Source organism: Vipera berus (genome assembly GCF_964194415.1).
Source record: "Vipera berus genome assembly, chromosome: 3".
Taxonomy (NCBI): Eukaryota; Metazoa; Chordata; class Lepidosauria; order Squamata; family Viperidae; genus Vipera; species Vipera berus.
In genome coordinates, this window is record NC_138204.1 from 24,579,303 (window position 1) to 24,640,250 (window position 60,948).

Genomic DNA, 60,948 nt, shown 5'->3' on the forward strand with positions numbered 1-60,948 from the left:
CATCAAGAGCACAACTGGAAACCATGAGGAACCATGGCCCGTGATTGGCAGGTTGCTTCCCTCAACTGGATGCCCGTAGCCTGGGCTTGGCCTAAAACTGATATGCCTGCTTAAGAAGCGCGAGAGCCGCCAATTGTCCTTTGGGATCAGAGATACTATGGAAGGAAAATCCTCCATGCAAGCCCGTCATCTTTCATCTTCTCCAGGAGCTCTCTGGCCCGGAAGGCAAACCTCGCCAAAGAGACCTCCCCATTTTATGAAGCCATAAGCGGAAGAGTACATAGATGCATTTGAGAGAGGAAAACAGTTTTGGAGGTTTACGCATCCAAGCCCGCTGCGGGGAGGAATAAAAACGGGAAAGAATAGGTTCCACCTATAAGGTCCCACTTCAACTAACCATCCAAGAAAGCAGAGCTCTTGAAACAGGCATTGTCTCAAAAGGATACTTTTATTAGGGGTCAATGACAGTAGGGACGTCAAAGCAAGATCTGGGGAAAAGCCCGTCGAAACAGTATAGTTATGGAAGCAATATTCCTCTTCCCACCAAAGTCATAATGTTCGTTTGAAATCCAGCCAATCCACAGCTGGACAGAAGAACAGTTAGCTGGCACAGTTGGGGTGCATCTCAAGGTCTTCTCCAGTTTCGTTTCCCTGTAATCATCTCCCTGATAAGGAAGACACATTCCTTTCTCATAGGGATGAAGGCAAGAGGAGAGAGCAGAAAGTATATATATATATACACATGCAAGGTAAAGAATGAGGGTTTGGGGACCTGACAGCATCAGTACTAGAGCCACAAAATCTGGTGTGCAAAATCCAGATGGACGCAAGAGGTTGGCTACAGCCCCTTTCTCTGGATGCGTTTGCTGCCCTCTAGTGGTCGCTCTGGAGGTCTCCTTCTCTCACTCCCCGAATCACCGCAAACCCCGCCTTTCAATTCCGTTTGGAATCGACTGCAAGGTGCAGCTGCAAATCCGTGCTGCAAGAGAAGCTACCATCGGGGAAAAGCGAAGAGGGGAGCGCACATCTCTCTCCCCCCCCCCCTCCTTTGGTTCCCCTTTAGTATCTTTCAGAAAATCCTATACCTGGTCGATCTGACCCAGGCAAGGAGGGGGCTGGGCTGAAGCAAAGTAAGGGCGGTGCCAAACGAACGAGAGTCCTGCGGCGGTCAAGGCCTGTCCTGTCCGGCGGGAGGAGGGACTTCGTTGGAAAAGCCCGTCTCTTCTGCTTCCCCCGCGCCCACCCCGGCGCAGACCTGCAAACGCACATGCCCGTTGCCCTAACTACGGAGCAACCTCGCCTCGCTTGCCGCCGGCCCACTCCTTTCCGCGGTCCGGTTCGCCCAATGGGCTGAGCGGAAAAGAAAAGAGGGCGGGGAGGAAGGAGAGGAGTGTCCGTGCCGGAAAAGGCGTGACCCTGGCGGCGGAAGTAGCCGCGGGAGCCGCAGGGTGTGTAAGTGTAGTGAGAGGGAAGCGGCTGGCTGCGCGCCGACACGCTCGCTTCGCCCGCTGCCCGAGGCCCGAACGTTCCTCTCGTTTCGCCACGGTCGCACCCAGTCAGGTGAGCGCTGTCCCGCCAAAACTCTCCCTCCCCTCCTCCGAACGTCCCCCGCCCTCACCGCTGAGCGGCTGCGGCGGCTGCTCTCTGCCCTTCCTCCGTATAACCCAGGGGTCGGCAACCTCGGCTCTTTTATGACTCGTGGACTTCAACTCCCAGAATTCCTGAGCCAGCTATGCTGGCTCAGGAATTCTGGGAGTTGAAGTCCACGAGTCATAAAAGAGCCGAGGTTGCCGACCCCTGGTATAACCGAAGGGAGCGGAGGGGGGGGGGAAGGTGAGCGGAGCCGAGGCCTGCTCGGTTCCGGCCACTTGAGCCTGCCGGAGGGTTCTGGGGTGCGCTGTTCCCGAAACGCCGAAACGACGGGCCCACTGAGGTCCGCGGGGGTCTTCCGCCACGCTTCCCCTGAAACTGCCCGGCTCCCGCCACGGGAGTGCCGCCTGCGGAGCGGAGGGGAGGAGGGAATCATCGCCTGCTCTTGGCGCGCTGCTTTTTGGTCCGTTCCGCCGCTGGAGCCAGGCGAGGGGTCACCTAAGCTTGGCAGCGCCACGCCCTGCCTGAGTCACCTGCTGCCGCCGCCTCTGCTGCTCGGCCATGGGCGTGCTCACCTGTGCGTAACCAACCGGAGACGGGGCTCTTCGTTCTTGGCGGCGCTTCTGGGGGAGGCCCCGCTGCGGTCGCAGAGCGAGTGGAGGGCGGGCTTCTTTTTCAACGCGACCTTTATGACTGCCCAATCCGCCTTGTTTCTCTCTTCCCCCGCCCCCGCCCCGGAGCGATAGGATCCCGGTTCCTTAAACGCGGTGGCTTAAATTAGGCTCCGAAGTAGACCCGGAGCAGAATTCTTCGTATCACGCATATATTCTATTTCAAATTCAGTGATCTTGAGGTTGCATCTTACCTATCACCGCAGAAGAGGTTATTGTTGCATGCGTTGTACATTCGGGAATTCCCATTAGGAAAAAAAGGAACGGAGTGCGGATCTGTGGTGAGAGCAGATGGGTAGGCCTTTCCCCAACTAGGTTGGAATGATAAAGCAATTGGATCTGTGAGGATGAGAGATCCTAGTGAGGAGATCTGAGGAGCCGTTTTTTTTTAAAAAAAAAAAGATTGCACTTGCTCCAGAATTTTGTTGTTCTTTTGCAAATCATCACAATTGAGCTTTCCCCGTGGGAAGCCTCCACCTTAGTCTCTGTAATCTGAAATGAAAGCCCATATCATCTTGAGTGCCTTGGGAACTGCTAGCATTTAGCTGGCCTTCTCTATGTTCAGAAACCCAGCAGGGTTGGTTCTGGTTAGTACTGGATGGAAGACTACCAAAGAATTCTAGAGCTGTAGGCTACACTTAAAGATCAGAAAGGATCCTGCAAGAAGACATTGCCAAAGTGCTACCATACTGTTGCCAAGAGAAATTAATAAATTGTTCATGTGGTTATCAATTAGCATAATATATTATATGTAGAAAGACGCTTGTTTTGATGCTGGCACAATAAGTATCTAAGACTATTTTATAAGGTGAGTTATCAACTGTAGCTAATTATTCACTTGCTTATGGCCATTAAAAGTAAAACAACATGTGAAAACTTGCTCTTCCATAAAGAGCAAGTGATATATTGCCACACTATTGGAATAGGCCCGAAGGATATACTACTGTTGCATTCCCTGAAAAGTCACCACCAGCTGATACAGCCTGTTGGGAGAGCATGTCATAATCTGCAGTATCTGTCAATGCCTCTGTTGGTCTTGCATCAGCATGTCTGTGTGCCTGAATTATAAAGGGAATTATATTTGTCATTTGTTTTTAAAGCTTTTCTTCCCCCCTTTTTGCTTTCTTCTTGTTTCTGTTGTTAACAAATTTCCTAAAATTCATGATTGATTGTGTGATTTCCAGCGCCTGTGATCTAATAGTAATATCTGACAGTTGGAGATACTTGTCTTGCTATTTAATTTGGGTTGAATTTGCTTCTTAAGAGAACTAGGGTTGTTTCTTTAATATCTAAAAAATAAACAAGGATCTAACTACCCATAATCAAAAACAATTTGTAAACTCCCACCCCTGCATTTTACTATATTGTATTCTATTTGATTGTAATTTGCCATAAATCCAAAAGGTTTGGCAACGTAAAATTTTAAAAGAATTGTGGAACCATTTAGGCAGATAGGTAGTGGGATCCATTAGATGTTTTCAATACAGTTTAGAGAGCATTGTTTGGAATGCTTAATTTGGATGTTTGTATTGACCTGGTTGTTGGATATAATGACCTTAATGCCCCTTCCAATTTAGTTTCTAATATAATTTGTTTCATATATAATGCAGTAGTATAATAATCCAAAATCAAGCAGATTATATAATGGCTTAGTAAATTGTGTGAACCCAGCCAATAAAATACCATGAATGATATTTTTACAGTTGAAACTGTAACTTATCTTCAAAAACTCCTATAATCAGTTGCAATACCAAAGTTTTGAATCATTATTCAGTTCTTTCCAAACACTCCCATTTTTCAGACTCTTCCTTTACCCATTTAGCCCCATGTAGATTCTTAATAAAAAAACAAACACCTCTTTTGAAGGAATGTATTGTATTGTCTCCAGAGTCTTATAACAAATTTATAACAAATTATGTTATAAATATGTTGGGCACAGGCCTATTATCACAATAAAATATAAAATTTAATAAGTGTTAGAAGTCCTGTAAGACATGAAATTAATCATTTTTTTACAAATCTCAACCAAGTTCATTCCTTTTGATCAAACAACACTGTGCCTAGTCATTCATATCCTTTTGTTAGGGACTATAGGTTCAACCTAATCATACTTTTTGACAGGGGAAAAATCCTACATTATATAAATCAGAAGCAAAGTAATTATCCCAGAATAAGAAAATGTAAACAGCCATGTCGCAAATGTGCTTCCTCAGTTCTGTTCAGTTTCTTGGATGAGAAGCGAAAAGTCCAGTTGTCTTTTGAAAAAGCACCTTTGGAACAACCATGTCATGAATGACTGAGAATGTCCATAGACATAAAGAGCCATGCTTCTGAACAATCAATTCATTTTTGTTTTCCTTAATGTAATGGAGATGATAAGCCTTAATTACCTTAATTATTTCTGGTGGCTAGCAAGCTTTATCCTTCATAATTCCTATTTTCAGAAAGAAGTATTTTAGTTTTGTACTCCTGGGTGAGCAGAAAGGACAGTTGGGATATCTATTAGCAATTTTTTACTCTAAAATTGATAGCAAATACATTGCATTCTGAGATATCTCCAAATTTTGAAGATTTGTTGTATCTGTGACTGGCTGTTACAGTATTTCCTGTTTGGCTTCTCTAATTAAATTTCTGAGTGCCACGTTATTTATCAGCTGCATATATAAATGCAGGTGAAGTTGATGTTAAGATGTTCTGTCAATTGGCCTAGTTTGTGAGGCCTAGTTTCTTCCATTCCAAGTTATATGACAAATTGAGGAACAGAAAGTTGAATTAGAAGTTATATGCATTTATGGATTATTTCAAAGGAAGTTTGTTCAAGTGAGCAATATTTAATCATGAAAGACTACATGCATTATTTAGCAGAGTAGATTTGCTATATGTAGTCTAAGTCTGCTCTAGAGAACCCTCTTAACTGCAGAGTAATTTCAGGATGCTGAAAAGGGACAATGAATTATTCTGCTGGTACAATTTGGGCAACAGAATGAGACAATTCAATATCTGGGGTTAATAGAGTTTAAAATATTGTGATTGATTTGAAGCTAATATTGTCCATGATTCAGATCATGGCTTAGCTTAGTGTCAAAGATTGCTGAGCTCTTTCTACTTGTCAAAACAAAATTTTGGAAGTTATTTTCCTGCTGCTAAAAAATATTGTATTAAGAACAATATCCATCTTTGTGTCTCTTGTGATTATAAGAGATTCATAGAAATGGTTTTTGAATATTGCAGGGATTTAGGAAATGGTTAAGAATGACTTACAAGTTGGAGGTTTGTTTATTCTTTTATTTATCTTGTTTGTATAGTAACAGCTAGTGACTCCCATAGTGTTGCACTGATTGTAGAACAGAAAAACAGAATCTCATCTTCAAACTTAGAATTCAATACTTTGAGAGTTTGTGCACATACATATACTTTTTAGTAAGGAATTCCACTTTCTGTTCCTATAGAATCTAATATGAAATTGGAACAAAGAAAAATAGGTCTCAGTGCATAAAAATAATATAAGGGTGTTTGCATTTCAGTCTGGTTCTGATTTTCTTTAACACTTTGGACACAAATCCAGGTAGCTCTTCTGCCTGTTCTGTATTTCCATCGCTTGCGTATAAAGTTGAGTCCCTAGGCTTACTGGGTTGCAGAAAGAAGGCATGTCACTCTATCATTGTAGGTAGGGTATCTGCTATTAATTAGGTCTGTTTTTCAGTTATCTTGTGCTCTGTTTTTTTAAAGCTGGTTAGATTCCAATTCACAGCAAGCTGGCACTAATCCCTTTCAAGTATAGTGCTGGATCTGATGATTCTAGCAAATAACGAAGTGGTGAAACCAAATTCTTGGAAATGTAGTTATGATAAAACATGTATGGGGTATAAAAATAAGGATTAGAGAAATTGATGGTCTACTACACAAAATATTTTTTTTAAAAAATCCTTATTTGTCTGGTCCCCTTTTGTCTATAGATTTTTATTGCACACTAGGCTTTATTTATTTTATTTTATTTATTTATTTATTTTATTTTATTTTATTTATTTTATTGCACACTGAGCTTGTCGATCAGAAGGTCGGCAGTTTGGTGGATCAAATCCCGAGTGCCGCGTAGCAGAGTGAGCGCCTGTTACTCGTCCCAGCTTCTGCCCACCTAGCAGTTCGAAAGCACGTAAAAATTCAAGTAGAAAAATAGGGACCACTATGGTGGGAAGGTAACAGCGTTCCGTGCGCCTTTGGCATCTAGTCATGCCGGCCACATGACCACGGAGATGACCTCGGACAAGCGCTGGCTCTTCGGCTTTGAAACGGAGATGAGCACCGGCCCCTAGAGTCGGAAACGACTAGCACGCATGTGCGGGGGAACCTTTACCTTTACCTTTTTTTTAGGCTTAAACTATTTTAAGCAGTTGACTGTTGTCTTGTCAATATGAGGCAACAGTTTCAAATCTAGTCCTATTTTATCCTTTTCCCTTTTCATTTCCCATGATTTAATGGACACTTTTATTATCATTTTTCAGGCTTGGTGATAGGTGTCTGTGGTAATTTTATTTCTTGTCTGGGAAACTCCCCTCAGTCTAATTTTCACACTATTGAAGAGCAAACTGTTCTCATTTTTTTTAGCTCAGACATAAAAATATATTGCTTTTACTATTAAAGTATTTTTCTCTAGATTTGAGGGACATGAATATGAAATGCACATTATGTACTACTTAGATTTTTCTTATTCTTTAGGGATAACGATGGATAAAAGTGAGCTTGTACAGAAGGCCAAATTGGCTGAGCAGGCCGAACGCTATGATGATATGGCTGCTGCTATGAAGGCCGTCACTGAGCAGGGTCATGAGCTATCCAATGAAGAAAGGAATCTACTATCTGTTGCCTACAAAAATGTGGTTGGTGCTCGTCGTTCTTCTTGGCGTGTCATTTCCAGCATTGAACAGAAGACAGAACGGAATGAGAAAAAACAGCAGATGGGAAGAGAATATCGTGAGAAGATTGAGGCTGAGTTGCAAGACATATGCAATGATGTTCTGGTGAGAGTCCAGTAGCAATCTGTATTCCAGCACTTCTTAAAGTATATTATTTCTAAAAATACTTGTTGTGTTGCATCAACAGTATAAGTTTTATTGCTTGTTCAATCTAATACAGTTCAACAGAAAGAAACGTTTGTAATTAGTTCACTGAAAGAAATCTTTTAAGGCTTGCTGTAATATGTAACTTATGCACTTATATAAATTAAAAACACATCATTATATACAGTTAATAAATTCTTTGGAGATTTCCACTTGATATCAGGCAGATAACTATTCAGAATGGCTTTAAATCGCCCTTTTTTCCCCTCAGGTAATTTTGTTTGTTTCATCCACTTAATCGCTGCAAGTATATTATAAGCCAGGCATGTCAAACTGCTGGCCCATGGGCCGGATGCATCACGACGAAACTGCGCCCACCCCATTGACGTCGTGAGTTTGACATGCCTGTTATAAGCTGTTTCATCCTGTAGTGGGTTATTCCTTTTATTTTGCTACATAGATTCACACTTTCAGGTTTTCCTGAAGAAAGAAGTGGTCATTTTAATTCCTTTCAATAGTCTGCAATCTTATAACTTTTATTATGCTTTTCTTTTTTCAGTTTTGTCTTTTCGTTAACCTCTTAGCATGATCAGAGCATGCACAGACAGCCTAATGCTGTCCCCATTGGAAAGAATTTTGATAATATCTCAGAAATCAGTGGCAGTTATGGTAGTAAAGATAACTTGCAATGAGCTTCCTGACTTCTGGAACTGAGAGTGGGTTCCTCGCATGCTCCATCGCTGGAGGCTTTCAAGAAAAGATCAAACATTTGTCCAGAAATAAAGATTCCCGTCTTGGGCAGGGGATTGAACTAGAAGACCTCTAAGTTCCCTTCCTATGATTGTTCTTCCCAGCACACCAACACCTGCCAATTCGATATCATAATATGGGAACTGCTTTTTTTTTTTTTTTGCTAAGCATGGCTACCAAATGACTCTGCTTATAATGGGGAAATGCATATGTGAGGAGAATACAATCACCCTTTCTCTTCTTCCCTCTCAGACGCCCTCATCGTGGTCAGTTGCCCACTCAACTACTTGCAAGTGGAGAAAAAGCAAATTACTGGAGAAAAGAGGAAAAACTAGGTTATTACTTTCTGTCCCTGTATGAGGATTTTGTGGGCTCTGTATCCTCTCTTTTATTAGTTAGGAGGAAAGACAATGGCAAACGAGTATCCTATTTTAGATACAACTAGAAAATTGACTTTACCAAGAAAGAAATTTCATAAGAGTCTAGGGATCAAGAGAAAAAAGCTGAGCGTTCTCGCAGACCTCTTACTTGATCAGGCTACTGATGTTTTTCTGACGCATCCATCCCATTAGAAGTCTCCCTTTCTCTGGACTTTTCAACTTGGTTGTCTGTTTGTGGACAGCCAGTTTTCGAATTCCTCAAATGCCTCTAATTCAGGTCATAAAATATTTTTCATGAAAAAAACTTATTTTAATGCTGACATGTCAAACACAAAGCCTGGGGCCGGATCTGGCCCGCAAAGTGGTTTCATGTGGCCCGCGAACCCATCCTAGAAACAGTGAGGGAACGGCCCTCGCTGCCTTGGCCCTGGCCAGCTGGGAGCCAATGTACAATTTCATGGTGGCCCTCTATGCTGAAACACATTCAGTCTTAGCTCCACCAGGCCGTCTGGAAACAGCGAGGGACCAGCCTCTGCCGCATTGGCCCTGCCCACTGGGCGCGCGCTGGGGAGGTATTATCCTTTGTGAGGAATGAAGAAATGCACCATCACCTGGAAGTGGCCAGCACATGGCCCTGCCTACACGCTAAGGGCTGGGCAGCATTGCACTTCACTTCAGATTCATGCCACCCGACTCAGCTCTTGGCACTGTGAGGAGAGCGCCCTGCTGCCTGCCAAAACCGGGCAGGCTGGGGGCTGGGCAGCACTGTGCAGGTAACATCGACTCTCATGCTGCTCATGGCATCCCCTCCCCCAGAGCCCACCAAGCTGGATATGTGAAGTAGGCGAGGGCTGTGTGCTGGCCACTTCCAGGCGATGGTGCATTTCTTTATTCCTCAGGAAGGATGACACTTCCCTAGCTGCGTTTCCTGCCTGTTTTTCTCCCTCCTTCATCTCAAATATTTTCCCACCACTCTTAGGAAGGAAGGAGAGGGAAGGTCTGAGGGAAGTCCTGCCTTAGTCCTGTCCTAATGCCCTTTCACCATCCCCTTGCCCCTTCCCCCTGGCCTATCCTGGGGGGGGTCTCCCATCCTATTGCTAAGGAAGCTTTGGATACAAAGCTTGACTTTGCCCTCGTACCCATCATGAGCAACCTGGCTAAGGAGAGCAAATACAGCAGCAGGCTTGAGGAGGTAAGTACAGCTGGGCGCCCCCTTGGGGAAGTGGGGCTGGGCTTAGTGCCGCGGGTGCTTGAGGGCTGGGCTGGGCATTTGGCCTCCATGCCACCGTCCAGCCTCCCACCCCCCCGCATGGCCTGAGAGGAACAGTGAGGCTCCTCCAGTGGACCATGCCTTGGCACCGTCCCTGGTCCCATCTCCTTCTGCCAGAGACGCTCAGATCTGTCCCACTCCTTCCCAGGCCCCCATAGGTACCCTTGACATGAATGATGTAGAGCTGGCCATGCCCACCCAGTAGGCCACACGCATTCCAGCCATGCCCCCCAATAGGCTGCACCCACCCGGCCCCCTGAGGGCAACCGCAGTGCTGATGCGGCCCTCAATGAAATTGAGTTTGACTCACCTGTTTTAATGGGGAAAAAAATACTGGTATTTCAATTCCCCTCCCAAACATAACAATAATAGAGTTGGGGACCTTGGAGGTCTTCTAGTCCAACCCCCTGCTCAAGCAGGAGACCCTATACTAGTGATGGCAAACCTTTTAGAGACTGAGTGCCCAAACTTCAACCCCAAACCCACTTATTTATCGCAAAGTGCCAGAGCCGCACCAGCATTATGGTGCCCTCGGGAGGGGGCAGGAGGCATGGCCCACTGGTGGGCATAATTGCAGGGATCACGACAGACTGGGTGGGCATGGCCACCTCGATGTTGCTCATGGGGAGGATGCCTGTGGGGGCAGGGTTGGGGGAGAGGGCAGTGGGCAGGAGGTTCATCCTGCGGGGTGATGCGAGCCGAGGCAAGGGGCAGGGCACGGGTGCCATTGCCATGGGGGAAGGAAAGGAAAGGCAGGTGCCAGGACGGCTGCTGCCTGACACCATCTGCCCCCGCACACAGGCCAGCGAGCACATGGGGGGCGACGGTGTCTGTCAGCAGCCACAGCTAGGATTGCATGCCTCCCCCCAATCTCTGCTGGGCCTGGGCAACCTTGACGCTGATGGGGATCTGGCTTTCCCTGCTCGTGGTGGCCTTTTCCCTGCTGGCCCTGGGCATGCTCTACCACCTGTACGCGGGGTTACCTAGTCGACCACTTCGCCTCCTTCGTGCTGGGCAGGCCTGCAGCTCTGGGCAGTGTCCTGATGGACCTGCGCGATTGGCTCTAGGCCACGGTAGGTACTCTCTTCTTAAAAACTTCCAGTTTATGGAGGCAAATTGTTCCACTGATTAATTGTTCTAACTGTCAGGAAATTTCTTCTTAGTTCTAGGTTCCTTCTCTCCTTGATTAGTCTTGTTCTGTCTTCATGTGCTTTGAATAATAGATTGACTGTCCTCTTCTTTGCGTCATTCCCTTAGATATTGGAACACCATCACTCCCTAGTCCTTCTTTTCATTAAACCAGACATACCTTCAACGTTTGACAAATTTTGAATTTGTGGACCTCTGAGAAGGCCTTGGGAGACTTGGGGCTCCTCATATCACACTTTAAGAAATACTGCTCTAGTCCATTCTCTCATATCTAAGCCATATTAGCTAAAATGAATATTAGTTAAGATATTAATGGACTCGCCTTGTAAAAATTCTGAAAGGGTTATGGCCCCAAAAGGATGCTCTAGCTCAGCGGCTCCCAACCTTTTCTATACCCTGCACCCCTAGAGCGCTTCTGATCTTGCACCCCCTTGCAAAATTTTGAAATAATGAATTATGCACGTACACTATAATTTTGAAACTTCTAAACCCAAGTTTTCACACCCCTTGGAATATCATCTTGCACCCTTGGTGGGGAAACCCCTGTTCTAGCTTAAAAGGGGGGCAATGTGTATTCCAATTTTAAAGTTTCAGAGCCATTTCTTGTTGAAGAACCTTACTGATAGCCATTACTTTCACATGCTGATTTTCAAAACTCAAGATCGTGTCTTCAGGAGTGTCCCTCAGCTTTATTGCTGGATTACAGCATAGTGTCAAAGGTTATTTCTTGTTTTCATTGAAATTAGCTCCCATCATTTGCTGTAGATTGAGTCACTGTTAGAAAAAGCATGATCCAAAGTGGATGTTCTGTAGCTGTAAGAGGCTACCAGACCAGAACCTTTGAATACAGACTCATTGACCACCTCTATATGCCCTTAAACAGCCCTTGGTTACAGAGTTTCCATGCCATTAAGCCTGCTGTGTTATGCTATTTACTGTCTCTCGAGTTCAGTCATGTTCCAGAGAGGGTCATGTTCAATTCTAGATGAAGTGCTGTCACCTTTATTACTTTCAATATTCCTCTAGGACACAAGTGTCAAACCCACGACGTCACATGATGTGTCTTGACATATTGTGACTTTTTCCCCATTGCTGGCAATGGGGTGGGTGCGGTTCTGGTGTGATGCATCCAGCCTGTGGGCCGGCAGTTTCATACTCCTGCTCTAGGAGGAGTGGCTATGTGGTATTGTACATTGTTTGTCAAACTATTTTTAAAGCACCGATGTGCTTCTTTTACTTGGACCTTATGAAGCTGTTAAAATAAAAACGTTGAATATGCACATTTTGATTTTATTGTATATCATAGGCTTTTATCCTAGAAACTTCTTTCCTTATATTGTGATTTTATATTTTTGTAGTACATTACTACTTGTTGATCTTTGGTCTGTGTACTGCACCACATGTATAGCTCAATGAGAGATAATTTGCAACTGCAACTACTAGAAGTTATTCTTCTTTTGAAGACTCCTTTGGCTAAACAGTCCTGCAAAGAATAGTTCCTCCCACTACTGTATTTCCCCGAAAATAAGACCCGACTGGAAAATAAGCCCTAGCATGATTTTTCAGGATGCATGAAATATAAGCCCCACCCCCAAAATAAGCCCCAGTTAAGATTGTTAATCAGACAGATGCATTTAGTGCATATTTTCCCCAAAATAAAACCTATCCGAAAAATAAGCCCTAATGCATCCTTTAGAGCAAAAATTAATATAATACCTGGTCTTATTTTTGGGCAAACATGGTAGCTAGACCTTAAGATTCTTCTACTATTTAGGATTACTTTTGTATGCTCCACTATTGGATACCTTCTTCCATTGTAGGTATATAGAACAATAGATTCACTGTAAATGTCCTTTTTCCCAAAGGAAAAATTGCCAGCAGTCTAATCTGCAGCTTTGCCCTTGTTTATGTTTTATTTTCCTTCTAAAGAGTGAACTTTTATGAACCTTAGCTAATGAAAGTAGGCTGGGCTGATTAGCAAAATGAGTGGGGAAAAATAACTTGATGTGAGATAACTTATTATCACATGTACATGAATGTCATTTTACTTATATTCCATTTCTGATAAGTCAGTAAAAACTGCTAGTTGGGCTTGTTACGATAGGTTACTCTAAATGTTACTACCAGATAGATGAAACTATTGATATGGCTCTTTATTTTCTTATTAACTTTGAATTTGAACCATTAGTTAAAGTTGCTTTGATTTTCCTGCATATTAATTATGCTCACTAATTATTTACCTTTGTTAGATGTGTTTGCTCATTATTTTCTGGATAGAGAGGTTTTATCTCTGTGTGTCTATTCATTAATAAGCAGGACATATTTTTTATGTGATGAATATGGCCACCTGTTTACTTTGTAAAGCTCTAGCTTGTGTTGAGGACATCATTAGTCATCCTTCATACTGAACAAATAAAACGTCTGAAATTTATTTGCTAAAATTCATCTCAATAAATAATGATAAATTGAATTGAATAGAATTTTTAATTGTATGGCTAATTTGTTTTTCAGGAACTCTTAGATAAGTACCTTATTGTTAATGCCACACAACCAGAAAGTAAAGTCTTCTATTTGAAAATGAAAGGCGATTACTACAGATACCTTTCAGAGGTGGCATCTGGTGACAACAAGCAAAGTAAGTGACGTATCTTATATGGTAGGGTATCTTTTATGATGTCCTACAGGCACTATAGATAGCATCTTAAAGGTTTGTTCCAACATTTCTAATTACAAATTGACTCAGGATTGTCAAAATATAGGGAAGAAGTGAGTTTCATTGCATTTATGCCTTCCAAGTTAACCAGTGCTCCCAGTGCAAGGAGACTTGAGATCTGATCACAAGAGAAAATGTGAATGTTCTACTCCGTTCTACTTCAGAATGCGTGGGAAGCAGAAAGCATGAGTCACTTGTTGTTCTTGTTCTCCACATCTTAACCCTGTAAAGGCACAGATGTATGGAATGAAATGTGTTTGCTGTATATATTTATAGAAATCTAATTTTTCATGTACCTTAAAATCTTGGGATGAAGTGGGCTGTGCATATGTTAGTTTAACTTGTGGGGGTGTTCTTTTTGCTAAGTTATTGATATTTTATTGTGTAATCTTTTCAGGCTGGGACTGGAACTAGATTCCGGTAATGCTGTTCCAGATATCCCAGCTAAAGATAGGCAGAAACTTAGGTTAATTCCCCATGCTTCATCTTCCTCCACCCACTTTTTACATACATTGTGGAAGGATCTGTTAGGCCACTATAACTGGTCCTTGACGATTCAGCTACTGTTTGAAGTTACGACAGCATTGAATGAACGGTGGTTATGACTGGTTCTTGGAGCTTCAGATCACAGTCTGGATACTTGACAAACTGTTTGCCTTTACAATCAGTTGCCAAACACCCCACGATCACATGATCACCATTTGCAACCTTCCCTGCCAGCTTGCCCAGAAAAGTCGAAGAAGCCAGCAGGGAAGATTGCAAGTCTCCCTCTCCCATGTACCTTCCCCACAGCTTCTCTGCACTTGACCCACTTGGCACCTTGCTCATCTTCCCTGATGCACACAGTGCCTCCTGCACATCCTTGACCCACCCCCCTATATCTCCATCCCCTTGGTCCTTCCCCTACCTGGCAGCAGCCACCTACCTGCTTGTGGGCCTGGGGCTTGTGACTTCTTTTTTTTATTGAAAAGTTTTACAATACATTTTTTTAAAAGACAAAACCCCTCCCAACCCCCTCCCCTCTCCCCAACCCTCCCCAACACCTCCCTCCCTTCCCCCTCCCCCCTCCCCGACTTCCCAGAGCTCAATACAGGGTATAAAAATACAAGCAATCATAGTCTACCTTATGCAAACAACAATAAAATATTAAATCTATCGCACTTTAACTCTTATAAAATAACTACAAGCAATATAAATATCACATCAGTACTTATTCAAATGCTAGATGAAACTTTTTAGTCCCATATTTATTCTGGATATAATCAATCCATCTTCTCCACTCCACAATATATCTCTGTTGCGATTGATCTTTCAAGTACGCTGAAATCTTTGCCATTTCCGCCAGATTGGAGCCTTTTAAAGTCCATTCTTCTATAGTCGGCAGTTCTTCCTTCTTCCAATATTGCGCTACTAAAAGTCTCGCTGCCGTAATTAAGTTCAACATCAGCTTAGTGTCCACAACAGTAGTATCAGTAATAATGCCCAGTAAAAACAGTTGCGGACAAAACTTTATCCTTTTCTTAAATATCTTTTGCATGTTCCACCAAATTTTAATCCAAAAAGCTTTAACCTTTTTACAGGTCCACCATATATGAAAATACGTTGCATCTTCACCGCCACACCTCCAACATTTGGGCTGGCAGTTTGGATACATACTTGCTAATTTTTTAGGATCTAAGTGCCACCTATACAACATTTTATAAAAGTTCTCTCTTAAATTTTGAGCCTGCGTAAACTTTACATTTCTCACCCAAATCTTTTCCCAAGTATCCATTGTAATGACTTCTTGAAAATTCTGAGCCCACTTTATCATACAGTCTTTAACAAGTTCTGTCTCTGAATCAATTTCTATCAATGCAAGATATATCCTTTTAATATTTGCTTGACCTTGATCTCTAATTTGCTTTACCAAATTTTCATCAATCGTTGAAAGGGGCTTGTGACTTCTTGATGGCTTCCCCATTGACTTTGATTATGGGAAGGCAGCAGGAAGTTGCCTTGCCTCCCCTAATAACTTGAGATTCAGTTAATGACAGCAAATGGTACTGCAGTGATTTCTGTCACTAAGCAAATGAGTCACATTTTATGAACACATTGCTTAGTGACAGAAATTCTGGTCCCTGTTGCCATTGTAAGTTTAGGACTGCCTGCATACAAAGAGTATACAGTCTGTAAATGTTTTTATATTTTCCCATTTTAAAAATCCTTTGCAATTCTGCATGTGTAAAATCAAATATAAACTTTAGGTATTCTCATATTGATTGACACTTTTATCTTACTACAGTATTTTTAAAAATAGATTTTAAGCTTGTGATGACAAAATTAGGAGTTTTTAAATTCCCAGATCATTCTTTAGAAATTTCTTGATTGATTTGTTTAGGTCATGTGAATTCAGTCTTCAAATCCTCAGATTTTAAAATTGAAGCAAACTTTTTAGTTGCTCGTCACAAATTATGCTTTACTTGCTCTCTCCAAACCAAAATCTTCCTTATCTCTTCTTCCTCAACACACTTAATGTGTGTTGGAATTTAACAGGTGTCCTAAGCTAGTTTCTAATCTCCACAGTACTACCCCTTTGCTGCCTACTAGAACAATTTTGCCATAAAACAGAAACTGCTGCAAGATTTTATTTGATGAAGGCTACAGCCCTGTGATGTGCTTTGTAATTGATACAAGCCCTTTTAATGCCATTTGAAGAATAACAGTTTTTTGAAGCAGAGTTCCCCAACCTTTCAGGCTTTGCTGACTGGGTGGGGGTTGGGGGGAGGGGATGGTTACACATGAGTGGCGGGCAAGCATGCTCTCATATATATATATTGCCACAATTGTTAAGCAAATCACTGCGGTTGCTAAGCAAATCTAGCTTCCATCATTGATTTTGCTTTGTTGGAGGCTGTCTGGGAAGGTTGCAAATGGTGATCTCATCACCCTGGAATGCTGCAACCTTTATAAATACCTGAATTTTGATTACTTGAATGTAGGTTGCTGTAACAGCCATATGTGCAAGGACTAGTCGTAAGTTTCTTTTTTCAGTGCCACTGTAATTTTGAATGGTTGCTAAACAAATGGTTATATAAGTCGCCTGTAGTGGTGAAATGAGAAGAAAGGAGCAGAGCATTTCCTGTCAGCAGCAACTCACCGAGATAATTCCAGCTGAGAGACAGGGCATGCCTGCAGTCCCAAGGAAATCCTTACCATCCTTCTGTGCTGGTGGTCTCCAATTTCAATCTGCCTCCCAGTACCTGTGGAGATTGTAATTAAATGTAGCCCTACTGTTGTCTTTAATTTGCGGCCTAATTTTATAATAAAATCTCACCTTGGCTGTGTGTTTTACATTGTTATCTGAGCAGGTGACAACACCTAGCTGAACTTACCTAAGCTTAGCAGTTAAGCAAGTTGGGCCTGGCTAATACTTGGATGGGAATCTTAAGTACTCTTTCCCAGGAATATTTATTTTTGGATGTTCTAAAAATATAACAAACAAATTTGTTTTCTGTACTAAAATAATTGTGAAAGAACATACAGTTTAATTGTTCAAGATTTTCATTATTTCTTTCTTACTTGATTTGCTAATATGAGGAGGAATTAAAAATACTTATCTTTCTTCATAGCAACAGTAGCAAATTCTCAACAGGCATATCAAGAAGCATTTGAAATCAGCAAGAAGGAGATGCAGCCAACACATCCTATTCGACTTGGTCTGGCACTTAATTTCTCTGTGTTCTACTATGAAATATTAAACTCACCTGAGAAAGCCTGTAGTCTGGCAAAGACAGTAAGGACCTGATTTTATTGAAAACTAGTGAATGATGAAGAATAGGAAGTATACATTAAGGCAGACATGTCAAACTTGCGATGTCACATGACGTCACGAGACGTATCGGGACTCTTTTGCCATTGCTGGCAATGGGGTGGGTGCGGCTTCCAGATGACGCGTCCGGCCTGCGGGCCAGCAGTTTGACACCCCTGCATTAAAGGGAATGGGAACATAAGTTGTTGGTTTAGGTTACATTAATATTTGAGAATTATTATCCTCTAATATATGTAATGAAATGTTATAAAGCTAAAATAGCTAGCTGGATACTGGAAATAGCCTCTAGACAACAATAACTTAAAATGTCCATACTTTTAAATTCTATAGCATTCCAGTGTTAGTGGGGAAAAGCAAGGTATGACTTTGATTTAGATCCAGTTACACAATCTACAATTTAGATTTATACTCAACACTAATTCTCAACATATGGATTCTCAACATATGGATTGAAAACAGATACCTTTACTTTTCATTTCATTTTTAGCTATTGTAATAGACAAACAGGCATACTTAACCAAAACAGGCAGTGCATGCCAGAAGGGCATGCCCTGACCTATTCCAGAGCTTGAGGGAAAAAGAGTTTTCTGATTGTTTAAACTTCCAAAGTTGAGGCTGTCTGAACTGGGAATGGGTGGTTCTGTTTCAGAGAGAGAGTGTTTTTTAGGTCCCAGGGACGCACAATGTGCCTCTTGTGTCAGATCTTATAGAAAGGCAGAAATGAGAAAGAAGTGCTCCTTCTGATAGCCAAGCCCATTGCTATAAAGGGCTTTACAGTTAGGGGGGAAAATTATTTGATCCCCTGCTGATTTTTGTACATTTGCCCACTGACAAAGAAATGATCAGTCTATAATTGTAATGGTAGGTTTATTTTAACAATGAGAGAGAGAATAACAACAACAAAAATCCAGAAAAACTCATTTCAATAAAGTTATAAATTGATTTGCATTTCAGTGAGTGAAATAAGTATTTAACCCCTTCGCAAAACATGACTTAGTACTTGGTGGCAAAACCCTTGTTGGCAATCACAGAGGTCAGACATTTTTTGTGGTTGGCCACCAGGTTTGCACACATCTCAGGAGGGATTTTGTCCCACTCCTCTTTGCAGAGTAGGGTTTCGAGGGTGACATTTGGCAGCTTGAACCTTCAGCTCACTCCACAGGTTTTCTATGGGATTAAGGTCTGGAGACTGGCTATGCCCCTCCAGGACCTTAATGTGCTTCTTCTTGAGCCACTTCTTTGTTGCCTTGGCCATGTGTTTTGGGTCATTGTCATGCTGGAATACCCATCCATGACCCATTTTCATTGCCCTGGCTGAGAGAAGGAGGTTCTCACCCAAGATTTGATGGTACATGGCCCTGTCCATCGTCCCTTTGATGTGATGAAGTTGTCCTGTCCCCTTAGCAGAAAAATATCCCCAAAGCATAATGTTTCCATCTCCATGCTTGACAGTGGGGATGGTGTTCTTGGGTTCATAGGCAGCATTCCTCCTCCAAACACGGCGAGTTGAGTTGATGCCAAAGAGCTCGATTTTGGTCTTAGCTGACCACAACACTTTCACTCAGTTCTGCTCTGAATCATTCAGATGTTCATCAGATGGGCCTATACATGTGCTTTTTTTTTGGTTCTCAAGTTTTATTACAGTAGTTTAAAAAGGGGGCTCACGGCGTAGTGTGTTACCAATTGTTTTCTTGGTGACTATGGTCCCAGGTGCCTTGAGATCATTGACAAGATCCTCCCTGTAGTTCTGGGCTGATTCCTCACTGTTCTCATGATTGTTGAAACTCCATGAGATGAGATCTTGCACGGAGCCCTAGACTGAGGGAGATTGACAGTTATTTTGTGTTTCTTCCATTTGTGAATAATTGCACCATCTGTTGTCACCTTCTCACCAAGCTGCTTGGTGACAGTCTTGTGGCCTATTCTAGCCTTATGTAGGTCTACATTCTTGTCCCTGACATCCTTGGACAGCTCTTTGGTCTTGGCCATAGTGGAGAATTTGGAATCTTGATTGATTGATTGATTCTGTGGACAGGTGTCTTTTATACAGGTAACAAGCTGAGATTAGGAGCACTCCCTTTAAGAGAATGCTCCTAATCTCAGCTCGTTACCTGTATAAAGGACACCTGGGAGCCAGAAATCTTGCTGATTGATAGGGGATCAAATACTTATTTCACTCATTAAAATGCAAATCAAATTATAACTTTTTTGAAATGCATTTTTGTAGATTTTTTTGTTGTTATTCTGTGTCTCACTGTTAAAATAAACCTACCATTAAAATTATAGACTGATCATTTCTTTGTCAGCAGGCAAACGTACAAAATCAGCAGGGGATCAAATATTTTTCCCCTCACTGTATTACACATATTAAAGTATGTCCATAACAGTTTGCACCACTTTTTTCATGGACTAGCTGAATCTTCCAAGTGGTTTTTTTAGGGCAGCCCCAAGTAGCATGCATTGAAATTCATACACAAAGTGACCCATACATGCATGACTATAAGGGGGAGATTCCTCCAAGAAAGGGTACATTTGGTATACCAGATTAATCTGTGAAGGCCTTCCTCACCACAGCTACCACCTACTCTTCAAGTAGGAGCTGGGAGTCCAGAAGGGACTTAAAAATGACAAACTGGTTCTTTTGGGGAAGTGCTATCCTAATCAGAACAAACAATGCAGAATTCATATACCCATAGCCATTCAGCTTGTCAGGGCTGAGTTTAAACCTATCCCTCTTCATCCATACCCATACAGCCTCCAGCTGCTAGGATAAGATCTAGGCAGCATCACTGATCAATCCTGGGTCAAGCTATGGATGACCTCACCCAGCAGTTTCATGTAGATCACGGGTGTCAAACTCGATTGCGTCATGTGATGTATCACAATGTTTCTTGCCTTTGCGGAGCTGGGGGGGCGTGGCCTGCATCTGGCCCACAGGCCGCCAGTTTGAAACCCCTGATGTAGATATTAAACAGGATAGGTAAGAGTGTTCAGCTCTGAAGCATGCTGAAATCAAGGTGTTTCAGCTGGCTCTCTCTTCATCTGTCAATATTGACTGGAACTGGCCATGGAGAAAGGAGAACCATCTCAATGCTGGCCTTGAACTAACTCTTAAGCTGCACCTAACTCTGTCACGCCAAAGCAACATCTTAGGTCCACCATTACCAACTCCACAATGGAGTTCAACAGCTTAGGCAGGGCAGTGGAGCAGAAAAGCCTTGTAGCAACAATAAACCCAGCTGCTCTCCAGAGCCCAATTCCAACCTTGTAAGCACCATTTCCCATTTAGCTAACTCTAATTAGACTTTAGGGACGCGGTGGCTCAGTGGGTTAGGACGCTGAGCTTGTCGATCAGAAGGTTGGCAGTATGGCGGGTCGAATCCCGAGTGGCGCGTAACAGAGTGAGCACATGTTACTTGTCCCAGCTTCTGCCAACGTAGCAGTTCGAAAGCACGTAAAAATGCAAGTAGAAAAATAGGGACCACTACAGTGGGAAGGTAACAGCGTTCCATGCGCCTTTGGCGTCTAGTCATGCCGGCCACATGACCACAGAGACGTCCTCGGACAAGCGCTGGCTCTTCGGCTTTGAAACAGAGATGAGCACCGGCCCCTAGAGTTGGAAACGACTAGCATGTGCAGGGGAACCTTTACCTTTTACCTTTACCTTTAATTAGACTTTAAATTGTGTTTCTTAGTTGGAAATGGCAGAAAAAACAAGTCAAATAATACTTGAATTTATTTTAGGCATTTGATGAAGCAATAGCTGAGCTAGACACACTGAATGAAGAATCTTACAAAGATAGCACCCTGATTATGCAGCTACTTAGAGATAATCTTACTGTAAGTATCTTTGGAAAAAGTGGCTATATGGGTTAATTCCTGTGGAACTTCATATTTTTAACACTATTTCTAAAAATGCAGTTACTTTTTATTTATGGGCAATTGGAGTCCTGTGGAAAATGTTATCTTTGGAAATATTATAAGGCAGCAGGCCCCAACCTTTTTTTCTCTGCGGACTGCCAGTGACTGCAGGGAGAGAGAAGGGATAGTTTTATGCATGCCACTTGCGCAAATGTGGCTTCACACACTTACCCACCCCTTGCGCGGACTGGGGGTTGGGGACCCCTGCTGTAAGGGATAACATAAAGCTTTATACAGCAAACATATCTATGTTAGAAAACTTAATAAATGCTTTTTCCAATCTGCTAATATATCTTTGTTTTCTGTTGATATACTTTATATACTCATTTCTTTACCTGCATATATTCTCTAGTCTGTGTTTGTTAACTGTTTCTCTTCAGTGCTATGCTGAAGCCCAGTCAGTATAAAATAGACTGCCCAGTAATCAACTTTCTAGACCAGTGAAATTAATTGCATGCTTTTAACATAAACATTCTCATATATTCTTGCAGCTATGGACATCGGAAAACCAGGGAGATGAAGGGGAAGCTGGAGAAGGCGAAAACTAAGTCTGTCGTGCTTCACTATGTGTTCAATGTCACTGTATCCTACACATTATATTCCTTTGTGCGGCAAGCAAAAAGAATAGTACATCGACTTCACAACCTCAACGTAGCAAACTGTCTGTGGGGTAAAAAAAAATTGGTTGGTGTTCTGTGTATGTCAAATGGAAATCAGCTGAACAATGGCATTCTGAACCTTTCCTATTATGAACACTTGCAGTTATGATTACCGTGTTTATATTTTTTTAACTGAACACTGTGATTATGGGTTTTGCGATTAGAGTTGACTTTACAAAACTCAGATGATGAAAGAATAGATACAAATCATGTGATTCCTTGGAAGGATAATAATCTGGTATCAAAGTTGCTGAAGTACAATTCTGCTGTAAAGTTGTATAGAAAATTATAGAGATTATATTGTGATACTGCAACATGGAAGGGGAACAATCTACTGTGTGGTATTCCAGTTCAGAAGCTCACTTCTGTGAATTGAATAGGCATGTTCATCCTGATATTTCTTTTTTAAAATATGATGATGATGATGATGATGATGGACCCACTGCTTTTTAGCCAAATGCTCATATAATTTTAATTTTTTTTCTTAAATTTCATTTAAAGCCAAGGGGAAATGAAAATCTAACTTAGCAAATAATGGTGGCAGAAAAATGTGGCCTTGCCTCTGGGCAGATAGTCCACTGCTCTTGCCACTGGCAACATCATTTTAGTCAGTAATACGTTATACATTTGCCTTATAGACTAGTGGATTAACATGAAATTTGGATTCTACTTTTATGAGTTTATTAGCTGTAGAATAATTGCATGAAATAATCTTTTTTTCAGTTTAAAAAAGTTAAACATTAATTCCTTCCAGGACAAAAACCTGTATCTTTAAATACCTTGAGTTCTTGGTACAAGTTGTGCCTCTCCTGATGTAATTTAAATTAGAAACTCATTGTAATTGGGTTTAATTTCTGGTAATGGTAAAAAGTGAAATATGCTGGAGGACAGGTCTCGCTTAGATGCAGATGGCCTATTGCTGCTATAGTTTTTGCCACTCCTGGTCCAAAGCAAATAACAGGCTCGTATATAACCTTTTCCTTAACTTTCTTAGAAATATAGATCATAATGTTTAATTATATAAATTTGTCCAGGAAAAGATTGGAATTCAGTAGTAGTTGCATGAATAATGCAGTGAAAGATTAGACTATTTTTCTTACTAGTCTTTTCAGTATCGTTTCTCTGCTTGTGACATTCCACTTGGCTTATAGAGTCCATCTGTCTGTTCAACTGTTTGCTGAAAAGAAAATTCATGCACTGACTTCAAAATTCCCCTCTACTAGCTGAACAAATTGTGCAGTTTTTCTTGGCGCTTGATAAATGCAGTAGTGAATGTGGAACCGAGCCTGTCTGTATATCTGGTAGCTCTTTTTGCATTGTTTCTACTGACCAGTATTTTGCCTAAAGTTTGCTTCTGTGATGGTTGTATTAACTAGCACACATGTGGTTGTGAGAATAGTATAGCAAAAAGAAATACCTGGTTATCGATGTACTAGATTTGTGTATGTCTTTCAAACAGTTCTAGTTTCACCCTACACAATCAGGAAAGTGTAAAACGATTTAAAAATAAAAAAATTTATCAGTTTGTAGTTTCTCTTTTTTTATGTTATCACAATCATTTGATAAAATTATGACTACATTCAATATGATGGAATGGCTGTTATTTTGGGACCCTAACAATATGATTGTATTAGATTATGCAATTGATGTAATTAATTGTATCGGTGATGTCTATGAACTGATTTTTCTATTGGTCTAAAATGATTTAAACTTATTACTATTTCTTTGTGAGCAAAATACTGAAATTTGGTTTTCTACATGGAATAAAATTGTACTTTATAACTTGATAGCTTATACTATACTGTCCAATTTTCCTGGAAACATCACCAGTACTTCATAAGGGGTATAAAAATAAGGTACATTATAGTCTACATTTTTTTAAAAGGAGTTAAAAAGCAAACTGCATCATAATCAGAAAAGTTAATCTTGTAAAACTTCATTTCAGAACAAATTGCCCTTTGGTATAAATATTGGATCTAATAAAATAGAAAATTTACTTTGAGTACTTGTTTTAATCTGGACACTAGAAATATTTCTCAAGCTCTTGCAATAAAGTATCTTAAAGCCAGTCTTCACATTTTGTAGAATCTAGGTGGCAACAGCCTGAAGACACAGATTGTTGTGTGGCCATAAGGAAAAAATGTGTTTCTTGGAGTTACATCTGTTCTGACAATTCCTGACACCAAAGTGGTTACTTTAGTTTCCAGCACAGATTTATTTTTGTTTTGTTTTTTACAAATAATGGGTAACATTATGAACTGAATTGACATTCACAAATAGAAGAATGGACTATGGTACACTAATTTGGGTGGGTAGGTCTGAAGTGACCTCATATACTGCAGCAATCCACATGAGAGAATAATTCTCTTTACAGGAATTAGCTCAACGTTTCTATACACACATACGTTCTGTGGCACTTTCATTTAGAAATCTACTTCACATAGATTTTCCATCTAGTTTTGCATTTCCTGTAAATGCAAAAAGAAATCTTTTGGAATGTTTTTAGATTCTTTTCATACTTCAAAGTAGATTGGTCCCCAGATTCTTTAGGAAATTTAAGTATGAACTCATTTGCTCAAAAGCTACATTTTTTTAATAAAAGACAAGGTTTTATATTTTATAGTGGACTCAGAAGTACAGAGATTCTCGAATGGATTTTCAGACTGGTCTAAGACTCGCAAAAGCAATTTCAAAGTGGCCCTTGGTGGCATGTTCCTTTTGGTTTAAGTTGTTGAGGCAAAGCAGAAGCAAATTTTGATAGCTCTTCCAGACTGTCTGCAATACTAATATTTTTGAAAACTTCAGTAAAAACTCGCCCAGTGTGAATCCCAGTGAAATTATTTTTATTCATAGGGGATATTCTTGTGATGTAGTATGTAGTGGTACATACTATTGCATAGTTTCTGGCCTATATAGTGATTGTCTTTAGATAAGTCCCTAAGATGAGCGTTAGCAATGAATGAACTATGCTACTATTACATTTCATTCAGATTCATCAGTGATCACATTTTGGAAGATATGCCACACATCCCAAGCATTGGTCTCCTAGCATCACTGATCACATTTTGGGAGATATGTCACTCATCCCAAGCATTGGTCTCCTAGCAAGCCACAATACGGTCATAATGGCATATCTGTGTAATGATATCCAATACAAGTATCAAAATCACTTCATTTATGTCACGATGTTTGTGTCATCCCACCCCATTTTCCACACCTTAGTGCTTGCAAGATTTTCTTTGTGAATTTCTTTAGCAAGAGTGGGGTTCTATTCTAGGATGTTGGCGTTTTACATTTTAGAAGCGTAAGTTGGGAAAAAAATGGCTTGATCTTCCTATAACAAATAATCTGCATATCATATATACAGTATATGAAGAATGATTTATTTTTGCTGAAAACACTATAGTATGTTGAAGATGCTACATCTATCGTAATATCAACTAGAGAGGCAAGAAATATATAGGTACTCCTTTAGCAACCACAGCTCGGACCTGCAGTTCTGTGTTAAGTTGCCAAATGGAAATCACATGACTCTGACTGCTTTCCTTTTCCCCACTCCCCACCCTTTGCTACCATGCTTGTAGCTGCCAATCCCAACTCATTGCTTTGTAATGACTTACAAAGCCCTACATGGCATGGGTCCGGATTACCTACGGCAACACCTGCGGCCGGCGTCAACCTCCCTCTGTCCAGTGCGCTCCCACAGAGAGGGCCTCCTCAGGGTGCCTCCGATCAAAGAATGTTGATTGGTGGCCCCCAGGGGGAGAGCGTTCTCTGTGGGCGCGCCAGACCTATGGAACCGCTTGCCGGTTGAGCTCCGGATGGCCCCCGACCTTCGCTCCTTCCGGCGCGATCTAAAAACGTACCTATTTGAGCAATCTGACCTGGTCTGATGGGTTAGGGTTGGGGTTTTAATACGTCTTAATTATTGTTTTAACCTTGGGCATTTATTTAATCGCTTTTAACTTTTGTATCTTGTTTTTGTATTTATTGCCCTGTACACCGCCCTGAGTCCTTCGGGAGAAGGGCGGTATAAAAATATAATAAATAAATAAATAAATAAATGTGTATTCCGCATGGTCTGAACAGGGCAATTGGTTGGCAAGATTACCTATAATGCATACACAATGGAATGCAGCTGTAGTATATTGTTGGCACTTCCATAGAGAGACTATTCAAAAAAAATTGTAAACTTTAGGTATACAGTATATGGGTGTAAGTAGTTTTCAAAAAAGTTCCAAAATACTTCTTACATTTTATGGGAAATTAGGTTCAAAAATGAATTGCCTTTGATCTAGAATATTTCCTCACATGAACTGCTTACAACAAGGATCTGGTATTTTTCTGTCCTCTCTTATTCCTAAAACATAGGAATACCAGAATTTTAAAAATTTCAGTGTTATCATAAACAACATTGGCTATAGTCAAAACAATATGCTTGAGAACAGTTTTCATGATAGACTGAACTATAAGCTAATCAAAAGGATGGAATTTAACGTATCAGAGAAAAATATGGCTTGTTTAGGCATATACCCTGCCTTTCCTCTTGGGTTCAAGATAGCAAAGAGCATTTCCTCCTCTTAACAAAGCCCCACTCTGGGATAAAGTCTCAGTGAGAACAAGTACCTCAAATCACCCAATGAGTTTCTGTGGTTGAAAAGGAACTTGATTTGTGTTGTCTGATGTAGCACCTTCGTTCTGGGGAAACGTTATATTGTTGAAATGACATTAAAGTCTACTACTACTACTACTACTACTACTACTACTACTACTACTACTACTAATCTTGAATTTCTGAGCTCCTGCTACAATTCCTTAACCCCAAGGCCAAGAACATCCTTGGTGGAGTATCAAGAAACTCCAGATCAAGAAATTCTAGAAACTCTGCCACCAAACCCTTGCTTTTTTTATGTGCACAGTACATGCATACACATAAAGCATGGCTTTACATGCTCAGTCACAGGAGCTGTTGTGACATTTTGTGACAATCCCCATTCTTGAACACCTTTCTTAGAACATTGTATGATCTCAAGCAGTGTACTGATAGTCCTCAACTTACAACAGTTCGTTTAGTGACCTTTCAAAGTTACAACAGGACTGAACTTATGACCGGTTTTTCACACTTATGACTGTTGCAGCATGCCCATTGTCACGTGATCAAAACTGAGATGCTTGGCAACTGACTCACATTTATGACTTTTGCAGTATCCAGGGGGCGGCCCTGTGAACTGCCTTTTGGGGCCTTCTGACAAGCAAAATCAATGGGAAAGCTAGATTCATTTAAACAACTGCATTACTAATTTAACACCTGCAGTGATCCCCTTGACAACAGTGGCAAGAAAAGTCATAAAGTGGGGCAAAATTCACTTAACAAATATCTCACTTAGCGACAAAAATTTCCGGCTCAGTTGTGGCCGTAAGATGAGGACTACCCGTGCTCAGACGTTCATAGCTCATTACTTAAGCCATTGACTTAAACCACAGGTAAAAATGTGAGTGTTGAAGCTTCTTGTAAGAAGACATTAAGCTAGAGCAGGGGTAGGCAACCTCGGCTCTTTTATGACTCATGGACTCCAACTCCCAGAATTCCTGAGGCAGCTATGCTGCCTCAGGAATTCTAGGAGTTGAAGTCCATGAGTCATAAAAGAGCCGAGGTTGCCTACCCCTGAGCTAGAGTCTTGCCATAAGGCTCTTCCCCCCCCCCCATCTCTCTGCTGCTGAGAAGAACAGGCTTTTGGTCTGCTCCCTTGGAGAGAAGTAGCAGCTTGGTCAGAATGTTGGAACAGGAACTGTCTGGTGGTCACACCTGCTGCTCTGGGAGTGGAAGGGGTGGGGCTATGGGTTTCTGAATACCTTATCCACATTAGACAGCACCTGTGCCAGAGGAGAACTTTTTGCTGGTGGTTTTCTATAGCTGTAAGTGAGTGCTTGATGGAGAGGGGGGTAGATTCAGGAATTTGAGCCCCAGCACACCCACTCAAACATCAGTCCATGTTGTTAGAAGGGGAAACTAATTTTCAGGGGTAAATTGGACAGAGGTACTATAGGTAAGTGAACAGTGGTATTTTTTAACTCAAAGGTGTATTGTACTGAATAGACCAAATGCACTGGAGCCCTTCTGTCCTGCAATGGACTGGTTTCTTATGACTGCCCTGCAGCCAGTAGTTGAGCTTGTATAAAATGCTTATATGTAATTAAGTTAACCATGGTTTATTCAGCTAAGCTACTTTTTGGCTACACATAATCTAAGAACCATATGCTCTAACTGCATAGGTTGGGTTTAAGCAACAAGCTGTTCTAAAATGTGATAGGCTGATATGTAGTCCAGTGTGTTGTGCCTACACAGGTGCTTAATGTCTCCCCTCAGCTGCACAAGCCAGCTGTGTGATTTTGGCTCAATCATCTTATTCAGGCTAAGGGAGGTGTTTGAAGTTATGTTTTAGGGGCAGGGAGGACATAGAACTTGATTAGAAGAATAAGGTAAGGAGTAAACACTGATCCTAGGGCACACATTTGCTTTCTTTTATTTATGTTCATTGTTGAAAAACGGTTGTGGCTTCATCTACTGAAACATGTATTTGCCAGCAGCAAAGTACCTGACCTCTGTGTCTTTGAAATTGAAATAATTCTAAATGCAGAAATAATTAAAAGGGCTATGCCACCTCCCTTCCCAGTCTTTCTGAGCCATAATGGGAATGGGAAGAATGTGATTGGGGGAGGCTTTTTTCAAACTTATTCCTTCCAACTATGCTGAAGTTACAATTCCCAAATTGTCTGTTACAGTATCTCTTTTGGTTATATTGGACTGAGATTTGTGGGATTTGAGAATATCACATTGAGAAAGACTAATATATTAATATAACTGGTATAATTGTATAGGGCATAAACTGAAACAAACAACTCTTCATTTTTAAAAAAAAAGTTTGTTAACTTCCTTCTGAATTAATTACCCAGAAATAGTGACCATTAAAAAAAAGTTTTACATCAAATGAAAACATTTTTGCAACTTTCCACAACCTGGCTTCCTCCAGATATTTTGTTACCAGTTTCAACCTAACCTGACCATCTGAAGATTATTAATGGAAATTATAAAGGAGAGATGATTAAGAATTATTGGCAATGTAAACATTAGTTTATCTGTTGATACATTCGAGAGGTTTTTTTTTAAAACCTAAAATCATTTTTACAGAGGCCAGAATCAGGGTGCTCTTATAAGTTTCCTAGGAAAACTAAATATTTTGTAGCTCTCTTTTGATGTGGTTTTGAACAATTAGGGAAATAACTGGTATAGCATTGAATCCTCTAAGTAAAGAAGCTTGGCATTAGTACTTTGGCTAATGTTTCCCTTAAAAACTCTTCACCACTTGTACTATATAAAACCACAGAAAAAAGTCATCAGTGAGAATTAAGCAATATGAGTTTGTAGTTTCTTATCTTCCTTCTTCAGAAGAACAAGGGAAGATACATAAGAGTAGGTTTTATCTACATAATGATTTTTTTGCAAATGAACAATCAGTAGAATAATTGTTTGTATTAAGTAGAGTAAGCTAAAATGGATCTTACAGAGAAGAAAATATAAGAAAGAAGTTAAACCTCCTCTTTCAGAACATTAAACTTGAGATTAGGAGTGAATATCCTATAGAGAAAGTGAAATTTCATCAGAGTCCTAGTCTTATGACTCTGTGTACTGTCTAAAAGTTTAAATAAGATGCTTCATATGTTATTTCTCCCATATATGCACATGCAGAAGTGTGGGGAGCAATTGTTAAGACACAAAAGTGTTTAGAACTCAGTTTGAAAAAGACTGGCTTTCTTCTTCCTCTGTAAAATCATTTTACCAATGACCTCTTCTAAGAATAGTGTTGGATTTTGAATAACATTATCTGGCTTTGAAAATTGCTTGGCCATAAAAATTAGCAACCTTAGGTTTAGCAATCTTGGGATGATAGCTTATCATGAAATATAATGAGCTTAGTATAACCTCAGCCCATTATACTTCACTAAGAAGATAAAAAGATAAAATAGTTTCCAAAGAAGTACCAAGCAGGTTTACTGCAATATTTCTCAACCTCAGCAATGTTACGATGTGTGGACTTCAGTTCCCAGAATTCTCCATTTAGCATTTCTTGTTTTCTGCATATAGGGAATTCCATTACCCCCCCCCCCCCCCTAGTCTTATGGCAATATAATGGGAATTATGGAAAAGTGATTGGATTCTAGTTTAGGTAGACTTGAGGGTGGAGAACTTATACATACTTTGTTTCCAATTATATGTTGGAATGTAGTTCAGTGTTAATATTTTTTTCCCCTGACACCATGCAAATTTTTTCACTGCACTGCTGTGGAATGGAGAAGTTACGTGGAGTGCTATCATAGCTATTCTAACACCCTGTTGTTTTTGTCTCTCAAAAGTCTACATTATGCAACTTAATAGTAACTAGGTTCTGCTTCACTTCCAAAGTGAAACTAAATGATTGGCCATGAATGCTAGTGGCCCAGGATATCCTCTAGCCTCTCTCTATGTGGGTGACCTGCATCCAGATGTGACTGAAGCCATGTTGTTTGAGAAGTTCTCACCTGCTGGGCCCATCATGTCCATCAGAGTTTGTCGAGATGTTGCCACACGACGATCTCTAGGTTATGCTTACATAAATTATCAACAACCTGCTGATGGTAAGAATTTTCTTCGCTTGGTTTAATATTGATATTGTACAAAAATGCAATACATACTAAAATGCACTTTATTTTACTATTTTCCCCCAAATGGTTTTTCTTTAGACTTTCGGAGAGGATATAGTTTCCTCTTTAGTCTTATTTTCCTTTTTCAGATGGAGGAGGCATGTAATATCATTTTTAGGGATAATAACTTGAACTAATGTTTCATGTATGCATTATATAAATATTTCTTATTTCTCATAATTGTAATAGATAGATAGATAGATAGATAGATAGATAGATAGATAGATAGATAGATAGATAGATAGATAGATAGATAGATAGATAGATAGATAGATAACCTTTATTGTCCTTTTTTAATGTGGGCACAATGGCACACATTAAAAATGAAATTTAGTTGCTTGCTCTCAAAGTGTATGCATACATAACACACATTTAAACATACTATATACAACATATGTATAGACCTACACCCTTACATATAAGTAACATATAAATATTAATCACTGTCCATCTTGAATACATACAAGGAGGAAGCTTTAGAGTTCATAAGGTTAATACTGTATGGAACAAAGCTGTGACTGAATCTGGATGTTCTGCTCCAGATACCACGGAGCCCCCTTCCAGAAGGTAACAAGGAAAACAGGTTGTGAAGAGGATGGGTAGTGTCCCAGACAATCTTGCGGACCCTGCTCAAGCAACCCTTCTGTGCTATGTCCTGGATGAGAGGGAGGGAGGGAACTGCCAATGATCTTTTCAGCCACCCTCACTTCTCTCTGCACCGCCCTCCTGTCTGAAGCAGTGATGCTTCTAAACCAGACTGTGATGCTGTGTGACAGGATGCTATCAATTGCCCCTCTGTAGAAAGTGTAAGGATAGGGAAAGGAAGATGAGCTTTTCTCATGTGACACAGAAAATGTTACTCAGTTGTATACTACAGTTTTAATTTTGATCATTTTAAATTTAGGATTTCACAGGCAAACAACTCCATGAAAACCAGTGATTTCTTAAACCCATATCCCGTCTCTTGTTTTCAAGACTTGGAGATAATCTATGTGGGTAATTTCAAACTATTTGAAAAGTTAGATGTTAGGTGCATTGCAATTTGTATTTCTCAAGTTTGTGTTTGATTTGTTGGTAAATGAATGGGCTTTTATTTTTCCTTGTTCAAGCTGAACGGGCCTTGGACACCATGAATTTTGAAGTAATAAAAGGTCGGCCCATTCGTATCATGTGGTCCCAGCGAGATCCTGGACTCAGGAAATCAGGTGTTGGGAATATTTTCATCAAGAATCTGGATGATTCCATTGATAACAAAGCCTTATATGATACATTCTCAGCTTTTGGAAATATTCTTTCTTGCAAAGTAGGTGCAATCTTTTCAGAAATCATGAAATATAGTTTATTTTTTTGTATGATAAATGTTGCATTTTCTTCTGAAGTCTGAAATATATTCATGTGTCACTTTTTCTTATCAATGTTCAGGCTGTTATTGTTTAATGGCTTTCAATTTAATGAATTTTTCAATTATTTTGCCCTTGGGCAAAGCATCTAGATCAGACATGTCAAACACAAGGCCCGGGGGCCGGATCCGGCCCACAAAGTGGTTTCATGTGGCCCGCAAAGCCATCCTGGAAACAGTGAGGGAACGGCCCCCACTGCCTTGGCCCTGGCCCAGAGACCCTCCTTCTGCCAGAGACCCTCAGATCTGTCCCACTCCTGCCCAGGCCCCCATAAGCACCCTTGATGCGTAGGCCATACGCACTCTAGCCACGCCCACCCAGTAGGCCACGCCCACCCTGGCCATACCCACCCAGCCCCTTGAGGGCAACCAAAATGCTGATGCGGCCCTCAATGAAATTGAGTTTGACACCCCTGATCTAGATCATCTCCCCACTTTCTCCCAGCATCTTTTCAGGATGGTACAAGAGATGATGTTTCTCAGATGTCAAAATTACTAGAATGGCTCCAGAAGAGCAGCTGATTCTGAGGAACAGAATTAGATTAGATTCAACATATTGTTTCCTCTTCTCCCTGGAATTGGGAACTCTACAACTGTATAAACTGATACCTCTTCAAATATGCTTCCATTCAGTAGCCATGTAATCTCCATCCAGCATCAACAGTACAGATTGGTTGGAGATTATGGGACCTAACCCCAACATTCTTAGATGGCTTCAGGTTAAGTATGTGATAGCTATTATTCTTAGGTTTTGTAACAGAGGACTGGGAAGATAAAAGGCAAGCAATGGGTTGGTTATCAGTTCCAAGTTTTGATTTGCCTCATTTCCTTTCTGTCCTTTCTCTTAAATTTCTTAACAGGTTGTTTGTGATGAGAATGGATCTAGGGGCTACGGCTTCGTCCATTTTGAGACTCACGAGGCAGCAAACAGAGCAATTGATACAATGAATGGAATGCTGCTAAATGATAGCAAAGTGTAAGTTGAAGCCTGAGCCGATAAGGTGCAATGAATTCTTTTCAGTGTATCCTTTACCATGAGAATAACCTGCAATTCCAGTATAGTTTAAAGAAACAGTCATGTGTTGGTGGTAAATGTAATAAGATCCAGGTTCAGGTCTAGGATCTCCTGTCTGAATCTTTGAAACTTAGTAGATCTATTATTAGTCGGACTCAGGGTCAACAGAGTGAAATCAGTTAGGTTTACCAGGCCAAATACATCAATTGTATCGAGTTGTGATGGGGGTCTCCTGATACTCCCATGTAACTCCTCTTCTCCGCAAGCTGCATTGGCTTCCAGTTGCCCTCCGGGTGAGATTCAAGGTGCTGGTGATTACCTATAAAGCCCTAAATGGCATGGGTCTGGATTACTTACGGGAGCACCTGCTGCCGGCATCATCTTCCCTTTGTCCTGTGCGCTCCCACAGAGAGGGCCTCCTCAGGGTGCCGTCGGTCAGAGAGTGTCTGCTGGCGGCCCCCAGGGAGAGAGCATTCTCTGTGGGCACGTCAGCCCTTTGGAATCAATTACCGGTTGAGCTCCAGATGGCTCCCGACCTTCGCTCTTTCCACCGTGATCTGAAAACCTACTTATTTGAACAGGCTGGCCTGGTCTAAGGGTTTGGGGTATTTTTAACTATTTATTGTTAGGGCTAATTGCCCTGTACACCGCCCCGAGTCCCTTTGGAGAGGGGCGGTATATAAATCCAAATAAATAAATAAATTGGCATGAGGTGTTTTCTATATTCTGGGGTGGCTGCTGTAGTATTTTACCTGGGAGCTTACTTTCAGGTCTGACCTTTTAGATCAGAAATAGCCCAAGGCGATAGGTAGTCCCATCTGGATGTGGCCCCCAGATTCTCTGAACAAGTTGCCCTCAGATTTCAATTCAAAGTGTATTAAAACAGGGGTCTGCAACCTTGACAACTTTAAGACTTGTGGACTTCAGCTCCCAGAATTCCTCAACCACCATAAGGATTCTGCCCTTGCAATACCCTTTTAGGAGATGGTTTCATATCTCCTATCTTGACCCTGCAGATTTGTTGGCCACTTTAAGTCCCGCCGAGAGCGTGAAGCAGAACATGGAGCCAAAGCAATGGAATTTACTAATGTCTACATCAAAAACTTTGGAGAAGACATGACTGATGAGAGGCTGCAAGAAATATTCTCAAAATTTGGTAAGGGTGGCACTTAAAAGTGCTGCTTATAAAATAAGGGTTGTGAGCATAAGTTTAACAGCTTAGCAAAATAGCTATAGCACTTAGACTTATATATTGCTTCACAGTGCTTTTCAGCACTCTTTGAGCACTTTACTGTGTCAGCATATTCCCCTCCTCCAACAACTTGCCCCCTTATTTTACCGACCTTGGAAGGATGGAAGGCTGAGTCAACCTTGAGCTGGTCAGGATCAAACTGCTGGCAGTTGGCAGAGTTAGCTTGTAATACTGCACTCTAACCACTGTGCCACTATGACTTAGATGCTGCTACAGATTTTTTTTGTGCAAAAGATACAGCCAGTAATGTGATCTAACTTACTTCCAAATAGGTAAAAATATTCCATTGTGAAATAAGAATTTGAAATCATAATGTAAGTCAGTTGCATCATGTGGAGGCCACACCCATCCCAGCTCTGGCAATGCAAAAACAGTTGCGATACGTTGCAACACGTCATGTGACGTGGCGAGATTGACACCCATGATCTAAGCCATAAGGGTACAACAATTTTGCATCTGTTTTAAGGATATATTTTGGAAAGCTTTCCCCATCTGTTGCTGTTCAGATGCAATGCTCATCACCTCCCCTAATCCTTTTGAATTTGTCTATTATCCCTAGGGAATGAAAAGTGATTATATCTGGAGGGTACAGAATTATGGCTAGCTATATTTGTATATGTAAGCTAGTTTAAAAATGGTTTCTCTTTTTAATATCAGAGTTAGAAATTCCTTCTCTGTAATTATATGCAGAACACCTGACCTGTTTGTCTTAAGCTATCTACCAAGTGGATGCACTTGGTAACAGGAAGACTTCATTGTAAGATATATAAAATGAAAAGGATGCCTAATATTTAGAGAATAATAACTTGATTTGTATGGATAACCATCTGATTTAAGCAACTCTGGGTCACTCAAACTGCCATGAAACAAATTTGAATTTCCTAATGCAGAATTTAAAGACATGAAAAATACCTCCCTGGAGTAAAATTCCTCTGTGAGCCATAGGTTTAAATGTAATATGGTACTTATAGAATGTAATACTTATTGGCATGTATCCATCACAATCCATGAGTGCAGCTGAGCATCCTGTGGCTCAGCACTCAATGAAAACCTCCTTTCTTGTAGTATTAGCCTAAAGGTTTTTGTTCTACTTCCAGGAAACACCTTGAGTGTCAAGGTCATGGTAGATAATTCAGGCCGCTCAAAAGGATTTGGTTTTGTCAATTTTGAGAAGCATCAAGATGCTCGGAAGGCAAGTTGATCTTCATTCTCAGTCTTCCTTTCTCTGTTAAAGAGTAATGGTGGGAAGAAAGATTTGAGGAATATAATAACAGTTTAAGAGGTTTTTTTGAAGCTAATATCTCATCATAGGTTGAACTAGTTATCCAATTATTTCCTCTGGCTGTGGCAGGATAGCATTTCCTCCTTTGGCTAGTTCAAAGCAGGACTTAATTAAAATAATAATTCCAATTAATACGTGACTTACAGCATTTCATTTAGTGACTGTTTGAAGTTGCAACAGCACTGAAAAAAGTAACTTACAACTGGTCCTCACACTTATGACTGTTGCGGCATCTCCGTGGTGACATGATCAAAATTTGGGCGCTTGGCAACCGGCAAGCTTTAGGACAGTTGCAGTGTCCGAGGATCATAGGACTGTCATTTGAGATCTTCTCAAGGGCTTCTGACAAATAAGATCAATGGGAGAAGCAAGATTCACTCAACATGATTCATTTAACAGCTGCAGTGATTTGCTTAACAACCATGCCAAAAGTTGTAAAATGATGCACAACTCACTTAACAAGCTGCCTTGATTATTAATGGAAATTCTGATACCAGTTGTGGCTATAGGTCAAGGACCAGGGCTTTTTTTCTCATAGAACGCTCAGAACAGAGTTCTGGCACCTTTTTTGTATGGAACCTTGTAGGGTAGGCAAGGCCGGTTGTATGACGTGTGAGTTCCGGCACCTTTTTCTTTTACAAAAAAAGCACTGTCAAGGACTATCTATAATGAAATGATAAAGTAGGAGGTGATTTCCTGTGAAATAAATTTACAGCTTTGCCTGTCACCTCTTCTCACCGCAGGCTGTTGAGCACATGGATGGAAGCGAGATCAATGGCCGAACAATATTTGTTGGCAGAGCCCAAAAGAGGATTGAGCGACAAAATGAACTGAAGCGTAAATTTGAGCAACTCAAGCAGGAAAGAATGAGCCGATATCAGGTAATATCAGCTGAAGGCAATGTGTGGCTGGGAAGGGTGGAGTCTTTTCAAGTCCTTTCTCTTAATGCCATCTTTAGGGACCTTAAGATTGAGTCTTCTCAATCCTTGGGAACAGCATTCTTCTCAAGATTAGGTTTGGTCCCATCTCATTGTTTTTTCAGAAACTGTTAACATTTTCCTGAAAGGTTGGTGATAAATTGATTATTAAAGGGATCATCCTGCCATGAATTGGTTATTATAACTGATCCTCAAGGTGCTGTTATTCTGTTTTGTTGCATATCATCATTGCTATATTAATGTTGCATCGTTCCTTCTGGCTGCAAGTAGCTTTGACCCTAGAAAACAAATTCAATAAAAATAAGGTAATCTAGATTTAAGTGCTGGGTAAATGGCGAATAGCAGAAGTTAACATAGGTCAATGTTAAGTTCACTTGCATTAATTTGAAAGATAATGTATAGAGGACAAACACACAGGCCCGGATGTCTTCTAGTTATTTTCAACCATAACTGTTTTTATTTTTTGATAAAGCATGACCAGTTGTCAGGTAAAGCTAATCCTACACCCTAGATACTTCTCTTGATGGCACATAAGATTCTTTCAGCCTTATGATGCTGGATGATGTAATTTATATGTATGTATTCATTACAAAAGTTGTGTCTAAATATCATTTATGGTGAATGCAAAAAGTGGCTGTGCTTGTTTGCTTTCAGGGAGTAAACTTGTATGTAAAGAACTTGGATGATGGGATTGGTGATGAGCAGTTAAGAAAAGAATTCTCACCCTATGGAACCATCACAAGTGCCAAGGTCAGATTCTGAAATAAACTAATTTAATACATTGATTACTATGTGTTAAAAGCTATGTAACAGGTTGGGCACAGTATAATATGAAGCTTGTAATAAGGACCAGGGAAGGACATTTAGAATTGAATCAGTTAGCATCATTTCCCTGGTATATACTGTTCCACCAGCAAGGCAAGATTCTAAAGCTGATGCATCTTCAAATCTCTTCCACAGTTTTGGAAAAAATCTGGGACTTCTGCTTGAAGAAAAGTGAAAAGAAATCTGTTCATATTGTTGGATGTAACTATTAGCTTTCAACTGAAAACAAGAATTTAATTTAGAATTTTAATATTTCCAAACTTTCTTAATTGCAACTGTTAATATAACAAAAGAATTTAATTTTTGACAGTAAAGATGCAATATCCAGTTCAGTTACCATGTGTTTAGACTTTTAGCTACTCTGTTAGGATAGGACCTTGTCTAAGGTATACCATCGTGGAAGTAGTCTACACTTCATACATCTGGGATGATGTCATTACAGTCATACCAGAAGCAGTTAGATGGTTAGCTTCCTTAGATATTGAATTGGAAAATCTATCCTTTTGTGACTCTGTGGTGCCACACTAAGGAGATTTTTATCATGGTTTTACCTTAAATTTAATATTTTATCTCATGTATTGTACACATACACAAACATGCTGATGCTTTATGTAAATGCATATTTGTGTATTAGTGTTGTATAGCAGTGATTGCATGACCTCTGTAGATGCCATGTGCTAAATAAAACAAAATTTAATTGCCCTATTTGTAAGCACCATCTTGTCTAGTTTGACCATACTGACCAGGGTGGACATCCCTGTCTGTGCTGAGAGTCATGGGCTCAATGGACTTTGTTTTAATTTTCCATTCAGGTAATGACAGATGGCGGACACAGCAAAGGTTTTGGGTTTGTATGTTTTTCTTCTCCAGAAGAAGCGACAAAGGCTGTGACTGAAATGAATGGACGCATCGTCAGCACTAAGCCTTTGTATGTTGCCCTTGCCCAACGGAAAGAGGAGCGAAAAGCCATTCTCACCAACCAATACATGCAGAGACTGGCCACCATGAGGGCCTTTCCTGGTCCCTTCCTATATTCTTTCCCACCATCTGCAGGCTACTTCCTGCCCCCAATTCCACAGGTAAGACCAATACGAATACCACTTCCATTAAAGATACATAAGTAAAGCTGACAGCATTTGACAGCATAGAACTCAGGGCATAGGAAAAAATCTCCCTTGAGATGCATATGTTAAAATGTGCCATCAGGCATCAGAATCAAATTTATATGCCTGGGGCATGTGAGTGATTAGGATGGATTACTTTTTTTTCCAACCTGGGGACTATTTTGTCTTTGTGCCTGCCTGTGGGTGCAATAGTGTGCCAATGATATCATGGCGTCACCAGGGAACTTCTTTTTGTTTGGGGGCCAGAGATGGGGGTGAAATGCATTCTCCTTAATTTTCACAGAGAGATAAAGGATTTAACTGAAGCTTAAAATATTACAACAAAAAATGGGGAAAAATTAGATTTTTGGTACCATGTAACACTAAGTTAGAATTTTGTTAGTGCCTAATATTATTCTTATGGGCATTATTTCCACAAGGTAATTATGCACTCTGTGAAGAAGTACTATTCTGGCTCTTCGAAATCTAATCAGCTTTATTTGAATGCCCTCAAATTTTAATGTTGTAAGAGAAGTCTGGAAAACAAGCTATGAATTGTTTCAAATAAGAAACAAAGTGAATTGTTGCATGTGAAGAGAGGCTTCATCATTGTTCATTCACCAAGCTTTAATTGAAATCTGTAGTCCAATACATTTGAAATTCACTAGGTTGACAACAGCTTTATATAGTCATCTCCAGCCAGGAACATTATTCAGTTATGCATATAACTGAAGCCTAGACCAGAAAATAAAAAAGACAATAGCAAAACATTTTCCTATTGTTGCCATGAAACCTGCATGGATACGTTAATGAATTCATCAATCATTGGGTTAGATCTGAAATTCCCAATCTGGAGGCACCAGATTGGGAAAAAGTGCTTAGATTTATAATCCTATTGCAGGATAGCAACAATCTATAATAATACTGGAACTGCAAAAATAAAAACATCACAGAACTTATAAAATCCCCATTTTGGTTCCTTCATATGCTCAAAATGTTAATGATGTAAAAATAAATATATTGTTTGTTTATATACATTGTCATGCCACCTTCTCTTCCTTCTTCTCAGCCACAAACTAGAGCTACTTTCTACAGTCCTAGCCCAGTTGCCCCGGTCCGCCCAGCCCCTCGCTGGAACACTCAGTCTTCTAGGCCTCCTTGTGAGTTGAAATCTTATTAAGCAGAAAATATGTGTGAGAATGTAAGGAAATGAGGTTGCCCATGTGTGAAGTTCTTCCTTTAATGCCATGGTGTAGGACTAAGAAATGTTCTTAAAATAGCAACTAAACTATAATTCAAATATTATGGGGTAGTGTCCATGGCTTGGACTGTAAGTTCAGTAATGAGAATGAACCAGAATTCTGGTATTAACTCCTGCTATGATCTCATCCATAAATAAGGTTTCTGACTGAAGCTATTTAATTGTTGTTAGCATCCTACCATGCAGCTACGCCAATGGTAAGAACTAATGGACCACCTCGCCGCCTCATCTCCAACATCAGCACTATGAGACAAGCCTCCACTCAAGTTCCCAGAGTACCATCCACTGGCCAGAGAGTGGGTAGGTTTGGGGCTTCTGTTAGCTCATCGTCCAGATGAACACAACTTATATCTCTCAAGGGAATGGGTTTGTTTTGTTTTTTGAATCACTGACCAGAAACAGGGAGGAAAATGATCCTTAAAGTTTGCACAATAAATTCTACAATGTGCTATTTATTTCTTAATATAAAACCTAAATATAAAACCTTCCTATATTCTAAGTTTTGGAAGTCTGTTGCTCTGTAGCATGATTGGAAAATATAGTTTGAGAATATAGTACCATGTAATGTAAATCTGGATTTTGTTTGGCTCACTGAGCAAGCCCATGGCAGTTGGCCAAAAGGAATCAGTTTACACAAAGCTAAAACAAATAAGACATATTATGGCTTAATATTAAGTGTAACCCAAGAAATGAAATATATGGCTTAATTGGGCTAAATGTGTTGACAGCAGACAGATGAAAATGTAACTTTTTGGGTGCCTGCTTTGGACAAAATGATCACCAAGAGTCTTATGTCCGATGTAATCTTTCTTCCTGGAGTGTCATTGGGTGTATCTTTCCATTTTTGTACCATGTATCATGCATGTGAGATCTGGCAAAGATATTACAGATCTGTACCTTCCCAGGTTTGGGTGCAATGCAGAACTGTGCTATTTTAAAAGTTTTTTTTAAAATAAACATGTAATGTTGTGGAACAATTAAAGCCTTTCTTCAAAATATTTTTGGTTTTATTCCAGTCAACATTGGAACCCAGACCATTAGTGCAAGAGCATCCTCTTCTCCAACTTTCTCACATGGTATTTCGCAGTACAAGTATTCTTCAGCTGTGAGGAATGTCCATCCTTTGGGTGCAGTAACATCTCTGCCAATGCAACAGGTCTCTACTCTTCCATTCTGCAGTGAAAATACACACTTAGATGCAGAACCTAACTCCTCTTAGATGGGTTATTTTTGAGATACTGAATTTGGCAAATTGTAGCAGAGACATGTAGAGCTGGGATTCTAATTTGGGAATGGTCTTAAGTTCGATATCAGGGAGAACTCACTGAGAAACCAGTGAACCAGATCGTTAGCCAGTTCATGTTTGCTCACTTGGTTGGTCAGGTAAAGTGACCAGTGACCAGATTACCAACAACATTCCTTTCCCATGTTTCCCTCTAGATCAGGGGTGTCAAACTGCCAGCCCACGGGCAGGAGCGTCACGGAGAAACCGCGCCCATCCCATTTTCGGCAATGGGAAAAAGTTCCGATATGTCGCGCGACGTCATGTGACGTCGCAAGTTTGACATGCCTGCTCTAGATGGAAAGGAAGAGCACTGCACTCCTGGAATTCCTAGTGCTATTTTTATACTTAAAATACAAGGTTGTTCTCTTCTGCATTTTATTACACAAAAACATATCTTGATTAAAAAATATATAGGATTGAGAGTACACTTCAAAGTACTTTCAGTATTTGTCCAGGGGTCAGAACATAGCAGAGATCTTGGTGCTACAATGATTGACAGCAGCTTTCCATCCTTTAAGACAACTCTACTTTCAAAAATTAAGGATTAGGTTTATGGCTTTCTGTATGAAAAGGAGCTATTATACTACAACCTTCCATCTTTTAATTTAACTTAAGCTATAGAATGATTATTGCATAGTGTATAGAAATCAAAAGGTATTGTATTGTTTCTTCAATATGGCCAGCAAGGAAAATTCTTTCACTGGATAAGATTTGAGTTGGACAGATACTTATATTAAATCTGCTATAGAGAAGAAGAAAAACTCTAACAAATGCATTCTTCACAGAGTGTCATCAGTTGTTATTAGTTGTTCAGTAGGAATGGAAGGGCTCTTCTCAGTGTATTTTGTTTCTTGGGCTTTAGGCTGTAGAACCAATCATTCATATCCACGGACAGGAGCCCTTGACCACATCCATGTTGGCTGCAGCCCCTCCTCAAGAACAGAAACAAATACTTGGTGAGTGGTGTGTATCTTCTTCTAATAGGCAGCACTGTGAACCTACCCCCTCAGCCAGAACGTTCTCAGAGAAAAAGTTATAATCAAATATTTTATGCTTTTGAGTTACCACAGTTTAGCTTAGAAAACAATGTTCCCTAAAAAAGATGTACATCAATCAACCAATCAGTTTTCTAGTCCAACCCCAAGCAGCTCTCTAGTCTCGTCTTAAAAACCCGCCAGTGATGAAGCATCCAAAACTTCTGAAGGCAAGCTGTTCCACTGGTTAATTGTTCTCACTGTTAGGCAGTTTCTCCTTAATTCCAGGTTACTTCTCTCTCTGATTAGTTTCCATCCATTGTTTCTTGTCAATGGATTTATATCTACTGCTTAACAACAGTACAGTTATTGGGACTGAAAACTATTGCTAAGCAATGTGGTGGTAAAATGTGATGTCATGTGACTGCAGTTCTGGCAATTCTGGTTGCTGTCAGTGACAAAATCCTTCCTGGTTGTTAAGTGCAATGTCACGTGATCACCATTTGTGACTTCCTGCTGTCTTCCCCATTGACTAACCTTGTCAGAAGCCAGTTGTGAAGATTGCAAATTGAGACATGTGACTATGTAACACTGCAACCATTGTAATTACAATCCAGTTGCAAGTGCTTGAATTGCAGTTGACTGAAGAGATGCTGCAATGGATGCAACTATGAGGACCAGTCAGAAAACTCATTCAGTGCCATCATGGTCACTGAATGAATGATTGTTAAGCAAAGACTCCCTGTATTATGCTAGTTCTAAAGTCTGTCTATCATAATGTTTTCTACAAATTATCTAAAGCTTTTATTTATTTATTTAGAAATTCACATGGCCACCTATCTGATACAAAATAATCCTAGGCAACTCACAACAACATTAAATAAAATCAGAATAAATGAAACATTTAAGCTCATATATTCCAAACATAGTATATATATATATTCCACACACACACACACACACACCCCACACACGCACACATATACTTACGAATGGCATATACCATATTTTAGAAGGTTAGTTTCTTAGATGAATACTTTTCAACTCTGTATGTAGGACATGTATAGGAATAAACCAGAATAAATCAAATTGTACTAAACAGATTGGGAGAGATTCATCTTTTAGCTGATAAGATGCTACTTCTTTTCTATTGCAAGAGATGAGAATTATTACCCAGTTATCTTCACACTTAGCTTTTTATTAGTTGCACCCTGAATTATATGCTTCTCGCCACCACAGAGAGTCCTGGAGTCAGCCTTTGTTGCTTTTTCCTCTTCTGCCTCAGTGCTTCTGGACAATATAGAAGCAGGAAATATGCTAAGGGAAAAATCTTGCTTCAGGAGTTAGTTCAGTGTAGCCCATGTGCACTTCATAGCATTTAGAATAAAGCAAGCAAAAGGGATGAAATTGTTACAGTGAGTACTGGAGAGAAAAGAGGGAGAGGTATTGCCTTGGTAAATCCTAAACCTTGAGTTTTCCAGTTTCAATCACTTGATAAACAAATGATAAAGCTTACTTCAATCAACTTCAATTTGTAATGCCTTTATAGGCACATTGTGTAGAGGTTTTGGGGTATCAGTGCAGAAGTTGTCTCCTGGGATGTTTTTGTCAACTTCCCAATGTAGCCTATATCTTCTTAGAGCCTTCCTACTTGACTTTAATCAAGATAAAGTCTACTTAGTTTTTTAAAATCAGCCTAAGTAATCTAGTGGTTCCTACATAGGAGAGTTCTTCATGATACATGATTTTATCTTTTTTTTGTTGCTATGCATAGGTGAACGTCTCTATCCTCTAATTCATGCAAGGCACCCCACCCTGGCTGGGAAGATTACAGGCATGCTGTTGGAAATAGATAATTCTGATCTGCTTCTTATGCTGGAGTCACCAGAATCCCTTCAGTCTAAGGTACTGGGATTCCATGCTTAAAAATGCCCTAATTCTGCAATTCCAAATTTTTCAGGTGAAATGAACTGCCCTGCTTTGTGTTAGGTTGGTCTGCATGGTTAATTTGTCTCAGTAGCATGTCTGTGGGCTGTTTTTCAATTCAGTTTTTACCAAGCAGACTGATTTTCCACCTGCTTTGTTCTTTTATATCTGCTGATTATTCCTTGTGCTACTGCACAAAATTGGGGTTATGTACTTGTCCTGTAAGTGTTGCATGGACCCACAAATGCACAGCTTTTCAATGGTGATCCATTATAATGATAGCATGAGGGAAGAACACATACCAACAGCCTAGAAATGTTAACTGTAGAGTATTCACTCTTACACATCTTCACTCCTGTTTCAACCTTATGAACATAGGGCTACTGGAAGAGTGATAGCAAAGGTTCACCTAGTCCAGGGGTAGGCAACCTCGGCTCTTTTATGACTCATGGACTTGAACTCCCAGAATATGCTGACTCAGGAATTCTGGGAGTTGAAGTCCATGAGTCATAAAAGAGCCTAGGTTGCCTACCCCTGACCTAGTCCATTGTTCTGTCTCCTGTAATAGCCAACCAGATGCCTCTAGAAAGGATGACATTATCAAAATAGCACTCACTGGTGGTTAATCTCTAACTGGCTACCAAATTTCTGACTTAGAATCTAGTGGTTTCATATACTGATAATGTATTTATTACTGGTCTGATCTATTGTAGTATGATATGGGAGTGCTACTTTGAGTATGATAAGTTCTAAGAATGATCAGAACTGTGGTCAGAAGAAAGCATGATAGATTGTGAAAATGGTAGATTTGTTTAAAAAGACAGTATGAAAGAACTGTGATAAGGAAGAAAATCTGTCATATGTCTATATTCATGTACCTGTATTGAAGCATGTTTGATCCTAGAAGGACAGATTGACTACAGGTAATTGTCGACTTACAGCCACAATTGAGCCCAAACTTTCCATTGCTAAGCAAGGGATTTTTAAGTGAGTTGTGTCCCATTTTCTGACCTTTTTTGCCACAGTTGTGAATCACTGCAGTTTTTCTGTGAATCATAGGGTCATTAAGTTGGCTTCCCCATTGACTTTGCTTGTCAGAAGCCAGCTGGAAAAGTTACAAATGGTGATCACATGATGCCAGAACAGTGCAATTGTCATCAATACATTCCAATTGCTAAGTACCCAAACTTTGATAACACGATCATGGGGACACTGCAATTGTTGTAAGTGTAAAAACTGATCATAACTCGCTTTTTTCCAATGCCTTTATCATTTTGAACGGTCACTAAAGGAAGGGTGGTAAATCAAGGACTTCCTGTACAGTAATGTAATTCATGGTCTGGCCTTAACTTATCACTTATCTCAGGAACATTTTTTTAGTTAAAAGTACTTGGGCTGCTTTATCTCTGTGCCAAGTTAGCATGAAAGAGTTTCATATATTTCAAAAGCTCAAGTGTAGATTAAAAACAAAACATTGAATTTCAATGAGAAATAATAAAGTGGCCTTGAGTGGAATTGTTCTTAATTATTAGCCCCTTTTCAAATATTTTTTAGCAAGATTGTTCATCAGAAGGCTTGTGAAGGTGGGTTCAATGCCAAGTATTGAGAGAGAGACAGAGAGAGCCCACAAGTGAACAGGTGATCCGGACTATAAAGACATCTTCCCAGATCTGTTAAGCAGGCTCCATTTTACAAAAGTAGCAAAGTAGTTGTGTCAGTATGTTATTACAGTCTCCAACCTGGGGTCTTTCAGGAGAATTGGAATTGGAGCCAATGAATTCTGGGACTGCTAATCCCAAAGCATTAGCAGGGCTATGGAGAAGCATGCGCTACTGTACCAGCAAAATTCAAGTGGAGTTTTCCTTTTAAAGGCTTTGTCCTGACTGCGTGTTGGATTCTTTGGATGCAGAAACAATGATATTTCAAACTCTGCAACCGACTGTTCTAAACTCCAATCTTGTCTTTGGCTTTGCCTTTGTTAGATCGAGGAAGCAGTAGCTGTGCTTCAAGCCCATCAGATCTCTGAAGCAACCCACAAGAGCAGTTCAATGGCATTTCTCCCCTGATGAAGGTGCGCTGAGTGAGCATTACCTGCCGAGTCTAGCTTTCCATTTCCACAGTGTCTGTGATTTTGCAAAGTCAGTATTGTGTTTCAGTTGCGTTCCCCCTTCCTCACTTAAAAGCATTACTTTCCATTGCATAGAACGCTTTAGCATAGGGTCAATCTCTGCAATTTTAAAACGCATGGACTTCAACTCCCAGAATGCTAGGAGCTGATGTCCACACATTTTAAAGTTGATAACACTGAGAAACACAGCTTTAGCAGGAAATGTATGTTAATAGTATAATAAAGTTAAAGTGCACAAGGACTGCAGGAAGGCCTGTCCAGGAGGGCAAGTTTAATTTACAATTGAGGAATTGGATGCAAATGCTTACTTTCACATTGAAATGAAAGAACTATTGATTTAAAAAGTTGTTGTTGCTGAGGCTGTGAAGCTAGGGAAAAAAAAGCTCTTGAAAATCTGTTAACCAGCAGCATTTGTTAAAAAAAAATAGACTTGGCTTCTCCAATTAAAACTAAAATGTATCATTGCAGGAAAAAAAAAAGAAAATGGACAATCCCCACTGAAGAGAGGACAAAACTTTCATGCTACCAGAGATTTTGTTAATATCTCTTTAAACTAGTTGTTCATGCAAAAATCTAGCCCGATTTGAATTGTTTTCTTTTTTGCACTGAATAGCTGTTATAGTAACTTTTCCCATATGTGATCCTGGTAAGCCTGGTATATATGATAATGATGCAGTAGGAAGATGAAAATGGAACATAATTATACTCTTATGTTATTTTTTGCAAATTTATTTTTCAATCCTGGTTCTTTTTTGTAATCTTAAGCTTGAGAGCCTGTACCAGTATTTTATTTATTCCTGCTGTTGACTTGATAAAAATAGCTGAAACTTCACTTCACCAACCTATGTCTCCTTTTCTAGATGGTACTCTTCACATTTACTGTAGAAATGGCAGAAACAACCTTTTTTTGTTGTTTGTGGGTGGATTCTAAACTCTTCAAATGCTTATTTTTGGATTTATTTTATTCAGTTTTTATGACTGCCCGCTTGCATGCAATTCTGGCCACTAACAACACTGAAAACAGCAAATGAGTATAAATAATAAAAATCCAAGGAGAAAAATACCATTTAAAAGCACACAGATCTGTCGCACCAAAATCAAAATTCATCAGGACTGGGATTGCTATTGCTAAGTGTGATACCAACAACCATTATCAGTTAGCAATGGCAGTTTTGGCAGGCCTGGTTGCCACTGTTTTAGTGACAACCATGTGGCTCCTTAAGTGAGAACCTCACATGACTGTGACTTCCAAGTTCCTGCTGGCTTCCCCACTGACGTTTGATTGTGGAAGCTGTCAGAAAACATCAGAAATTTTGACATTAGAATCACAACTCACTGTGGTGGCTAATACTATAAGGACCTGTCATAAGTACCATTCATGCTGTCCATGCTGTTGTAACTTTGAACAGTTGAATCTGAGAATTGCCTATATTAACCCTCTCACGGCTCATGGAACATCCTGACCTGCTGACTGTGGGAAGAACCAGGGTTTTCTTGTTGGGGGGTGCTTTTTGAAATCTGGCAAGGTTGGAACCATCTGGATCTCTGAGCGGATAATGTTCTATTTAATAGGAACTACAATAGTTCAAGCTTTCTGCCATTGTTAAATAGATGGGACCTGGAATATGCCAAACCTTTCTAATGCTTTGATATTCTTGGATGAGCAGAGAAAGGAAGATAAGACAATTCTTCAAATATCCTAGCCTTGTGCCATAAAGGTCTTTGTACACAGTAACCTATCCTTTGAATAATAGAAGTATACCAGTAATCACTGCAACGTATGCGGGGGTGATATTATATGTGTGTAGTTAGGTGTACCCATAACTGCTGAATTCTGGATCACATGTAGCTTGAGTCGCCTTCAAGAAAGCCCATCTAGAACATGGTTTATTAATACACACACACACACACACACACACACACATTCCTGACAAGTATGGTGCCATCATTCCAGAGCTATATTTAATACTACCATTGGGGATTTATGTAATCCAGCTCTAGTTGGTTCCAAAAGAGGGAGGGAAGACTAAAGACCCTGTCTGAAAATTGAGTATTCATAGATTGTATTTATGCCACACAAGTAATGGCTCTTTTTTCTGTTGTTCTATCTGCCTTAATATATTGGTTTTTATTCAAACAATACCCTGCTATTCAAAGGCAGTCAAGAAGGACCAGGATAAATGCATTATCACCTGTAGATCCATCCATACTAAAACCTGACTAGAATAAATCCAAATAATTTACTTCCTCCAAGGCCCATTGAAGCTGAAGCTTGATTTCCTTCTCCACCTTTCCGAAAAAGGGGAGGGAAATTGGTTGAAAATCTTCTATGACAATGATATCTCAAAGAAAAAGTGGATCACCTATCCCATCCCTACCTCCCACAAAGTGGAAATTTCCACAAATTATGAGATTTTAATGGGTTTACATTTTTTTTGGGGGGGGGATAGTATTGCTTGGCAGGTATAGGTGCTAGATGTGTTCCTGGTGTAGATCCTTTTCCTCTTGGGAATGAAATAACACCATGATAAAGTATGGATGAAATTAGGATAAGTTTCTTTCAAAACAAAGAGATGCCCAGTATTATAACACCCAAAAAAAGAGAAGAGAATTCAGAATATTCTGAATTTATATTCATAACAGCTTGAAAATTAAAAATAACAAGGTAACTTGATATTGTAACCAACAAGCTTTATTCCTTGCAACAAGGCCCAAGGAAAGACTTTTCCTGTCTCTGTAAAATTTCTAGGAACAAATCATACTCCACAGTACATTAAAAACGGATCTTCTCAAAATGCTTGGTGCATAGTCTCTACTCTGTAGTAAGAGGCAAGGCTCTTTTCTCACTAAGACAAGTAGTAATGCTCCAAGTAGGTATCTACAGACCCACTTTGGAAAAGCTGCAGAGACAGCGTAATTTAAATAGCAATATCCGTATAGGTGCTGTAGAATATGTAAGGATTTTTTTAAGGTGACATATTGGTAAATCTTGGATAGCATTTTTACCAAATAGCAAGTGGCTGTTCAATTCTCCTACTCAAGTGGAGAATCAGGATAGTAGGTTGAATACTAAAAAAAGTGTTTTTTCTTCTGCTATCTATTTCTCTATAGCAGGAAAGGAAAATACGTAATCACCTAGAAGATGTTGCCAAATTACAGCTGCCCAACAGACCCATCTAAACATGGCCAATGTGAGAGATACTGTGAGCTGTCCAACATACATGACTGATTACTCTCTACAGAGATGTTTTTTGAATTATTCTGAGGGTTTGTTTTGCTTGCAAGAATATAGGTTGTAAATAAGCAACTGTAACAGATGCAAAAGCAGCCCTGAGATTGGGCCATTCTAAACTGATTCTCTTTTCATTCCTCCATCACATGAACTTTAGCTTATAACAAGGTTAAAATGAAAAAAGTATCTTTGAAAAAGAGTAACATATTTCAACATGTATTTAAGTTCAGTCAATGTGAAATTAAGCTTAATTACCAAGAACTGAAGAGGTAAACTGCTAAAAGGTATAGACAAAATGAAGAAAGGACAACATGCCATTCTATAGTAAAGGACAAAAGCATTTTTAGATTTCCAAATAACACATTGAAGACCAAAATGCTCCACCAAAGCTAGTCGACAAAAATTAAGGCAAAGCAGGATCTTGAAAGTCTTACTTCTTGTTTGTTATGCCAAGACTTTCATCAATCAGCCACTATAATGGTTCTGTCTGTGCAAACACACTAGGAGTACATTGGACGAATAGTGCCTTAATTAAAAAACAATTCTCTAGAAGAGATACTTGCAGCCTAGCTCCTCTTCTAAATAATTTGCAGATCTCAAGAGATAACACAGAATTTTTAGAACTGCAGGAGGAAGAATGGACACTTTTTATAAAGGAAGGAACCAGAGAAACATCAGCAGGACTAGGATTTTGCAAATGCATCCCAGTAATCTTCTTTAAAAAACAAAAACATGTCAGAAAAGCACAACATTCTAGCTATCTTATTTTAAAAGCTTGTTTAGTTCTTGTTGTAGTTTCTTAGCAGCATTGTTCTCTGGTTCAATTTTCAAGAGGCTGTTGATATCTGCTTTGCTGGATTTATAGTCCTAGAGAAACAAACAAAATTGTGAGAAAAATACCTCTGATGTATTTTTAATGGATTAAAATACTCTGATGATTTTGTTGCAGCCATACTGTTCTAACTGTAGACAATATGTGCCCCTGTACATACTGTCCACTTTTATAAGCAAAGAAAGAATTGTTTGGAGTTGTCTTTTTAACTTACACAGAACCACAAACCCCCACCACCACCACCAAGCAAAATATGATAAGCAGCTCTAATAGCTGTCTGCAAATTTGCAGGATGGTTCTTTAAATGCAATGCAGTAAAAGTGATCTACATTGTAAGGAAAATTTACTGAAAATCTTGAGAGAACCTAATGGGATTATTTCCTTACCGACTAATATAAATCTGAGTGCTCTGTGCTGAGTGTGCACTTATCTAAAACTAAAAAACCCACAGTTCTTTACCTTAAGCTCTTTATATGCTTGTGCTCGTCTGTAAAATGCCTTGACACTCTTAGGATCTATTTTAAGGGCTTCTGAGCAATCCACAATTGCTTCTTTGTACTGCTTCAGATTCAGGTAACAAAGAGCCCTGAAATATGGAAAATAACCTATAAATATCTTCAAAAACAATTGGTTACAATTTAGGATTCAAGGTATTGATTCATCTCTTGAAGACTAGTAGTGCAAATGTTCCATTTGTATTTTCAAATATTTGGCTTTAATTATATTCCTATACAATTTGTTAAAAATGTCAAAAGGCTTTATACATCTTGCTACATATCTATAAATTCTGAAAAGCTTGTCCTCCAAATCTGTTTCCACATCCCTGAAATTATAATAGATGTAATTATTTGGCATTATTTGTCACCGCCAATACAGTATTTTTTATTTGTATAGTGACTTACTACTTGTTACCATTACATATTTACTGTTACTATGCACTTACTAGCTGAAGATACTGCAGTTATATATACTCTGAGCAATATGTTGCTCCAAATTACTCCATCTTTCAATTCATGTGTATAAATGACAATATATATTCTAAAAATGTAGAATGCTATATCTAGCCAATCCAATTTTTATAGCTAACAATTCTCTAGAATTTTTTTTTTAAAATATAGTGGAGCCCCTCCATGTAGCATTTGTTCACAGGCACTTTGAACTTTCAGTCTAGTTTTCAGAGTCTTCCTGAAAATATTACTGAGCCCTTTGGAAATGTAATAGAAATGGAAAACTAAATATTTGATCCTGTTCTTGTTGTTGTTATTATCCTACATCAATATTTTTCATAATAGCAATTTTAAGATATGTGGAGTTTTGAAAGCACATGTCCACACATCTTAAAGTTGCCAAGCTTGATAACCAATATTCCTTTTTTATTGATGGTTATGTAATCTACCATGTTCATCCAGTGCAGGTTGATAGGCAGAAGTTCTTCAACTTCTAGGATTGAATCACTCTGCCAATTTCCATGCCCAAGGGAGGACAAGAAACTGGATCTCCCTACTCCTAGTCTTAACACCATCTTACCATGCTGGCTCTTAGAACAGCACTGTTTACAGCACTATAAAATTCCTTGTTATAATATGCTTTTTGAATTTTGTTTGGTATGCTGTATAATTGAATTTAATTCTTTACTTGTGCTAGCTTAAAAACAAAGCTATTTTACCAGTGTGTGTTTTACTTGGATAGATGGCATGTAAGTTAAATAAATAAACATCACCAGCAATTTTCTCACAGCCCCACACAGGACAAAAATGGAACTGTACTCTACCAAAAGGATTCTCACCATTGCATGGCACCCTTTGGGAACTGCTATTTATTTGATTATTATTAACAGCTTTTCTAATTCATTATTCCTATGTAATGCAAATGGAGTGGGGTGGGGGTGGGGACTGGTCTTTTTCAGTTCACAGGCCCAGTTTAACTTAAGGATCTTAACTGCCTTCAAAAGAGAATGGGAAAAATGTTTTTCCTCTATATGAAAGACAGATAACTATCACGTAAGTAGAGCAGGAAAATGTTGTTCTGAAATAGCTATAGAAGAAAAAAAGTGACATGTGTAGGTGTGTTTTCCATGAATAAAGTATTTACTAAGGTGTTCTGCCTTCAGTATAATTTTAAACTGACAATCAAATAATCTCCAGTCCCTGACACTATGATACAGTACTTTAGTTCATACATTAGACAAAGCTGTAACATCTATCAATCAGTCAACTTTCTGAAAGCCTCAAAATAGCAAAAACATTCATTATATTGCTTCAAATTATAACAAGAAGTTAAGAGATGGAAATTATATAAGCATTATATTATAAAATACAATAAGATACACTGATGAGATTGATTTCCATCTTCCTGTTTTTTTTGTTCCATGTGATGGAGCTGAAAAATAATTTTGCTATTTGCCATTTGATTTTAGTCCTTGCTTAAAGGTAAGCACTTATACTAAAAAACTGTCCAGAACATCTGGAAATGTTTGGGTTAAGGGAACAGACTATCATGACACTGTAGATATCCACATGGAAGAGGTAGTCATCAGTTTACGATAACAATTTGGACTAGAATTGCCATAGCCAGGTGACACAGTGATAAAGCACAATGTCAGGTGATTGCGCCGCTTAGCAACAGCAGTTCTAGTTGTTGTTAAGCAACGATACATGACTACAACGTCTGACTCCCTTTCCTGTTGACTTTGCTTGTGGGAAGTCAGCAGGGAGTGTTGCTGGCTGCAACATCGAGCACTGCAATGGCTTGAGGGCTTGTTGCAAGTCCTCCTCGTTCAGTGCTGTCATAATGATAAAAAAAATGAGGACTACCTGTATAGAAAACAGGCAGATCCAAGCTCTGTTCCTGCAACTCACCGGAACAGTTTCCTTCCATGCACAGAAGGGAGCCGAACTCCTTCAGAGGAGTGCAGAAACAGAGTTCAGATCCTGAAGATCTGAGCTCCATTCCGGCAGCCTGCCAGAGCAGTTCGTTTCCACACTTGGAGGGGAGCTGAACTCAGCCAGCAGCTCTTTCAGTTTCTCTGCATAATGATCTGGGAGATTGTTTAATGACCACAACTGGGATGGCTGGGATTGTGGTTATTGAGGGTATCTCGCTTAATGAACTCTTCACTCAACAATCAAGATACTGCCTCGTAAGTCGAGGACTACCTGCATGTTTGTTATTGAACCATGCTTTTTATATAAGGAAACCATTTATTTCATTCTTTGCCCTTGGAGGTGTAAGGTTTGGAGATGCTATTCCGAGTTCTCATGTTCCTCATCATGTTGACATATCTGAATTATATCTTGTTATCTCTAATAAGTAACCTAAAGTAATGTGGAAGTTCAATGGAGATACGTGAGGCTGTAATTTTTGTTTTTAATTCAGAATGAAATTTATTACATCGCTGGATGTGTAAATCTCAAAGGCCAGTGTGAATGATCACCATTTAAATAGCCATCATCCTTGAATAACTCAAAAAATTGCAGCAAGCTATATAAGAATTGCATAGAGTGCTGCTCATAGTGGTGCTGGCTAATACGTATATCTCGAGGATAATTCCTTTCTATGACTCATTTAAAGTTGAATAAAATTTAAATAATAATAATTACATAATTAATCAAATTGTGATTTAACATGTAACGTCAACTCCACTAGTGGCATCATCTGATTACTTAACAGTCATGATATTTTTTATTTGGTTACATAAGCATTACCTGTTAGTGTAAGTTGTGCATTCCATCTTGTGGAGTTTTATGCTCTCTGTATATTTTTCAATAGCTTTCTTATAGTTGTTCTTTTTCACAAATTCATTTCCTTCTAATTTCAGCATATTTGCTCGTTCGGTTGAGGCAGCATTAGGCACTGGAATTCATATTCAAGAAAAAACAGCAAACTAATAGTAAAATGAAAATATTTCATTGCATATTTATTATTATAAGAGAAAAATGAAAATCTAGTCCTAAATGCTTGGGACTTTGAATGACAGTACTTAAGATTGGACTGTACCATTTCAGGAATTAACCATTTCTGCTATGGAATATGATACTTCAACTATCAACAATCTCAATGTTTTTCCAGTTAATTGGAATTAATTAATTCTCTGAACCAGAAGCCACTTGTAGTGCATGGAATAGTAAGTTTTGCACTTGCCTTCCTAAAGTCAATTCATATATGATGCCACTCTATTTATTCTCTTTAAAAAATCATGTTTCCTATTGTTTAGCAGAGCTCAAGGAACACAAATAACCACATATTTATTGATGTGATATGTGCTGATACCAAGTTTTTGTACATGATTTTATCACATTTTCTACCCAAAAAGAATGTCTCTTCCTCCACTCCAACAGCCATTCCAAAATACATTTGTGGTTCCTTGGAAACACAACATAACAAAAATGAAATTGACTGTTTGGACAACATTTTAGAAAAGTATATAGGAGCTAAAGATGCTTTAGTCACTTACCACTTAGTAGATGAGAAGGCTACTGACCTTGATTTGTTACAGGACTAGAATTACTTGCTTTGGCTCTTGGAGTATCTTCCTGGCTTCCAGTAGGAGACTCCCACCTTCTCTGAGCAGAAACAGGAACAGTTGGGATGGGGGGTAACTTCTGGCGCCATTGAAGACCATCTTTTTCCAATAAAGCCTTTGTCATTCTAAATGAAGAGAACTATATTTAAGCTTATTGTAATGCATATTATCTGCTCCAATATCTTCTTGAATAGATGAAGAATCACCCCCAGAGGGAATAATCTTTTTACAAATGTTTAAGTCTCTTGAACTGGATCTTAAAAGAGTCAACATTTACTTGAATACTTTCCCAACAAGTGACTCTTGGTGCCATACATTATAAAATATAAAAAAGTGAAAACAGTATAAAATAAATATATATGGCACCAAGTAAAACTTTTACTATGGATGCATACAGCCAGGAAACAGGCTTTCATACGCTCAGGGTTCCAGGCCTGGGCACACAACCAAGTCTTCAAGGCATTGCAAAACACCAGCAGGGTTGGGGTCATCCTGATCTCTTAAGGTAGAATATTCTAAAGAGCAGGGGCTACTTCACAGAAGGCTCATCTCCTGTTTACCACTAGCAGACATTCCTTGGCTGGTGGGACCTGCAGAATGCCCAACCTGCCTAACTGAATTGAACAGGTAGAAACAATTGGGAGAAGATGGCCCTAAGATAAAATGCTTTAAATGCAATAACCAGCACCTTGAATTGCATCCAGAAACACACTGGCAACCCGTATAACTCATGAAGCAATGTTACATGTGTTGAATATCTAATACCCTATATATTACCCATGCAACTGCATTTTGCACCAATGGAAGCTTTTGAATGATGAAGGACAACCCCATGTAGAGAGTATTGCAATAGTCCAGATGAGAGGTCACAAGGCCATGAATGACCCTGAGCAAATATATGTCGGGTATCAACGAGATGGATAACTTTTACAGGTCAGAAATTGCAACACAGCCTCTTTATTTATTAAATTTCTATGCCACCCATTTCACCAAGGTAAACTCTAGATGGCTTACAATCATTCTTTTGACTGGAAGGCCAGTCACGCATAATGGCACTCCCTGCCCCCTAGCTTGCCTTGGAGATGTTGGCTTTTGGAGGTGATGCTTGATGGGATTGGGAGAAGTTTACAACCCATAATGGTGGTGTGGAAATGGGATACTGGGGCTGCGTGTTATCCTCTGCCCATCTTTGAAGTAATTTATGAAAAATATTTTTAAATGTTATCTGGTAAACAAATTTGTGTCTATCAGAAAATAAATAAAGACTTTGGTTGCTAAGTTTACAAAGATTTATTGGTCATATATTGTAATAGCCATTTCATGGCATTCACTTAAAAACAAACAGGTGGCTGATTAATAATTTCTTAGCTATTATGGCCATTTCTAGAATATTTCAATACAGTATTCCCAAGAAATCGCTGGTTTACTTTATGCCTGTCCTCCTTTGATGGCCTCCATGTTGACAACATTTTATATATCTCTATACATGGCATGTACCTTACCTAAATGAGACTAGAGTATGAAAGATTACATAATTTCATGCTAAGTATTTTGAATGTCAAATCCCATAATTCCCAGGCATTATGGGCTAGAGTCCAGACTGTAGGAGTATAGTCCAATTCATCTCAGTGGCATCAAATTTGGAAATCATTCAGTCATTTTTGCGTACTAATTAGATACAAAGGGATTACCTATTGACTCCATCATGTGCAGCCTGTACAGTGCAATCAATCTGTAGTACCGTTTTGTAGTCCACATAAGCTAAATTATATCGTTCAAGAGCTTCATAAGCTGCTGCCCTCCTCAACAAAGGTTTGATTCCAAAAGGGACCAGATCTAGAGCGCTAATAAGCAGAGGAGAAAACAATAGTTCATGGGAGCAGAAAAGTTAATATTCCTATTTAATTCCTGGAAGTATTATATACATAGATGTACCATTAATACAAATAATATTTAAATGCACCTAATTTAATATTTGAAATTTGCCTGAATTATCCAAACAGTTTTAAGTATTTGATCCAAGAGGGTAAAATATCTATGTGTAGCTTATCTCTGGAAGAAGTTTCCAAGGTATAAGAGAAAATAAAAACAATGATATATAAATATTGTGCTCACAATATAAGAAAAGCTACCCCATTACAAATCTCCCCACCCCAGAAATGGCTGTTTATCACCTTTACTAATGCTGAATACATATTTATTTAGTAATATTAACTTTCTACTCTTGTGACAAAAAATTTTCTTCTTCTGAATCACCTATCAAATAATTGGAATGCCAAATCTGTTCAACTCAATCAGTTGCACAAACAGGTCAAGATGGTGAGCATTTGCCCAGATGATCACCAGGGATGATATCCAACTTAATGGCACCTAAATAACAAACATGACATTCCCATTTTTTTAATGTTTACATTTCTCAAAAATAAGAGGCATAGTGCTAACTCCATTAAAAGGGCTATTGCTATCTTAAGGATGCACAGCAATCCATTTCTTAATCTCTTCTACATTTCTTACTGGTTGTCAGTTGAAGGAATACATATCTAACTCTCAGGAATACCATCTTCTGTCTTCTCTCTAATAAGAAATTGTTGACAACTGGGTATATAGAAGTATATGTAGCCTCTACATAGAAAAAAAATTAAATGTGGAAGAGAATTTTTCACACTTCTGAACAAGCATAATTAGTTACTTTCTTTATGGGGCAATCCCAACTAGATTATGAGAAACATCAACCATTAAATAGCCAAAAAGTAAAAAACAAGGATGTATACACCACTTTCATTCTCCTTTTCTTGAGAGAGCAGCTACTTACGCAGAGCAATCCTTAATGCAAAGACTACAGTTCCCATCTTTCAAATAACAGGCAGCACGATTGGAATAGAGAACACTTTTTTCTTCTGTATTCACATCCCCTATGTATAAAGACAAATGTTAAACTATAACAAACATGTCCTAAGAATAAGAATAGCATTTGTCTTTGTAAGGTACAGTTGAGTTTGGCACACTCTCCTCTCTTTGAGATACCTTTTGCTGTCTACATAAATCTTCCAAGTCCCATAATTTCTACTTAGCCTAATTGGGGGGAAAAAGGAATTGTGTGGCTTGTAAGTAACAAAATTTTCTCTATCACTTTATTATCCTGAATATATTACATTTTTTAATCTTGTGCCAATTGTGAAAGAACTCCAATAATCAATAATGTCTTTTTATTTGGAAGTTGTATTAGTCCTCCCTAGCCGTCCTATGACTGAGCTAAATTCATTTTTTATAATATTGATAAGGATCATTTAAATGTAGTTTATATACATTCAGATATATCAGCATCTCCAATTATGCCAGCATCTCCAGCTAAGACTAGAAAAGACTACATGATCAGGAATAGACATTACTTTTTGAACCAATGGTTTCACTTGATATGACATTCAACACTACTCAGTCTTATATAGTAGCTTTCAAAGTACTGTTGAATATTCCTATAAACATGGCTAAATAACCAATATGGTCTGCCAATTTCTTTATAATTGAATACAAATATCAAAAAATATAAATACATGCAATCAAAAATGAAGTTTTTTTACATATGTATGTTACCTTTGCTGTTTTATATTGACTGGGTATCTAAATGATGCTCGTATACAATTTAAAGTAGAATTTATTCAAGGAAAGAGACAGAGCTAGCAACCTTTTGCCTTACTTTTCAATAGATAGCATGTAAACCTTTGTATCCATTATTCACACATGATTAGCAACAAAGAAAAGACAATATTATGCCTAAACAAATTATGGAAATACTTTAGTTCTATATGATCTTTTCAAACAACTATAATTATATATTATTTAAAATTCTTTCTCAGAATATACAATATTAGCATTTTATAAAAACATAAGGTCTTTATGTTACAAAAAGCCTTTTAAGTCTTCTCTACTTTTTTCATTTATTTACTAGATATCTTAGGCCTTTCACTATGTTCTATCATTCCAGAATGTTGCTTTCTATTTAGAAAGCACTATCTCGTGTTTAGGAAAAGACTACAACTACAAAGGCTACAACTGCGTAAGTCAAAGGGAGACAAGTCTGAAACTAGAATGTAATTAGATAAATTTCTGTTCCTCACCTCAGAGTGCATAAGGAACACAGGGAGCAGAAATAAACAGAAAATACTTAAAAATGAACCACTCCTATTAAAGGTCTGAGGCTCAGGGCAATAGAAAAAAGAAAAGAAACAAAGTGCTTCATTAAAGCTATCCAACTTCTGACTCCACACATAACTTTCATTTCTGCCAGTGGCCAAAAATCTCTCATTGTGACTGCAGCAGATAGCTTTGCTGACATAATAAGTCTAAAGCTTATTATGAAAAAGGTTTCAGAGGCTCCCAGTAACTTAAGACCAGGAAATTATGAAGACCTAAAGCTCTTGTATGTCCACCACAATCTGCCACATTTGGTCTATGTAGTCCACTGGCTGCAATTCCAAGAATATGTAGTAAGAGAAAGAATGCTGTTCCATTTTAATCCAGAGGACCATAAAGCACCTCTTATCTACCTAAGAAGTTGGTTAAAAAAAGCCCAGAACGCTCAAAACCAGCTAATGGGATGGAGTTTTTATATTCTGCCATCAGGTACTGTTTAAATTATTCTAGGTGTCCACATTTATGTAGCAGTAAAATCATCTTTGTGGGTTTGTTTGTGCATTTATACTTCATGATCCTCAAGCTTGGTTCTAGTTCTATAAACTAAAATATTAATCACTAACCTATTTTTTTTAAAAAAAGGAAAATGTCTGGGCAAGACTTAAACCCAAAGAGAATGTGCACTGATATAAATTGGAATTCATCCAGGAACCTGCTTTGAAATATAGCATTAGTAGTCTAAGCCCAGGCCAGACTCAATTCAGAATTATGTGTCCTTCTAAGCTTCTGCTCGTCTCTGACAAAATTAAAGATAGTGGCCCACACACTTTACTATCCAATTGCTGATTCAACAGATTCAAATCTCATCTCTGCCAGGGAATCTCTCCTCCTCAATTTCACCCACCTATGAAATGGGTGAAGTCATTACCCAGCGATATTCTGAGAGAATCCGTAAAGGCCCTTCGTGATTTTGCAAATTAAATGTGGAATGTAAACGTAAATAATGCCTTCCGTCCACCCCTGGCTGTGGCTCTGAAGCCCAGCAGGACGCTCCCACCCCATCTTAACAAACAACTCATTTCCAACACGAAACAAGTATAGTAAATGGAGTCAGACTTGGGGAAATAAGCCGGTACCGAGCAAGGAGCGACCCGATGACTGAGGGTTAAAACCCTTTCTATGCTTATCGAAGGGGTTATAAGAGAAGCAATGAGGCGACTGCCTCAGAATCCTAGCCCGAGGTCTCCCGTCCCTGATTTCCCGCCCCGGACACCGAGCGAGGCCTTGCGGTGCTTCGAACTCCAAACCAGTACCTGCCGCTTCCAGCAATTCCAGAGCTCGGGCGTAGAGCGCAGCCGCCTGGCCGTATTGCCCATTGCGGAACTGTTCGTTGCCCGCTTGCTTAAGGTCGGCGATCCGCGACGCAGGAGCCATGAACTCGAGGCGAGGGAGGTCTGAAAAAGCCGGTACCGGCTGGCGGCGTAGAAACGAGAAGACGCTTCCTTCCTCCGTGCTCGATTTAATTAAGGGCGGCGCAAGCGGCCGACGCCCCGCCTCCCTCCTCTAGAGACGCCTGTGCAGCGGAGGTCCAGCCTTGTAATCCATGCACGAGATTAGGAAGTCAGTGATGGTGGTGGTCAGATATGAAGCTATGGGCTTAGAGTCTTAGGCTATGGGCACTGTACTCACCAGGAGGTGAACCCAATTGAGTATTTCGAGCTCCTTCTACGGGAGGAAATCCCAGTGCATTCATTCTGGAATAATCTGTCAATAAATTTATAAACAGTAATCTCCCATAAAATTGCATAGAAATGAACTAAACAGGAAACTGAAGTTTCAGTAAGAGAGAAAGTACATATTAACTTAAGTCTCTCTCTCTTTCTCTCTGTGTGTGTGTGTGTGTGTGTGTGTGTGAGACAATGACTTTCCAACAGATAGTGGTGTTTATATTATATTAAAAGGTGGAGAGAATCACATCAGGTTTTCTTTCTAGCAAGGTTTAGCACAGGCATATAATAAAGTATGGGACAGGAATCTAGGACACTGCAAATTCTGGACCAAGACAGAATGTTTTATTAAAAAGGAAGTGGATTCTGCACAGAAGATTAAGCCACGAGGGGCCTTACTACAGAC

General features: G+C 39.5%; 3 protein-coding genes across 3 annotated transcripts; 2 read left to right on the forward strand and 1 right to left on the reverse strand.

The window, feature by feature from the left end:
- The first annotated feature begins 1,429 nt into the window (after positions 1–1,429).
- Positions 1,430–23,959, forward strand: YWHAB (tyrosine 3-monooxygenase/tryptophan 5-monooxygenase activation protein beta). The gene is made up of 6 exons (XM_081325042.1): positions 1,430–1,560; positions 6,978–7,279; positions 13,379–13,502; positions 17,192–17,355; positions 21,136–21,231; positions 21,804–23,959. Exons 2-6 carry the CDS (start codon positions 6,986–6,988, stop codon positions 21,858–21,860), a joined length of 735 nt encoding a protein of 244 aa, XP_081181168.1. The 5' UTR covers positions 1,430–1,560; positions 6,978–6,985; the 3' UTR covers positions 21,861–23,959.
- Positions 23,960–30,451: 6,492 nt separating this feature from the next.
- Positions 30,452–46,933, forward strand: PABPC1L (poly(A) binding protein cytoplasmic 1 like; the record flags this gene model as incomplete). The annotated part of the gene is made up of 15 exons (XM_081323661.1): positions 30,452–30,644; positions 31,820–32,013; positions 32,970–33,085; positions 34,141–34,280; positions 35,474–35,568; positions 36,402–36,539; positions 37,251–37,346; positions 38,234–38,500; positions 39,594–39,684; positions 39,957–40,085; positions 40,802–40,941; positions 41,933–42,026; positions 43,819–43,949; positions 45,953–46,042; positions 46,570–46,933. The coding sequence occupies 14 exons, from the start codon at positions 30,452–30,454 to the stop codon at positions 46,034–46,036; spliced, it is 1,908 nt and encodes a 635-aa protein (XP_081179787.1). The 3' UTR covers positions 46,037–46,042; positions 46,570–46,933.
- Positions 46,934–48,772: 1,839 nt separating this feature from the next.
- On the reverse strand, positions 48,773–60,337 carry TOMM34 (translocase of outer mitochondrial membrane 34). Its single transcript, XM_081324735.1, has 7 exons — positions 60,129–60,337; positions 57,497–57,596; positions 56,376–56,528; positions 54,643–54,809; positions 53,867–54,014; positions 50,622–50,748; positions 48,773–50,197 (listed from the first exon to the last, which is right to left on the reverse strand). Exons 1-7 carry the CDS (start codon positions 60,247–60,249, stop codon positions 50,093–50,095), a joined length of 921 nt encoding a protein of 306 aa, XP_081180861.1. The 5' UTR covers positions 60,250–60,337; the 3' UTR covers positions 48,773–50,092.
- Positions 60,338–60,948: the final 611 nt, after the last annotated feature.

Excerpts from the sequence above, each read along its gene's own strand:
- YWHAB (XM_081325042.1), top strand. The coding sequence starts at position 6,986 with ATGGATAAAAGTGAGCTTGTACAGAAGGCCAAATTGGCTGAGCAGGCC. Across the intron at positions 7,280-13,378 it reads ACATATGCAATGATGTTCTG|GAACTCTTAGATAAGTACCT; the intron begins GTGAGAGTCCAG and ends TTTGTTTTTCAG. Across the intron at positions 13,503-17,191 it reads ATCTGGTGACAACAAGCAAA|CAACAGTAGCAAATTCTCAA; the intron begins GTAAGTGACGTA and ends CTTTCTTCATAG.
- TOMM34 (XM_081324735.1), bottom strand. The coding sequence starts at position 60,249 with ATGGCTCCTGCGTCGCGGATCGCCGACCTTAAGCAAGCGGGCAACGAA. Across the intron at positions 57,597-60,128 it reads GGAATTGCTGGAAGCGGCAG|GGGATGTGAATACAGAAGAA; the intron begins GTACTGGTTTGG and ends CTTTATACATAG. Across the intron at positions 56,529-57,496 it reads TGCATTAAGGATTGCTCTGC|CGCTCTAGATCTGGTCCCTT; the intron begins GTAAGTAGCTGC and ends TCTGCTTATTAG.